The sequence below is a fragment of the Pseudorca crassidens genome, chromosome 2, assembly GCF_039906515.1.
Source record: "Pseudorca crassidens isolate mPseCra1 chromosome 2, mPseCra1.hap1, whole genome shotgun sequence".
In the NCBI taxonomy this organism is placed as follows: Eukaryota; Metazoa; Chordata; class Mammalia; order Artiodactyla; family Delphinidae; genus Pseudorca; species Pseudorca crassidens.
The window spans coordinates 87,643,335-87,715,423 of NC_090297.1; the positions used below are offsets into that span (position 1 = coordinate 87,643,335).

At 37.5% G+C, this 72,089-nt stretch overlaps 1 protein-coding gene and 1 long non-coding RNA gene across 5 annotated transcripts in view; one reads left to right on the top strand and one right to left on the bottom strand.

The window, feature by feature from the left end:
* Window positions 1-24,254: 24,254 nt before the first annotated feature.
* Window positions 24,255-37,560, bottom strand: LOC137219028 (uncharacterized). Its single transcript, XR_010940957.1, has 4 exons — window positions 37,433-37,560; window positions 27,877-27,984; window positions 27,650-27,797; window positions 24,255-26,259 (listed from the first exon to the last, which is right to left on the bottom strand). It is a non-coding gene; the product is annotated as an uncharacterized lncRNA (long non-coding RNA).
* Window positions 37,561-40,860: 3,300 nt separating this feature from the next.
* Window positions 40,861-72,089, top strand: part of AGL (amylo-alpha-1, 6-glucosidase, 4-alpha-glucanotransferase) — a 79,404-nt gene continuing 48,175 nt past the window's right edge. The window contains exons 1-17 of one of the 4 annotated variants that reach the window (XM_067727008.1): window positions 40,861-41,272; window positions 41,747-41,896; window positions 53,087-53,297; window positions 53,612-53,778; window positions 55,182-55,385; window positions 62,232-62,413; window positions 62,578-62,689; window positions 65,744-65,867; window positions 66,211-66,313; window positions 66,409-66,506; window positions 67,151-67,290; window positions 68,337-68,524; window positions 70,278-70,401; window positions 70,991-71,154; window positions 71,434-71,535; window positions 71,648-71,803; window positions 71,897-72,047. In XM_067727008.1, coding sequence (XP_067583109.1) covers window positions 41,815-41,896; window positions 53,087-53,297; window positions 53,612-53,778; window positions 55,182-55,385; window positions 62,232-62,413; window positions 62,578-62,689; window positions 65,744-65,867; window positions 66,211-66,313; window positions 66,409-66,506; window positions 67,151-67,290; window positions 68,337-68,524; window positions 70,278-70,401; window positions 70,991-71,154; window positions 71,434-71,535; window positions 71,648-71,803; window positions 71,897-72,047 — 2,308 coding nt within the window. In that variant the 5' untranslated portion in view covers window positions 40,861-41,272; window positions 41,747-41,814. Of the gene's footprint in view, window positions 41,273-41,421; window positions 41,671-41,746; window positions 41,897-53,086; window positions 53,298-53,611; window positions 53,779-55,181; window positions 55,386-62,231; window positions 62,414-62,577; window positions 62,690-65,743; window positions 65,868-66,210; window positions 66,314-66,408; window positions 66,507-67,150; window positions 67,291-68,336; window positions 68,525-70,277; window positions 70,402-70,990; window positions 71,155-71,433; window positions 71,536-71,647; window positions 71,804-71,896; window positions 72,048-72,089 lie in introns of those variants that run through there. The other 3 variants (XM_067727009.1, XM_067727006.1, XM_067727007.1) reach the window with 3 other exon arrangements.

The following is a 72,089-nucleotide window of genomic DNA, read 5'->3' on the forward strand; positions in this document are numbered from 1 at the left end:
AGATGGATTTCCTAATTTATGTCTCCAAGTCTTGATCCAAGTGCCACTCAATATGACAATGTACAAAACAGATTCTCTTTTCTTACTTCCCACACATTGTTAGAAATCTAACTACACTTTGTGTTGCTTCATGTTTAGAATATTGACTTTCCCATACTGTTTAATGTTTCTTTGTTTTGCTTTGGGGTTTCTTAGAATCTTTTTGTTTTTCTTGTAGGATAAAGAAGTAAATGCATTCCACCCAATATCTTTAATATCATCCAGTTTCTTATTCATTCCATCTGTTGCTTAGAATCCATATCCATTCCATTTTCCTTTAAGTCTATAGATTTCCTATTTTCCACTAGATTTTAGATTATGAGTTTCTTGTATAGTTTTTTTTTTTGAAGATTTTAATTGTTTTTCCTTTCTAAAAAAAATGCATTGTATGCTCTTTGCCATGTCCTAAAGTTCTTACCTTTTTTTTTTTTTAACGGATTCAGTAGTTTCTTAAATTTTTCTGAGTATTGAAGGGCTTTATCTTGTTTCCAAATAGCTTCTGTTCTCTGAATTATCTATTTCCCTGAGAATCAGGTTTTTTCTTTCATTATTTTAGTTCCTCTTTTTTATATTGTAGGCTTCCTGCAAATGACAGGAGGTTCAGCTGCTTATTTCAATTTAAGAATGTGGCAGTGGAAAGTCTGATGAGGCCTCAACAGGAACAACCTCATTCTTCCTCCGGTGCATGTCTCTCACTCCCACACTACTGCCACACTCACTTCTCACACCAGATGTGTATGCATTTTTCCTCACACCAAGCAATTCTCTGAGACACCATCTAGGTGTCCTACAATTTAACTGAATTCTGACACTATCTACCTGGAGATAGCATCAGATCCCACAGGTTAAGGGCTCAGTTCTACAAGACTTCCCCCCACCCTCCCACTTCAGATGCCAATCACAAGTCCAGGTTGTTACCTAGGCTTCTGACTGACTGAACTGAAGGTTCCCATAACCCCCTCCTTGGGTTCAATCAATTTACCGGAATGGTTCCCAGAACTCAGGAAAACAGTTTACTTCTAAGATTACCAGTTTATTATAAAAGGACATAACTCAGGAAGAGCCAGATGGAAGAAATGCACAGGGCAAGGTGTGTAGGAAGCGGCACAGAGCTTCCAGGCCCTCTCCAGGCCAGCCACTCTCCCAGGACCACCACGTGTCCACCAGACCAGAAGTTCCCTGAACGCTGCACTTTTGGGGATGTTTGTGGAGGCTCCATCATGTAGGCATAATCAACCATGAACCAAATTTTCAGCCCCTGTCCTCTCTCTAGAGAATGGGGGTAGAGGGCTGAAAGTTCCAAGCTTCTAATCACAGCTTGGTCTTTCTGGTGACCGGGCCCCCTCCAGGAGCCCATCACATGTCAGCTCATTAGAACAAAACACATTCACAAAAATCCAAGAGATCTCAGTGTCCGCAACCCAGGTCAAACACCAGATATTGGAACAAACGACTGCTTAGGAAATTACAAGGATATTAGAAGCTCTGTGCCAGGACCTGGAGGCAGAGGCCAATGTTCATTGTCTCTATTGTCTCACGCCTTTTGTAAGAGGACAGGGCTTACGGTCAGATTGCTTTTGTTTTGGGGTGGGTAACCTATTGGAGAATCAGCCCAGACATCCTACTGGCTCCCAAATACCAAAAAGTTAATCAATCAATAGATCTAAATATGTAGCTGTAGGTAAACTTTGAACATTACTGAAGGCACAAAGCAGATGTAAAGAAACTTCCAGTGGGACCACTAGACCAGGCTGAAGAATGTAAGCAGAAGCTCTGTACAAGCCCCACGTGGCAGCAGAGTCCTGGAGACAGCCAGGCTTAAAAGAGCTGCTGCCATTGCCACCACAGACCCAGAGTGGCTACCCATTCAATGCTAGGAGCGGAGAGTCATGAGCAGGACCTTCAGAGAGATGAGTTGAGGGGGCAGGAGGCTACCAGGACTCAGAGCTGCCCTTGTGGTGCAGGAGCTACATCTTCTTCTTTAGGCTATATTTTTGTGTTCACCCCCTTAACCTCGGCTCCAATAACAGTGCCTGGCACATAAATAGAAGTTGAAAGTCTCCCAAATGCTGAACTCTGAAAACATAATCAAATGTATCTCAGCGAAGAGGAAGAAGCAGCATTTGTGGCACACAACACTAATTTTTCCTCAGTGCTTATTCTTCCCTTCTCCTTTTAGTAATAGATACTCTTCCTCTTTTCAGCGGGGCATATGGCCACTCATCAAGGAAATACACTTCCCAGCCTCCCCTGCATTTTAGGTTACATGATTAAATTCTCTCCAGTGGAATGTGAGTGGAGGTGACAGAAGAAACCAAGCCACTGGATGATCTTGAGAAATAAAACCAACAATAGGCCTTGGCTTGCCTGTCTACTATTGTGTAAAAGAAAAATAAAATTATCTCATATTTTGTGCTTTCTGGTACAGCAACTGTGCTTATCCCTCAGCCAATACTGTATTCAAACAACATAATTTGACTACTGAAGGAGCTCTCCAACAATATCAAGTTTGAAACCAATGACTATATAGAAATGGCACCAAAGCCAAAGACTTATGACAGAGAGACTAAAGCCCAGAGTCAACTGAAGTATTTTAATATGCCAAGAAGATTAATAAGGGCCTACCTGCTAAGGAACGCTTAAAGTACAAGATTGAGGAAGATAGAATCTCACTAAGAGAGCCAGATAGGAAATTTAAAAATGGCAGTGGAAAATAGAACTATCAATGCCTATTTCACTTTTTTCTCAATCAAAGAGAATAATCTTGAAAGTGGAAAGATTAAAACAAACATGATCAGAGAGAATAAAATGAACAAGAGAGAGAGATGATGAAGTGCAGCTTCTGCATCTTGGGCCCAAATTACTCCAGCCACTGATGTCTTTTACCTGAAGCTTTGGTTCTCCCAAGTTTATAAATCAGAGAGCAGGTGTCAAATGCCAGACTCAGAGGTGCCTTAAAAAGACTAGTGAAAATATGCCCTTGGGGGTGGAGGGCAAGGCCTCGGAAGGTGTGGAACAAATGGCCTGATTTGTGAGAATTACTCGGATATGAATTCATTTGGTATTTTTTGTTTGTTTGTTTATTTGTTCGTTGTCTTATTTCCACACACACACACACATCATGTGTCAATTAAAATGTAAACAGAGACATTGTCAGTCTTGTTTTCCACTGTGCCTAGAATAGTGATTAGTACACCCACTGAGAGGGTTGCTTGATTGACTCTCTTCAAGCTTGTTTCTGGCACACAGACATGTTGCTGTTTCTCCCCGCTTAACAAAAAATTTCCGTGACTCCATTCCCCCTGACCAAAACCATCCCAATTTTTTTTTTTTTTTGTCTCCCTGTTACAACATAATGCAAGAGTTGCCTGTACTCTCTGTATTGGTCTGCTCTGGCTGCCATAGCGAAATACCACAAACTGGGTGGCTTAAACAACAGCACTGTATTTCTCACAGTTTTGGAAGCTGAGAAGTCTAAGATCAAGGTGTCAGCTGATTTGGTTCCCAGTGAGAGCTTTCTTCCTGGTTTGCAGACTGCTGCCTTCTTTCTATGTCCTCACCTGGCCTTACCTCCATGTGTGCACATGGAGAGAGCAATCTCTCTTTCTTTCCCTTCTTATAAAGCCACTAAGCCTATTCTAAGGGCCCCAATCTCATCATCTAATTTAATCCCAATTACCTCCCAAAGCCCCCATCTCCAAATACCATCACACTGAGAGTTAGGGCTTCAACATATGAATTTGGGGAGATACAAACACTAAATCCATAACATTCTACCCCTGGTCCCCTCGAATCCATGTCTTTCTCATATGCAAAATACATTCATTCCATCCCAACAGCCCCAAAGTCTTAATTCATTCCCACCCCAAAGTCTTAATTCATTCCCACATAAGCTCTAAAGTCTAAGTCCAAAGCCTCATATAAATAACGTCTAAATCAGGTAAGTGTGAGTCTCCAGGTATGATACATCCTGAGGCATACTTCCTCTCCAGCTGTGAAGCAAGGTATGTGCTTCCTAAATACAACGCTGGGCCAGGCATAAGAAAGACATTCCCATTTCAAAAGGGGGAAGTAATAAAAAGGGAAAGGTGATGGGTCCCAAGCAAGTTCAAAACCTAGCAAGGTAAATTCCATCAGATCTTAAGGCTCTGGAATAATCCTCTTTGGTTCAACACTGTCTTACTTTGTTCTGTGGCTTTGCTGGCAGTCATGGGGGTGGGGGTTGTCATGCCCACAAGGCTCTGCAGGTGGTCCCAGCCCCATGGCTCCAGAGGGGACTCCTAGTCCCAGGGTTTTATTTGGAGGTCGGAGGCTGTCTGGCCTATTGAGACTGAGGTGGACGCCCTGCTGATCTCTGAATCACCTTCGGGGTCACTTTTCCCTCTTCCTGAAGAGCAGCACACATTCACAGCCAAACAGCTCTATTGTCCTGTTCCATCAAATCCAGGAAGTCCAAAAGCCTTCCTTCATTTCATCCCATTTCCATCCCATTCAGCTCATACTGGTAGTATTTCTATTTATATAATCCCATAAACTCTTTATCAAGTGAGAGTCCAGCCACATCCTTGGTATTCTCTTCAGAACACACTTTCTCATTTTTTGCAATATGGATAGGCCAAGAATTTTAAAATCTTTAAGTTCTGATTCCTTTTTGCTTAACAATCCCTTCTTCAATTCATATCTCTCCTCCCACGTTTTACTATAAGCTGTCAGGAGAAACCAAGGCATTCCTTCAACACTTTGCCTAGAAATCTCCTTAATTTGTGAAATAAAATTCATATTTATGGCAAGACAAGAAAAATTTAAACATAAAAATTCTTCTCTGCCCTTTGGCCTCCCCTCTCCTCACACTGTGCATTGTGTATCCTCATTATGCATTGACCAAACCTCCCCCATCAGCAGGAATACCTTCTCAACCATAAATAGCAACATTCTCCTAGCATCAAGACAACTCCTTGGGACTTCCCTGGTGGCACAGTGGATAGGACTCCACGCTTCCAATGCAGAGGTCCTGGGTTCAGTCCCTGGTCAGGGAACTAGATCCCACATGCATGCTGCAACAAGAGTTCACATGCCACAACTGAGGAGCCCACGGGCAGCAACTAAGGAGCCCACGGGCAGCAACTAAGGAGCCCTGGAGCTGCAACTAAGGAGCCCGCCTGCCACAACTAAGACCTGGTGCAACCAAATAAATAAATAGATATTAAAAAAAAAAAAGACAACTCCTTAAAAGATAACATTCCTTCTTGATCTTGTAAAGGGTCACATGATCCACCACGATGGCACTTAAAACTGGTTTATGTAAGCTGTCAATAATAAGTCATTTAATAAGTCATTTAATAATAATAAGTCATTTAACGTACAGCCCTCTGTCTCAAAAAACTTATATAAACTGTGTCTTGACTTCTAAAGGGTGGAAACGTTCTCAGAGCATCCTGAAATGGTCTTCCTGGTAATGGTAATCCTCAAATTTGGCTTGAATAAAATTTTCCAGTTCCTTCTTAGATGAACTGATTAATTTTTTGTCAGCAGTTAAACGTCCAATTTCATTGCTCAAAAGGTCTACATTTCACAAATCTAAAATACAACACAAATGAACATATCTACGAAACAGAAACAGATTCACAGACATAGAGAATAGACTTGTGGTTGCCAAGGGGCAGGGGGAGTGGGGGAGGGAAGGATTGGGAGTTTAGGATTAGCAGGTGCAAACTAGTATATATAGAATGGATAAAAAACACGGTCCTACTGTATAGACAGAGAACTATATTCACTATCCTGTGATAAACCATAATGGAAAAGAATATGAAAAAGAATAAATATATGTATAACTGAATCACTTTGCTGTACAGCAGAAATTAACACAACGTTGTAAATCAACTATACATCAATAAAAAAATTTTTTTTTAAGTTCTACCTTCCACAGAGCACTAAAATGGGAACACAATTCATCAAGTTCTTTACCAGTTTATGCTAAGGATCACCTTTCCTCCAGTTTCCAATAATATGTTCTTCAGTTCTATCTGAGACCTCACCAGAATCACCTTTAATATTTGTATTTCTAGCATGAACCTCAAAATTCTTCCAGCTTTTACTCATTACCCAATTCCAAAGTCACCTCCCCGTTTAAGTGTTTGTTACAGCAGCTCCTCGCTTCTCAGTACAAAACTCTGTATCAGTCTCTGCAGAGAAACAGAACCAATAGGCTGTATATATTTATATATATATAGTGACTCAATTCCTTATAATAAAACTCTTTATATTTCCTTTATTTTTATATTTAATTTTAAAATTTTGTATATTTTTAAAATTTTATGTATATGAAGAGATTTATTATAAAGAATTGAGTCACACAATTATGGAGGCTGAGAAGTCCCAAGTTGGGCAGTCAGCTGGAGAACTAAGAGAGTCAATGACACCATTCCAGTCTGAGTTCAAGTCTGAAGGCGGAGAACGCTGACATTCTAGCCCAAAGACAGTCAGACAAAGAGACTCTTCTCTTACTCAGCCTTTTATTCTATTCAGACCTTCAATGCATTGGATGAGGCCCACTTTGAAGAAAGCGATCTGCTTTTCTCAGTCTACCAATTCAAATGTTAATCTCATCCAGAAACACCCTCACAGACACACACAAAATATCTAGGCACCCTGTGGTTCAGTCAAGTTAACACATAACACTAACCAACACAGTCCCTGACTCCAGCTCTTCTCTTCCCATTCTCAGCTAAGCCCACCCCAACAGGTTTCTGTCCTCAGCACTTCATGGAAACTACTTTTGTCAAGGTCACAGTGTCCTCTGCTCTGCTAAGTCCATCTTCCTCATCTAGTTTGACATATTAGAAGGATTTGACATGGTGACCACCCCTCTTCCTTGATATATTCCATTTGACTCCCAGGACAGCACACTCTCTGTGATTTTCTTTACCACACTGGTTCATCTTTCTAAGCCTCCTTTGCTGGTTTCTCCATTTTTCCATGATGCCTTTTTTTTTTTTAACATCTTTATTGGAGTATAATTGCTTTACAATGGTATGTTAGTTTCTGCTTTATAACAAAGTGATTCAGTTATACATATACATATACCCTCATATCTCTTCCTTCTTGCATCTCCCTCCCTCCCACCGTCCCTATCCCACTACTCTAGGTGGTCACAAAGCACCGAGCTGATCTCCCTATGCTATGCAGCTGCTTCCCACTAGCTATCTATTTTACGTTTGGTAGTGTATATATGTCCATGCCACTCTCTCACTTTGTCACAGCTTACCCTTCCCCATCCCCGTATCCTCAAGCAAATTCCCTAGTAGGTCTGCATCTTTATTCCCGTCTTGCTCCTAGGTTCTTCATGACCTTTTTTTTTTTTAATTCCATATATATGTGTTAGCATATGGTATTTGTTTTTCTCTTCCTGACTTACGTCACTCTGTATGACAGACTCTAGGTCCATCCACCTCACTACAAAATAACTCGATTTCATCTTTATTGTGGCTGAGTAATATTCCATTGTATATATGTGCCACATCTTCTTTATCGATTCGTCTGTTGATGGACACTTAGGTTGCTTCCATGTCCTGGCTATTGTAAATAGAGCTGCAATGAACACTGTGGTACATGACTCTTTTTGAATTATGGTTTTCTCAGGGTATATGCCCAGTAGTGGGATTGCTGGGCCGTATGGCAATTCTAGTTTTAGTTTTTTAAAGAACCTCCATACTGTTCTCCATAGTGGCTGTATCAATTTACATTCCCACCAACAGTGCAAGAGGGTTCCCTTTTCTCCACACCCTCTCCAGCATTTACTGTTTGTAGAATTTTTGATGATGGCCATTCTATTGGTGTGAGATGATAACTCATTGCAGTTTTGATTTGCATTTCTCTAATGATTAATGATGTTGAGCATTCTTTCATGTGTTTGTTAGCAATCTGTATATCTTCTTTGGAGAAATGTCTATTCAGGTCTTCTGCCTATTTTTGGATTGGGTCTTGCAGCTCAATATCTGATATTGAGCTGCAAGAGCTGCTGATAAATTTTGGAGATTAATCCTTTGTCAGTTGCTTCATTTGCAAATATTTTCTCCCATTCTGAGGGTTCTCTTTTCATCTTGTTTATGGTTTCCTTTGCTATGCAAAAGCTTTTAAGTTTCATTAGGTCCCATTTGTTTATTTTTGTTTTTATTTCCATTTCTCTAGGAGGTGGGTCAAAAAGTATCTTGCTGTGATTTATGTCGTAGAGTGTTCTGCCTATGTTTTCTGCTAAGAGTTTGATAGTGTCTGGCCTTACATTTAGGTCTTTAATCCATTTTGAGTTTATTTTTGTGTATGGTGTTAGGGAGTGTTCTAATTTCATAATTTTACATGTACCTGTCCAGTTTTCCCAGCACCACTTATTGAAGTGGCTGTCTATTCTCCGCTGTATATTCTTGCCTCCTTTATCAAAGATAAGGTGACCATATGTGCATGGGTTTATCTCTGGGCTTTCTATCCTGTTCCATTGATCTATATTTCTGTTTTTGTGCCAGTACCATATTGTCTTGATTACTGTAGCTTTGTAGTGTAGTCTGAAGTCAGGGAGCCTGATTCCTCCAGCTCCATTTCTTTCTCAAGATTGCTTTGGCTATTTGGAGTATTTGTGTTTCCATACAAGTTGTGAAATTTTTTGTTCTACTTCTGTGAAAAATGTCAGTGGTAGTTTGATAGGGATTGCATTGAATCTGCAGATTGCTTTGGGTAGTAGAGTCATTTTCACAATGTTGATTCTTCCACTCCAAGAACATGGTATATATCTCCATTTGTTTGTATCATCTTTAATTTCTTTCATCAGTGTCTTATAATTTACTGCATAGAGGTCTTTTGTCTCCTTAGGTAGGCTTATTCCTAGATATTTTATTCTTTTTGTTGCAGTGGTAAATGGGAGTGTTTTCTTAATTTCACTTTCAGATTTTTCATCATTAGTGTATAGGAATGCAAGAGATTTCTGTGCATTAATTTTGTATCCCGCTACTTTACCACATTCGTTGATTAGCTCTAGCAGTTTTCTGGTAGCATATTTAGGATCCTCTATGTATAGTATCATGTCATCTGCAAACAGTGACAGCTTTACTTCTTCTTTTCTGATTTGGATTCCTTTTATTTCTTTTTCTTCTCTGATTGCTGTGGCTAAAACTTCCAAAACTATGTTGAATAACAGTGGTGAGAGTGGGCAACCTTGTCTTATTCCTGATCTTAGTGGAAATGGTTTCAGTTTTTCACCATTGAGGATGATGTTGGCTGTGGGTTTGTCATATATGGCCTTTATTATGTTGAGGAAAGTTCCCTCTATGCCTACTTTCTGCAGGGTTTTTATCATAAATGGGTGTTGAATTTTGTCGAAAGCTTTCTCTGCATCTATTGAGATGATCATATGGTTTTTCTCCTTCAATTTGTTAATATGGTGTATCACATTAATTGATTTGCGTATATTGAAGAATCCTTGCATTCCTGGGATAAAGCCCACTTGATCATGGTGTATGATTCTTTTAATGTGCTGTTGGATTCTGTTTGCCAGTATTTTGTTGAGGATTTTTGCATCTATATTCATCAGTGATATAGGCCTGTAGTTTTCTTTCTTTGTGACATCTTTGTCTGGTTTTGGTATCAGGGTGATGGTGGCCTCGTAGAATGAGTTTGGGAGTGATCCCCCCTGCTATATTTTGGAAGACTTTGAGAAGGATAGGTGTTAGCTCTTGTCTAAATGTTTGATAGAATTCACCTGTGAAGCCATCTGGTCCTGGGCTTTTGTTTGTTGGAATATTTTTAATCACAGCTTCAATTTCAGTGCTTGTGATTGGTCTGTTCTTATTTTCTATTTCTTCCTGGTTCAGTCTCAGAAGGTTGTGCATTTCTAAGAATTTGTCCATTTCTTCCAGGTTGTCCATTTTATTGGCATAGAGTTGCTTGTAGTAATCTCTCATGATCCTTTGTATTTCTGCAATGTCAGTTCTTACTTCTCCTTTTTCATTTCTAATTCTCTTGATTTGAGTCTTCTCCTTTTTTTTTGGGTTCGCGGGCCTCTCACTGTTGTGGCCTCTCCCGTTGCCGAGCACAGGCTCTGGACGCGCAGGCTCAGCAGCCATGGCTCACGGGCCTAGCCGCTCTGCGGCATGGGGGATCTTCCCAGAACAGGGCACAAACCCGCATTCCCTCCATCGGCAGGCCGACTCTCAACCACTGTGCCACCAGGGAAGCCCAGTCTTTTCCCTTTTTTTCTTGATGAATCTGGCTAATGGTTTATCAATTTTGTTTATCTTCTCAAAGAACCAGCTTTTAGTTTTATTGATCTTTGCTATCATTTTCTACATTTCTTTTTCATTTATTTCTGATCTGATCTTTATGATTTCTTTCCTTCTGCTAACTTTGGGGGTTTTTTGTTCTTCTTTCTCTAATTGCTTTAGGTGTAAGGTTAGGTTGTTTATTTGAGTTGTTTCTTGTTTCTTAAGGTAGGATTGTATTGCTATAAACTTCCCTCTTAGAACTGCTTTTGCTGCATCCCATAGGTTTTGGGTCATTGTGTTTTCATTGTCATTTATTTCTAGGTATTCTTTGATTTCCTCTTTGATTTCTTCAGTGATCACTTCATTATTAAGTAGTGTATTGTTTAGCCTCCATGTGTTTGTATTTTTTACAGATTTTTTCCTGTAATTGATATCTAGTCTCATAGTGTTGTGGTTGGAAAAGATATTTGATACGATTTCAACTTTCTTAAATTTACCAAGGCTTGATTTGTGATACAAGATATGATCTAACCTGGAGAATGTTCCATGAGCACTTGAGAAGAATGTGTATTCTGTTGCTTTTGGATGGAGTGTCCTATAAATATCAATTAAGTCCATCTTGTTTAATGTATCATTTAAAGCTTGTGTTTCCTTATTTATTTTCTTTTGGATGATCTGTCCATTGGTGAAAATGGGGTGTTAAAGTCCTCTACTATGATTGTGTTAATGTCGATTTCCCCTTTAATGGCTGTTAGTATTTGTCTTATGTATTGAGGTGCTCCTATGTTGGGTGCATAAATATTTACAATCTTCTTCTTGGATTGATCCCTTGATCATTATGTAGTGTCCTTCTTTGTCTCTTGTAATAGTCTTTGTTTTAAAGTCTGTTTTGTCTAATATGAGAATTGCTACTCCAGCTTTCTTTTCATTTTCATTTGCATGGAATATCTTTTTCCATCCTCTCACTTTCAGTCTGTATGTGTCCCTAAGTCTGAAGTGGGTCTCTTGTAGACAGCATATATATGGGTCTTAGTTTTTGTATCCATTCAGCCAGTCTATGTCTTTTGGTTTGAGCATTTAATCCCTTTACATTTAAGGTAATTATCGATATGTATGTTTCTATTACCATTTTAATTGTTTTGGGTTTGTTATTGTAGGTCTTTTCCTTCTCTTGTGTTTCCTGCCTAGAGAAGTTCCTTTAGCATTCTTTGTAAAGCTGGTTTGGTGGTGTTGAATTCTCTTAGCTTTTGCTTGTCTGTAAAGGTTTTAATTTCTCCATCAAATCTGAATGAGATCCTTGCTGGGTAGATTAATCTTGGCTGTAGGTTTTTCCCCTTCATCACTTAAACATGTCCTGCCACTCCCTTCTGGCTTACAGAGTTTCTGCTGAAAGATCAACTGTTAACTTTTTGAGGATTCCCTTTTTTTTTTTTTAATTTATTTATTATTTATTTTTTTTAACATCTTTATTGGGGTATAATTACTTTACAATGGTGTGTTGGTTTCTGCTTTATAACAAAGTGAATCAGTCATACATAAACATATGTTCCCATATGTCTTCCCTCTTGCGTCTCCCTCCCTCCCGCCCTCCCCATCCCACCTCTCCAGGCTGTCACAAAGCACCGAGCCAATATCCCTGTGCCATGCGGCTGCTTCCCTTTTATGTTATTTGTTGTTTTTCCCTTGCTGCTTTTAATATTTTTTCTTTGTATTTAATTTTTGATAATTTGATTAATATGTGTCTTGGCGTTTTTCTCCTTGGATTTATGCTGTATTGGACTCTCTGTGCTTCCTGGACTTGATTAACTATTTCCTTTCTCATATTAGGGAAGTTTTCAACTATAATCTCTTCAAATATTTTCTCAGTCCCTTTCTTATTCTCTTCTTCTTCTGGGACCCCTATAATTCGAATGTTGGTGCATTTAATGTTGTCCCAGAGGTCTCTGAGACTCTTCTCAATTCTTTTCATTCCTTTTTCTTTATTCTGCTCTGCAGTAGTTATTTCCACTATTTTATCTTCCAGCTCACTTATCCATTCTTCTGCCTCAGTTATTCTGCTATTGATCCCTTCTAGAGAATTTTAAATTTCATTTGTTGTGTTGTTCATCACTGTTTGTTTGCTCTTTAGTTCTTCTAGGTCCTTGTTAAATGTTTCTTGTATTTTCTCCATTCTATTTCCAAGATTTTGGATCATCTTTACTATCATTATTCTGAATTCTTTTTCAGGTAGACTGCCTATTTTCTCTTCATTTGTTAGGTCTGGTGAGTTTTTACCTTGCTCCTCATCTGCTGTGTGCCCATGACCTCTTAATGTTGGGATACCTTAGGTTTCAGTTCTTGGACATCTCCTCACCTTACAGTCTTTCCATTGGAGATTCTATTCCATGTCATGTGTATAAACACATCTCTATGTCCACAATTCTTAAAGTTACATCTTTAGCTCTAACCTCTCTGCCGAACTCTCAGTTCATATGTTCTACGATCTCTAATAGACATATCAACCTCAGCATGTCCAAAATTGAACTCTTACTATCTCCCACCTTCAGACATGCTCTATTCACAGCCTTTTCCACCTCAAAAGATAACTTTCAGCTTACGTGATTTCCATGTGTCATTGAATACTATGGGTCACTCCAGTTCTCTAGATATTTTCTTAGCTACTGTGACTCCACCTTCTCCTAGTTTTCCTCTGATGGCCCTGGCATCCTGAACTCAGCCTCCCACATGGACTTCTATCTATATTCTTAAAGTTTTGGACTTAAACATTAAGCTTCCTCAGACTTTCGCACACAAATCTGTTGCAGGAAACAGATCTGTTGCCGGAAACCAAATGTTTAAGTTTAGGACTTAAACATTAGGCTTCCTCAGACTTTCACACACTAATCTGTTGCAGGAAACCAATCTGTTCCAGGGCCCAAGAATGGGCTCTTGTCTAACCCCAGGAATGTATTGTCTGAGGAGATGCACATGCTGGCAAGAGAATTTATTGGGAAGGGGGCGCCCGCGCAGAGAGCAGGAGTGCAAGGGAGCCCAGGAGAAATGCTCTGCCACGTGGCTGACAGTTGGGTTTTATGGTGATGGGGTTAGTTTCCAGGTTGTCTCTGGCCAATCATTCTGACTCAGGGTCCTTCCCGGTGGTGTGTACATCTCTCAGCCAAGATGGATGCCAGTGAGAAGGATTCTGGGAGGTTGGTAGGTCATACAGACTGGTGTCTCCTCTCTCCTTTTGACCCTTCCCAAATTCTTCTGGTTGGTGATAGCCTGTTAGTTTCACATTCCTTACCAGGACCTCCTGTTGTAAGATACCTCATGCAAGTGGTTACTATCGTGTCTGGCCAGGGTGGGCAGTTTCAGTCAGTGGTTCCCCTAACAAATCTATTTTTCCAAATACCCATTCTCCAAGCTAGAAACCTGGTGCTCATCATAGTCTCCTTTCACCTATCCTCTACATTTTATTGATCATCAAATCAATACTATCCTACCTTCAAAATATTGTTCATATGCTTCCATGTTTTTCTACCCCCTCTATCTTAATCCAGGCCCTCATTGCTTCTTGCCTCCTAGCTGGTCCCCGTGCCTCCAGTCTTGTACCCCCTCTAAATCCATCTACTACACTGGTTTGTATTTTTCTAAAGTATAAATCATTATATCATTTCCTTGATTAAAATCTTTTCCTGTTTAAAATATTTTCCATATTGAAAATCTTCTGTTTTCACTATCAAGTCCAAGCTCTGTAGCATAACACTCAAAGCCCTCTAGAATATGATTTCTGCTTACCTCTCTGGCATAATCTGCTACTTAGACACACTCTGCACTCACCATTGAAAACTCTTTGCAGTGCCCCACAGCCAAGCTTGTTTCAATTATGCTGAAAAGATAATATAGTACTTTCTGAGTTTAAGTTTATGTAAGCCTCTATACCAGAGCTAAATAAATACTGGTTTTCAAAAAGAGATATAAATTAAATTCTAGAAACTGCAGAGCTAGATGACAAGCCTCTAGAAAGCATTGGCTCTACAATAACATATATGAAATTTAGTGTACTTATAAAAAAACTCGTGGTTGTATTTTGGGATCAAGTTAATGGTCTATAATGACAGGGAGTCATTCCCTGTCCCTACCCTTGCCTTTTAGCACCACTTTCCTACCCATAGTCAAGTGTTTCATGGGGTAGGAAACATTTTTTAAATTAAGAATAAAGTTTAATATCAATCTAATAACTATAGCCACAATAGTGTAATACATCTTGAAGCTGACAAATTATCTGACAAGCTGTGAGCTCTCAGCTTTAGGCCAAGTTGTGCCACTGCTGGATTTAAGCCTGTCCAAGCTTGTTTGGGGAATGACATAGGCAGAACCCACAGAGCTCTCTTTGTGTGAGGAGCTGAGTTATCACCTGAGAAAGAAATTTTCCCAAAGGAATCAGGCAAAACAAGCTGATTCAGTAACAGAGCTTTGGTGGGAGGAGAAGGACAATTCTGAGCACAGCGTGGTGATTGTCAATTATATTTACTGCCAAGAACAATCTCCAAGGACTTATATTGCAGTCCTGTGAAGGGGAGAGTAATGTAAGCCAAACCAAAGAACTGTGTACTCATTATCTACTGTCATATAACAAATTAGCACATATTTAGTGGCTAAAAACAACACACATGTATCATCTCACAGAACCTGGGCATAGTTTAACCAGGTCCTCTGTTTCAGGGTCTCTCATGACGCTGCAATCAAGGTTTCTGGCATCTCATCTGAAAGCTCAACTGAAGAGGGATCTGCTCCCAATTTCACGTGCTTGTTAGCAGGATTCAATGATCTATGTCCTGTTGGGCTGGGGACCTCAGTTTCTTGCCTGCTGACAGCCAGTAGCTGCCCTCAGTTCCTTTTCACTGGGCCTCCCATACGTGGATGCTTGCTTCATGCATGCAAGCCCAGAAGGCAGTCAGGGGAGTCTCCTAGCAACATGGAAGTTTTAGTGCTATGTAATGTAAGTATGGAAGTGACACCCCATCACCTCTGCCATAGTCTGTTGGTTAGAAGCTAGACACAGATCCCACCCACAGTAAAGGTAAAATGGTTACACAGGGCATCAATACCAGGAAACAGATAATTGGGGACCATTTTAGAGTTTCTCTGTCTCAAACTGACTTATCAAAAACTCTAAGTCATTGACGTATCAGCAGCATGACTTTAGTACTGCTTTAACACAGTGCTACAAAAGAGAAGAGTATTTAATGATGGAACCTCATTGTGAGTTTGAAAGCACAGGGAACCTAGAGGGGACTAGGAGACAATCTGAGGTGAAGAGCACTAAAACACACTTAAAATTCTTTGTATTTTGGCTTAGGACAAGCCTTTACGGGAAAATACTCATTTGAATTCAATAAATGTAAATACCCACACGGTGGCAGTAGATGCCAGGAAATTCTAGGTAATTATAAGCCAGCGAGGTACAGAAGAGCAAATTTATCTTCCTATATGGCAACCCATGTTTTCCTTTTTGTCTAATGCTTCTTTCTGAGAAGACTCAAGAATTTCCGGGTCCTCTTCAAATGGATGTGATAAGGGATTGTCTCCTTCTTTATGTACATTCTGCCACAGTCTCCTCAAGCCCCATAAGTCTGGGATATTCCAGAGAGACTCCCTCAGAAATCTCTAGACTAGAAATAGGCACCAGTCTCTATATTCATGTTTGCCCCAAATTCCAGAGGGTATAATTCAAGTTCTCCTAATAATTTCATCACCATACTTCCATGACAGCTCCAGGGGAGACCTACGTGTTCTGTGACTCAGCAAGCATCCAACTGAGAAATAAATGCCCCTCTCCTGCTTCTTGCAGGCTTAACGATCTTTTCAATTAACTGTCTTAATGCTCTCCTGGATAGATCTGATAGATTCAACCCTTGGGAAAATGGTTGGGGGAAGAAATGAAAAGAACAATGATTCTGGAGTCATGGTCAGTTTGAATAGACTCCTTTTCTATAAGAATAGCATGAGGGAAGTGAGATTGCCTATCCTCATAAATCAGCTACTGCTGGTGCTCCAGGTCCTAGGCAGCCCTAAAGCAAGGGATTTAGCCCCAGTTATGCAGGGAAAACTTCTGAATTGAAGACAGGTACCTCCAGGGCAGACGTCAACAAGACAGCATCAAGGTGGTCTGGATCAATCCCAACCTCACTCTCACTTGCTCCTAAGTACTGATAATAAGTACACAAGGATTTCTGGACAAATAAAAGGAGGGCCTTGAGGGAAACGGACCAGAACTGCTGCCAGGATAGGCCTGTAGAGCCTCATGTTCTGTTCTATATCACTAATGGGAGCTATTTCCACCCCAAATTATAAAAACATTAGCCTCAATTACTTTTTTTAAATATTAGGGTTTGTAAAGAAGATTTCACAACTGAAAATAAGTGAGCCAATGCAATGTTCTTCACACCCTCAGGCAGCCTCCATCCATCTGATGCAGCTGTCCGCTGAAATATGCCAACTGGGCAGTTAAAAATAGATGGCAGCTCCCTTAAAGGAGTTGCATGATTGATTTCTATAGCCTTCCATATTTATTTGTCTAGATCAGTTGTCTCCAAATGTTTTTTCCTGTGTACACGTAAAAGGAATTTGAAAAACAATGTATACTTCACGAATTTTTTAAGTTGACCATCTAATGTTTTTTAATATGTTTAAAAGTTTATTTGTCCTTGGGTTAATATTACCTTATTACTAGAATGAGTCAGGATTTAGCTATTCCTGTTTTTCGTATATTTATAGCACTAAAAAATCTTATTTTTATACATAAGTAGATGAGAATGAAAGTTTTGTTAGTAAAATTTTAAATATATTAAGCATATATTTTGCATCTGATAATCAGAATGATATATTAACCTCAGAGAGGGAGAACTTGATTTAATAAAGCTGGTTTTCTGAAGTTTAGGGTACTATATCATAGGTGACTTTTTTTTTTTAATTTTGTTCTACATTCCTTATATATTAGTATAGGTCCTACTTTTTTAAAAGCATGGAAAGGAATCATGAGAAAAACAGAAAGACAAAGAGGAAGAGAAATAGAAAAAGTATCAGGTCCAGGGATGGATTCAGGTTTTGTTAGCCTGAAGCCTATATAACATGAGGTGCAGACCTCTTTAAAAAAAGAGGACAACATTATAAATTTTAAAAATTAGGTGGAAAAGTAAATATTTATGTAACATGAGAATAAAATCATGACAAATTATGCATTTTAAAGGATGATAAATTCCACAACCATCATATAACCTAGAAAAGTATAACAATATCAATAACAATATTAATTAATATCTCTATAACAATTTTTCTACACTTTCTGGCTCAATACTTTTAATCATCTCTTCAAATGGCAATGCCTTTTTATACCATTTTCTATGGGAAAAAGATAATCGAGATTTTTCCTCAACATAGTTGGTACATTTTATTATTGATAGTTTAGAAAAGCTATTTTCTGCTTCATTGTTAGTGGAAGTTACTGGTTAAGCCACATCCACCATTTCCTCCCAGTTTCTTTCTCAGGAGGTGCTTCTTGCCAGGGCAAGCCCTTAGAGACTCTAGCCCTTTGACTGCCCAGGCTAAAGCTCTGGCATGGGGGCCACAGGCCTGGGGACAGCTCTGCCAGGTCTCCTTGACCCCCTTTCTCACCTACCGCGTGAGAGTGCTGCTCTGATATGACTCCCTCAAGAGTAACTCATTATTTGATAATAGTGAGAATATGAAAGAGGTAAGTTAGTCAAACAACAAAAACAAGAATTGTCATTGCACCAGCTGTCCCACGCTATTGAATCTGGAACATCCCCCAAAGGGTCAAACTACCCCTTCACTAATGCCGTGCCTCACACTTACTAGACATTCATATTAGGCAGGAAAAGACAATGGTCTATGAAAGGTTTATGAGTATAAGAGGTTTCTCCAATAACAATATGTTGATTGTTCCTCTGAAGATTTTGCACCCCAGGGTGATGCATCATAGATGATTTGGGTGGATAAGAGGTATTTCTTTTGAAAAGTTGGGAAATGGTAACTGTAAAAGAGAATTTGGGCAAGGGAAAAGGAGAAACAGCATTAATATATATTCTCTGGTTGCTGGATATATTATTCTGCAAGGCTATACTGTTCTCTGATTCGAGCCAACATCGATACTGTTACTCCCATTATTCAAACCTTCTGTATCTTCTCTAATATTTTATCTGCTTAATCTATCATTAATTTTGTGATATATTTTGAAATAGTCTATTGTAATTGTAGAGTTATCAGTTTCTCCCTGTAGTTCTATCCACTTTTGCTTTGTAAATATTGAGTATGTTTTATTAGGTATACACAAGTTTAATATTGTTATATGTTTCTGGTGAACTGAATCTTATTCTAGCATTTATCCCATTATATTAATTACTAGTTCAGGAGCTTCCCTGGTGGCGCAGTGGTTGAGAGTCCGCCTGCTGATGCAGGGGACATGGGTTTGTGCCCTGGTCCGGGAAGATCCCACATGCCGCGGAGCGGCTGGGCCCGTGAGCCATGGCAGCTGAAAAAAAAAAAAAAAGTACAAACTTCGTAACTCATCATTCAAATTTCCCAATGACCTGAAATTCACTCATTTTCTCCTCACATACTAGAAAAACAATCAAACTGAAATCCTCACTAGCCTTACACAAATCCTACATCCCTTCTGCTTTCCACATATAATATTGAGATCATGGTATAATTTCCCTTCGCACTCTGCAAGTTCAAACCCTTTAAAGTCAATCTTAAAAGCCTCTTCTGAAAGTTTTTGGCATATTCACCCAAATAAAAATATCCTCTCCTCCTTTTGAATGATGTTATGGACTGAATGTTTGTGTTTTCTCAAAAATTCAAATGTTGAAGCCCCAAACGCCAATGTGACTATTTAGAGACAGAGCCTGTGATGAAGTGATAAAGGTTAAATGAGATCATAAAGGTAGGGCCCTAATCTGACAGGGCTGGTGCCCTTATGAGGAAGAAACCCCAGAGCTCTCTCTCTCCACCATGTGAAGGCACAGTGAGAAGACAGCTGTCTGCAAACAAAGGAAAGAGCTCTCACCAGGAATAAAATCAGTCGGCACCCTGATCTTATACTTCCCAGCCTCCAGAACTGTGAGAAATACATTTCTGTTGTTTAAGCCACCCAGTCTGTGATATTTTGTCATGACAGCCTGAGCTGACTAACACAAATGACAACATACTACTTTATCAATATCTCTTCTTGGGTTTAGATTTTTTCCATTGAATTATCATTGCTCATGTGGCATGGTTTTTCTCAGTTATTAATGTCTAATAATTAATAATGATTCAAAGAACCCAGCAACCTCCATACCAAATAAATAATCTCACATGCATGCTTGCAGAACCAGGTTTACTTGTCAGATTTATATTTATTTGGTATCTTGTCATCAAAAACTTGAGTCCTTAAAAGTTTGTTTACAAGATCTTATGCGATATTTTTAAAACTAAAATGATTCTTTGTTACATAATCCTTAACCTCTGAGACTAAGATGTTTGTTTTCAAGGTTTGTTATGAAAAATTATGTCTACTTATGTATTTAATATAGGAATTTGAATATGTTCTTCAAATATAAAATATTTGAGTAATATTTTTAACTCAAAGGCTCTGATTTCACTGATTGTGTTAGAATGAATTCACCCAGCATAAAAATTGTTTGAATTCTCCTAGAATTAAAAAAGCACCTATTTCCCTTCTAGCATAGGTTATGCAAGTAAAGTGAATGACTATAGTAGAATTATTTTTAAAAACACAATGCAGAATCTCTACTTTTTCATCTATACAAATGTGCTTTGTATTTATATGGCATTTCTTTTTCCCAAACTCTTTAATTTATACATTACTCTGACAGTTACTGCATGCCTGAAATGTGTCATGAACTGTGTTGGCACTGAGGAAAAAAAATGAGCAAAAAAGTGGAAGATTTGCGACCACCTAGAGGGGTGGGATAGGGAGGGTGGGAGGGAGACACAAGAGGGAGGAGATATGGTGATATATGTATATGTATAGCTGATTCACTTTGTTATAAAGCAGAAACTAACACACCATTGTAAAGCAATTATACTCCAATAAAGATGTTTAAAAAAAAGAAGGTTACACTAATCTTTCTTAAATTCCTTAAAAATAAATAAAATTATAAGAGAAATTGATATTTCTACATAACCATTAATGGGATTAGAAACTGGAATAACTTTTTGGTAGGTGTGACAACTGTGATAATATGTGTGCCTAATTCTATGAGTAATTTGACTTTTAGGAATTTATCCTGCAAATAAACTTTCACAAAATGGGGGGGAAAAAAGTGGAAGAGACAGATTATAATTAAATTTTTTTAATTACAACTGATATTTACATAGTGCTTACTATGTTCCAGGCCCTGTTTTAAGCATTGTATATACACTAAATCATTTAAGACTCACAACAACCGTTAAAATAGGTTCTATTAGTATCCCCATGTTAAAGATAAGGAAACTGAGGCACCAAGAATTTAAGACCCAAGATTCCAAGCCAAGCAGTCTTGGTTTGAAAACCCTTGCTCAACTGTACTCACCTCACTAATCACACAAGTAAATGCAAAACTGCTACTGTACTATGCAGTAAGAAAGAGATATACAAAGGCCATTAAAGGCCTCCATAATGGGAAGTGGGAGCTGGTCAGGAAGAACAAGGAAGGTTCCCTGAGGAAGTCTGCTTGAGTTGAGATTGGAAGAATAGGTTAAGTTGCAGAGATGGGTGAGAGGAGTCTTCCTGGCAGACAGGGCAACAAATAAAATAGCCCTGTGGTAGAGCATGAACAAAGGACTGAACCACAGCTAGTTGCCTCAAGCAGGAACACAGGAGGGATGATGATGGAGGATGAGATTGGGGAGGGTAGAGAGCTATGAGAGGTAAGGGTGGAGGCAGATCATTTAGGCCTATCTAGGCCAATTTAAAGAATTTCACTCATCTTTTTTTTTTTTTCCACTCATCTTTGTCTATGTTATTCTGATTAAGAGCTAGTTTTCTACTTCAAAAGGTAGAGCTAGAAGCAGATTTTTTGTTTCCTCTAAAAGAGAAGGCTGTCACGGAAAGACTCACAAGCTATGGATAAACTACTGTATCCAGCTTTTTGTTGTTGCTGGTGGTGGGAGGGTTGACCTGTTCACCATACTGAAGCTAGTTCATCAAAGCTTGACGCACAAGTATAAAGGTGAATATTAAAGCTCTGCATGGGGATGAGAGTCCCCAGAAAAAGAGCAGAGTAGAAGAGAGTGCCAACATTTAATTGTCAATTGGCAGAGGATGAGCTCAAAAGATTTAAAGAAAGAGAAAAAGAAGGGGTTTGGGGGAGAGGAGAGAGGGAGAGAGAAGGAAAGAAAGGGTGAAAGAGAGAAAGGAAGGAAAGAAGGAAGGAAAACAGGAAGGAAGGAAGAAAAAAGAACAATCTGAGGGGTAAAAGGAAAATCAAAAGAGTGTTGTCAATAGAGGCAAGAGAAAAATGTTACAGGGCAGGAGATGTTAACAATTTCAGATACTACTGAGCTACCAAGTCAGATAAGCAATGAGATTTAGCATCGTGAAAGTCATTGGTAACCTAACAGGAGCCATGGGAATAGGGCAACAATTCTAAACCGGAGGCAATTTTGCTTTGCAGGGGTCATTTGGTAATGCCTGAAAACATTTTTGGTTGTCACAGCTGCAGGGAGAGAGCTGCTACAGGTATCTAGTGAATAAAGACCAGGGATGCTGCTAAACATCCTAAAATGTGCAGGACAGTGTCGCAAGTATAAAACATTGGCCTAAAATGCCAACAGTGCCAAGGTTAAGAAATCCTGAGATGGAGCAATGTAGGCAGAAGTTAGATTGGAAAAGGCTTAGAAATGGCTAGGTGGAAAGAAATAGAAACCGTTTTTCAAAAATTTGAACAGAGGAAATAGGGTAGTAACTAGAAGGGAATGAAGAAATCTAGAGAAAATTTCTCTCTCTCTTTCCTTTCCTCTCTTTCTTTCTCTTAATTGGGAGATACTTGATCCTGTTTTTAAAAGCTCCAATTGAAGAGAGTTTGAATATTCAGACAAAAGATAATCCATAATTTCAGGTACCTTAGAAGGTGGGAGGGAGTAAAATAAAAGTACCAGAGGAGGGGTTAGCCTCAGCAAAAATAATTACACCCATACTGTAATCGAAGGAAACTAGAATAGTATGGACAGATAATGGGACAGGTGATGCAGTTCTCATTTAAGGGCTGCTATTTTCTCTATAAAATAAAAATCAATATCATATTCTGAGAATCATGGGTGATGAGAGGAAGAAGGTTTGAAGAAGCTTGAAATAATCATTATGGAAAGTGGGAGAGAGCTTGACTGAGAATCCTTACAGGATTGCTGTACAGTTTGAAGTTGCTTTAATTACTTTTTTGTAATACCAATAGGCCCTATTGTGTAACTCTCTCCAGCAGTGCTTGGCTGCTCAGGCACAGATGCAGAGAAAGCAGACAGTTGGTTTATCTATGGTTGCAGTCTTTGGCAGATGCCACAAAGAAGACAGAAGGGGAAGTTTAAGCTATTAGCAACAGTATTATTGAACAGTACATCATGGAATCTTGCTGGACAAAGACAGATATGAATAAGGGAGATATATGGATGAGAAGAAAATGCATAAGTTAACAGTCATCAATAGGAGGACATTTTATCCAAGGCAAAATGGGAATATGGCAGTGACTTCAATCTATGCTACAAATATACAAACTGAGATATGAACTCCCCCAAAGCAGGGTATGCAGAACAAAGCCTTGATTATCATCAATAAATGTGCTGTACAAGATGGGTCCCCTGAGGTTCACCAGAGCTCTGGGTGAATTTTACAATATCATATTAAAGAATATGCTTTATCGAGGAAACTCAAGGAGTCAGCAACAAGAAAAGTCACAGGTCCTTTGATTTTCCCATTTTTCCCATGAGGAAGTACGCAGGGCCCCTGGCCATCTGAAGGACACTTGGTCCAGTATTCTAGGGCAGATCCCCCACCTCACTGTTGCTCTCCTTTCTTACAGGGCAAGCATGATAGCAACCTTAATCAGAGGAGATAAGCACACAACATAAATGTTAGGCAGTCTGGATTGCATGCAATATATTTAAAGGGAGTAACTGTGAAAGCTAGCTGCCCAGCACCTGAGGACAGCGGAGATCATAGAAAGCTGTAGTTCCTGCAAGAGGGTAAAATAATGCCATCAGTCTAATAGGAAGCTGAGTTCAAGTGTGGCTTCTCGCACTGGTTGAAGGGTGATTCCTGGTTCCAGATAGCCCAGTGCTTCGGTAACCAAGAGTGAGCTCTCAGGGTTACTTTCAGACAATCCTGCCCCTTGTGCCATGAACTTTTATACATTATTCAACAAATGACATTTACAATAGCTTGTTGTAAATATATTTCAGCAGACTTCTCTCACTTTATTTCTTCAACATCCTGTGTGGTTTTTAAAGAAAAGGAAGAAACAGAGGATATGGTTTCAAAGTGAAGAGAGGTCTTATGAAACAAACCATAATGTTGTTGGCACTTATCAACTAAAAATGTTTAAGTGTAACTTACAGAGAATATCTCTAAATGTGATTTATGATACAGACACAAAAATAATATACATATAAATACCTAAATTTCATAATGGCAACATATTCCATGAGGGGTTTTTCCTTTTATAACAAAGATAGGGGAAAAAAAAAAAAAGCTAAGAAAACAGAGAACAGAAAATGTCCAATAAAAATTTTCTTTAATTGGTTTAGAGTTCTAGAATAAAATAACAGAATGTTTATCACTAAGACACAGAAAGTATAGCTATTGCCAAGAGACATGAAATTTCTGAGGTCCAAGATTTCTGTAATATGAAAAGTTAAACAAAACAAAAAGTTGAACACAGCAGAGAAAGCTACCAAGTAGTCCTTTTTGTGGTTTTATTTTATTTTATTTTACTCTAAAGCTACTTAAAGATATGCAATATTGATATTAGTGGCAACTCACATTTATGATTGAATTTGGCAGTAAACAGAACCTCATTACCTCAATGTTATTGAGAGAGATGCCGTGGGAAAAAGTCTTCAAGTTGATCAGAGAGAGAATATGTCCCCTGGAAGCTAGAGGTGATTGTTTGTCTCCAAAAACAAAAATCATCAAGTGAAAAGAGGTGAAAAATATGGGGAACGCAAAAGAAAAAGTCCCTTCTCTGACAAAACAAGGAAGAGACAGCATAGGGCACACAATGTCACAGGTTTAGAATTTAAGAAACAACCAAATGAATTGGCTAGCTGATAGCCTACAGATTCCAGAAGAGTAGGAAGTAGAGTGTGCCTAAAAATAGAGGTTTAGGAAGGCATGACCTTGAGCCACAAAGGTATAACTAGTGCTTCTTAAACTTGAATGTGCTTACAAATCACCTGGAGATCTTGATAAAATGCACTCTGATTTAGTAGGCCTAGCATTAGGCTTGATATTCTGCTTTTCTAAAAAGCTCCCAAGAGATACCAATGCTGCCTTGTCCTTGGATCACACTTTGAATAGCAAAGCATCACACTGATGACACCAACTTAATGTAGCATGCTGGGAACCCAAATAGAAACTTTCCACATATTTGTTCAGCCATAGAAATGTACAGACCTTCACAAGACTAGGAAATTAGTGACATGGAGAAAGAAGAGTTTATTAACTTTACATGTGAGTCATTGAATTAATTTTTGCTTTATGCTAACCAAACTTTTTTTTAAATTTATTTATTTTTTGGTTGTGATGTGTCTTCATTGCTGTGCATGGGCTTTCCCTAGTTGCGGTGAGCAGGAGCTACTCTTCGTTGGGGTGTGCGGGCTTCTCATTGCGGTGGCTTCTCTTATTGCAGAGCATGGGGTCTATGTGTGCAGGCTTCAGTAGTTGTGGGCTCTCGGGCTCTAGAGCACAGGCTCAGTAGTTGTGGCACACAGGCTTAGTTGCTCTGCGGCATGTGGGATCTTCTCGGACCAGGGATTGAACCTGTGTCCCCTGCACTGGCAGGCGGATTCTCAACCACTGTGCCACCAGGGAAGTCTTATGCTAACCAAACTTATTAACATAAACCTGTCATGAGAATACCTGTGCTATTTTTCAGATAATCCCAGAAGCACTGATAAAGCAATATATGCTCACCTGTCAACATTCTATGAAAATACACATGGGACTTATTATAAAAGACAATAGCACCCATTTTACATGGAAACTTCACAGGTGTAAATCTGTGGACTTATGTGAGCAGAGCATCTCACTTAACTGTCAGGTAAAGCACATGCTTTATAAGTTGAACCATGTGTTCAGGTGCCAAAGAGCACTGTTTCTTGCCCCTGCCCACTTGAGCTCTGTCCAGCAGAGAGGACTAAAGACATCTGACCAGCAGATTGCGCCCTGCTAATGAGAATACCTGGAATATGTCAAAGCATCTACAATTAGCCTATTTTCCTTCTGTTTCACTTCTGGGGTGACATCCCCCAGCCTATTAAATAGCAGCAGTCTCCTCCCCAAACATCATGCCCAATTCTCACTATGTTTCCCCAATCTTTTAGATCTGAGCAGCTATGCCAGTCCTGACTTGTGTTCTAATTCTGCAGCTAAGACTGGAACCTGGCAAAAAATCCTAGACAATATGGCTTCTGGGGGCCCTGATATTATGCTTAAGTCCTTGTGACCCTTCCCCACTTCTTCACTGTAGATCTGTCTGTGGTCCAACTCTACCCCCAAGAACAAAGATCCTGACATTTGACTAAAAGTATTATAATTAAGGCTATTTTTACCATAGCTTACCCAGTCAGATTGAATCCTTGCCTATTTATGCCATCCTGGACAGGATTCATGGCATCTCTGAAATTGTACTGTTTTATTCTACAAAAAAAATAGCAGTGTGCTCTAATATGTTCCCTCTGTCTGTATGTAGTCCATAATACCTTGTGACTGCACCTAGAAATCAAAAAACTTAGAAATTAGTTCCCTTCTACCACTGACTAGCCAGACTATATTACACAAGTCACTTTACATTTCAAGACACCATTTTTCTTATCTATAACATGGAGTTAGTTACTATCTTGTCTTCTTTGCAAAATTGTTGTGAAGATTAAATGAAATCATGAATGTTGCAATACTTTGAAAATCTGTAAAGTACTGTATAAGTATCAAATATTATCACTGATATTGCAAGTTTAATTTAGCAGATGAATAAATGACTTTTAAAAGCAATTTTTCCAAGTCTGGATTAATAAGTGACAGTTAACATCACATTCTGCTGGGATTTCCCTGGTGGTCCAGTGGCTAAGACCCCACACTCCCAATGCAGGGGGCCCAGGTTCAATCCCTGGTCAGGGAACTAGATCCCACATGCCTCAACTAAGACCCGGTGCAGCCAAATAAATAAGTTAATTAAATATTTTTTAATCTGCCTCTTGAACCCAAAGGACTAAAGGGACAACTTGATCTGTGGTTATGCTGCCAAATAAAATGCAACCAACTTACATGGCTTTAAGTACTCCTCTAGGTACTGACTAATAAAACATAACTACTGAACTAGTAGATGTCACAGTATCCTGTGGTTCACTTATTCTTTGTAGGAAAGCAAATTCTGTACTTCCATAATTTCTATTTTTTCTATTTTTGATATTATAAACCAATTAGATAATTATAAGATATCAAAAGGCAATTAGATTGTCTTGCACTGAGTAGGTTCCCAACAAATATAATACTAAATAAAGTATCAAAGAACTTTGTCAACCCAGAGATGATGCAACTCATGGTAAATCTGACCATATGAATATCTGACTATATGAATTATTCCTATAGTTTAATATTCATTTTCCAATATAGAAAATTTGGAAAAAATATATATAAAGTATAAATTGATTCCAAAGTATTCATACAAAAAAATCATATTATTTCACTAAATATTTCTCAGTGTTGCTGAGAAATTCCATTTTGGTCCAAGCTCATAGTATCTCAAATGAAGAGATGGATACAAGATACCTAGGAGGCTAGACACTAAGTGTTAAAGCTTACAGTGGTAGTGAGAGTCCCTGGGACTGAGCGTCCAATTAGGGAAGAGGACAGCTGTAAAGACCATTCTTTTTTGTTTTTTTTTTTTTGGCGGTACGAGCAGGCCTCTCACTCTTGTGGCCTCTCCCGTTGCAGAGCACAGGCTCCGGACGCGCAGGCTCAGCGGCCATGGCTCACGGGCCCAGCCACTCCGCGGCATGCGGGATCTTCCCGGACCGGGGCACGAACCCATGTCCCCTGCATCGGCAGCGGACTCTCAACCACTGCACCACCAGGGAAGACCTGTAAAGACCACTCTTAAGCTTACCTGTAACCCTGCCTGATCCACAGTGGATGACGAGCTCCTAACAGGAGTATTATGTAGCAGAAAGTGCAACGCCAAAAATGGTCCAAGGATCAGAACTCTCTCCTATATTTATGGGTCCCACCTAGATCCCTCAGGATGCCTGTAAATTCTATGTGGGAGAGAGACATGTTGGAAGTCTCAACATCCCCAGAGACTCTCCTCCCCATCACCATCCCACACCTCCTTACCTTGTTGAGTGAGGGCATGTCAGTGAGGCATGCTTGGGCTTCCTCAATTTACTGCTCAGAAAACAGCTATCTCATGAGTTAGGTTGTCCAAGATCCCTCCCAGTCTTCCTGAAATGCAATATCATCCAACTATGTTTAGAGAAATTGCTCTGATTTCTGAAGTATGGATAGTTCCTCACTGTGCCTAATGCACATGTCCCCTATTTATACATTCTAGCTTAGAGATCATTGTATTGACACAAAAATTAAGGCTCTAAGAGTGACTTGTCCAAACAACTAGTTAGTGACTCAGCAAAGTTTTTAATCATCCTATCTGATGTGCACTCTAGTGTCCTTCCTTTTGTGCCACCTTGACTCCTAACAGTCCAGAATTAACACAAGAATGTTGTATGACATCTTTTTTTTTTTTTTTTTTTTTTTTTTTTTTGCGGTACGCGGGCCTCTCACTGTTGTGGCCTCGCCCGTTGTGGAGCACAGGCTCCGGACGCACAGGCTCAGCGGCCATGGCTCACGGGCCCAGCCGCTCCGCGGCATGTGGGATCTTCCCGGACCGGGGCACGAACCCATGTCCCCTGCATCGGCAGGCGGACTCTCAACCATTGCGCCACCAGGGAAGCCCGACATCTTGATTTTAATGATACTATTAAGATATAACATGAAGGAATCAGAAAGCACCTTAAAATTTCATTACTTTTAAAATTGTTATTTTAAAATATAAAAAAAAAGTCAGTAAGCCTTGGGAAGGAGAGAAAGAAAAGTCAAGATGGGACCTAGAGAATATGTTAAATGAATATGATATGATTTATCAGTTCAAAGGCTAAATATTGAATCTGTTCTGAACTCAGTATATATTTCATATATTTGTACTTCAAAAATACCATTATTATCAAATTTAAGCCTCACTTTTTTCTTTTTAAAAGAAGAGTTATATTTCATTTATTTATTTTTAAATATCAATTACTCTATGTATTTATTTATTTTCAGACCTAAAGCAGGTATACTTTGCTCCATTTTTCCTTCCAGTTTCAACGAGATATAATTAACATAAAGCACTGTATAAGTTTAAAAGTTGTACATCATAATGATTTGACTTGCATGCATCATGAAATGATTACCACAGTAAGCTTAGTGAACATACATCATTCTATATAGACGCAAAAGAAAAAAAAAAATTTTTCCCTGTGATGAGATCTCTTAGGATTTACTCTCTTAACAACTTTCATCCTTCCCCCAACACCCTCCCCTGCCCCCCACTGCCTCTGGTAACCACAAATCCAGTCTCTTTTCCTGAGCTTGCTTGCTTGTTTTTTTGTTTGTTTTCAAAGTATAATTGACTTACAACGCTATATTAGTTCCTGATGCACAACATAGTGATTCTCAATTTTTTTAAAAAGTAAATTTTACTATGTTTGAATCTCTAACTAAATTCTTTCCAGTAAAACATTAAAAAGAAAAAGTGAAAACTTATTAGTATTTTTCTATAATCAAAGAAGCAATCATTTGCCTTGACAGGACATGTTACCTATGTTCGTGGAATAAACTTTCCAAAGTGCTGATTAATTTAGTCTTAAAGTTTTGCTGATTATCCACTATGCTACATTCATGATATACAAGCCCTTTATCACTGTGTAAGCAGTAAAATGACTCCCACAGTCACTGTAAATTGAGAAGAGGGCTTTTTTTAAACCTTAGGCAATTAAAATAGATTGGCCTTTGTAGTTATACCATTGACCTTTCATCAGAATTTACCTGATCATCAGTGAAATACTTGGGTCAAGTGTTCTGCTAAATTAGGTTATGTTGGTCATCAAATTGAGAGTCTATAAAGCAGGTGTCACTCATAGATTATACTTCATTTAATTTTATTTTTACACAGTGTACTGTGATGCTTTTCATAACATAAAGCCTACTTTGAAAAGTTAGTCAAAGTACCTCTATTTTCCAATTCTGGCTTTATATTACAGTTTGTACATCTACCCTCAGACAGCCTATCAACTTAACTTTTGAGAATTAAATAATGCATGAGCCTATACAGCTTTGGAATAAGAAAATAATCAATAGTGACATGGTTAAAAAAAAAAGTACAATCCTCTCTTCATACCAAAATCTAAATATTTCAATTCAACAATACTAAGTCAAATTAAAATGCACAATTGCTCACTTTTGCACTATTTGCAGAACTTGGATACTTTCATATTTATACTTCACAATAAATTAACACTATGAAAGTTACTGAGTCTGATGCAATCTCTCTTCGGGAAAGGAGAGGGAATAAAGGGCAAGGGGAACACCGTTGTTCTTTGATACCCTCCAAGATGTTTTATTAAGTGTTTACTATACAACAATCTCCAGTTCCAGGTAACTGGGGATAAGGGGAAAAGATATTTTCTCCCCTCAAGAACTCACTCTCTGGGTGAGACAGACCTAAGACTGTTATTGTCAGGATATTTTATGCATTCTTCCATTTTGAAAGCTTTGTTCTGAGAAGTTTGTTTGTTTTCCACCATTTGAGCTGGGCTGTGGCTTTCCACCATGAAATCAGCTGTCCAATTGACTCTAATTCATAACTGAGAAAAAATTTAAACTTAACCAAAATTAATAATAATAATTAATTAATAATAAGAATACTACTTTTGAAAAGACAGTAAATGCAGCATTGTTAGCACCATGCTAGCCATGGACTCATTATAGTGTCATGAGAAACAGCAAATTCAAGCCCCGTGGCCTTTCCTATGACATTTCAAAAGGGAAAAGGAAATGCATATTCTTAAAAAGAAATAAAGGATCACCTCAATTGGTGCAGGAAAAAAGCATTTGACAAAAGTCAACATCCTTTTATTTAAAAATTCAACAAACTAGGAATAGAAGAAAACTGCCTCAACAAATAAAAGCCATGTATGAAAAAACCACAGCAAAATCATACTCAGTGGTGAAAGACTGAAAGCTTTTCCTTTAAAATCAAAAGCAAGGCAAAGATGCCCACTTTCATCACTTTTATTCAACATAGTACTAGTCCTAGCCAAAGCAATTAGGTAGGTTAAACAAATAAATAAGTAAACGGTATCCAAATAGAAAAGGAAGAAGTAAAATTATCTCTGTTCACAGATGTTATGATCTTATAGTCGAAAACCCTAAAGATTCCATGTACACACACAAAAAAGCAATTACAACTAATAAATAAATTCAGCAAAGTAGCAGGATAAAAGTCAACACAAAAAAATAAGTTGCATTTCTATACACTAACAATGAACATCTGAAAAGAAAATTACAAAAACAACTCCATTTGCAATAATATCAAAAAGAATAAATAATTAGGAATTAACCAAGGAGATAACAGAATTGTGCAATGAAAACTACAAAATATTGCTAAAAGAAATTAAAGACATAAATAAACAGAAAAATAACCTATGTTCATGGATTGGAAAGCTTACTATTGTTAAGTGTCAGTACCACCCAAAGTGATACACAGATATAATGCAATCTTTATCAAAACCCAATGACTTTTTTTTTGCATAAATACAAAAATCTATCATAAAATTCATATGGAATGTCAAGGAACCCCAAATAGCCAAAATAACTTGAAAAAGAACAAAATTGGAGGACTCACACTTCCTGACTTCAAAACCTACTACAAAGCTACAGTAATCAAAATAGTATGGTAATGGAATAAAGATCCATGGAATAGAATAGGGAGCCCAGAAATAGATCTTCATATACATGGTCAAATGTTTTTTGAGAAGGGTGGTAAGACGATTCAGTGGGGAAAGGACAGTCTTTCCAACAAATGATGTTGGGAAAACTATATACCCATATCCAAAAGAATGAAGTTAGACTCTTAACTAATACTACATACAAACATTAATTCAAATTGGATCAAAGACTTAAATGTAAAATTATATAACTATAAATGTACATATAAATATATATATATAAACTACAGCCATAGTTTATATAACTATAAGCTACAGAACTACAAAACTCTTAGAAGAAAACACGGGCATAAAGTTCAGGATATTGGATTTGGCAGGGATTTCTTGGATATGACACAAAAGGAACAGACAATAAAAGCAAAAAATAGACAAATTGGACCTCATGAAAATTAAAACTCCTGTGCATCAAAGGACACAATCAAGGCTTCCCAGGTGGCGCAGTGGTTGAGAGTCTGCCTGCCGATGCAGGGGACATGGGTTCGTGCCCCAGTCCGGGAAGATCCCACATGCCGCAGAGCGGCTAGTCCCGTGAGCCATGGCCGCTGAGCCTGCGCGTCCGGAGCCTGTGCTCCGCAACGGGAGAGGCCACAATAGTGAGAGGCCCATGTACCGCAAAAAAAAAAAAAAAAAAAGACACAATCAACAGAGTAAAAAGGCAACCCATGCAATGGGAGAAAATATTTGCATATCTATATCTGATAAGGGATTACAATCCAGAATGTATAGAGACCCCAACAACAAAAAACCAAACAATTCCATTCAAAAATTGGCAAAGGACTTGAATAGACAGTTCTTCAGAGAAGATATACAAATGGTCAATAAGCACATGCAAATATGCTCAACATCACTATTCATTAGGGAAGTGCAAATCAAAATCACAATGATGTATTACCTCACACCCAACAGGATCACTGCTATCAAAAAAAAAAACAACCCCAAGACAAACCAAAAAAAAAAAAAGACAGAAAATAACAAGTGTTGGTATGGATGCAAACAAACTGGGAACACTTATGCATTGTTCACGGAATGCAAAATGGTAAAGCTGCTGGGGAAAACAGTATGATGGTTCCTCAAAAAATAAAAAATAGACTTACCATATGATCCAGCAATTCCACCTCTTAGTACATACCCAAAAGAATTGAAAGCAGGACCTTGAAGAGATATTGGTACGCCCATGTTCCCAGCAGAGGTGTAATCACTCCAACAAAGACTTAATGGATGGATGCTTTGGGCCTTGGACCAGGCTGAGAATATCTCATATATTCAAAGGAGTCTGTAGTGAAAGTAAGATTTCAAGGAAGGCTGAGATAGCAGGAAGGGCCTCTAGGCTCTGACCAAGCCAAGAAAGAATGACCAAGAAATTATCAGCTACATACATCAGTAGTTTTTGCCAACAGGATAACCAAGAATAAGATGAGACAGACATACTTCAGGTGATGCCAGTCCCTGCACAATGACCAGTTCAGGGTCATAGAGTTCAACTCCCACAATGCAACAAGTTCATGTGGGACCCTGCTCTGCGTGCCAGACACCATCTTAGAAGTAAGCAGAGGAAGAGGGGTTGAAACCATAAAACAATGATTTCAAAGAGACAGAGTTAAAGAGTTACTTAAATAACTGGATCAGAATTAGTTTTAAAACAGACTAAATTTTTTTTTTGTTTTCCATGCCTACCTAGCAGTTGGGGAATGGTAAAGAGATCAGAGCAGTTTGTAAGAATAAAGTATACATGGAAACAACCTAAGTGTCCATCAATGGATGAAGGGATAAAGAAGATATGGTATATATACACAATGGAATATTCTTCAGCCATGAGAAAGAAGGAAATCCTGCCATTTGCAACAATGTTGATGGACTTTGAGGGCATTATGCTGAGAGAAAGACAACTACTGTATGATATCACTTATATGTAGAATCTAAAAAAGCTGAACTTGTAAAAACAGAGAGTAGAATGGTGGTTACCAGGGCCTGGGGGAAGGGGGAATTGGAGAAATACTGTTTAAGGGTACAAACTTGCAACCAGTAGATAAATCCTGGAGATCTAATGCACAGCACAGGGGTTATAGACAACAATACTGTGTTATAAACTTCAAAGTTGCTGAGAGACTAGATCTTAAATTGTTCCCATCACAAAAAAGAAATGAATAAAATATGGACTGTAGTTAAGAATAATGTATCAATATTGGTTCACTAATTGTAACAAATGCATCTTACTATGTTAACAATAGGGGAACATATTGAAACTGGGTGTGAAGTAGTCAGGAACTCTGTACTTTCTTTGCAACTATTTTCTTAACTCTAAACTATTCTAAAATATAAAATGTATTAAAAAAATTTTTAAAGAATAAAGTATGGTTTTCTTATTGTATCTAAAAAGTGTAAATAACTTTACAACTTGCCATCCAGAGACAGAAAACACAGCCCCTGTCTAAGGGACCCCAGTGGGAAAGGGAGCTGTTATCATACAACATAACACAACATATACAACAAAGGATCATAGATAGGGAGCATCTACTCCAGACCCATGGGAGGGAGGGGAAGGCAGGGTAACTGAAGGAACTGTCCTGAGATGACTCTGTCTTAAATTAGCTAGAAAATCCATAGAAGCAAGAAAACAAACTCACTGTTGACACGGCCATAGATAAAGTAAGCAACATCCAACTTTAATTTCTAAAAACTTTATTGATTACCAGGCCATGGGGATAATGTTAGTGCCCTCAGATTTAGAGTTTACTGAACAGAATCACTGAGAATGCAATTGAAATCTCACATTCTTCCACTATCTGACCTTAAGCAAGTTACTTAAACTTGGGGACTCAGTTTCCTTGTCTTTAAGTTGGGGGTAATGACAGTGTTGTTTTGGGAATTAAATCAGTACATGTAATGGGCTTAAAACAGTGCCTGGTACCTCCTAGATGCTCACTAAATATTACTTGTTATTAGCTATTTATAGGGCATATATTCATTTTCAAAACATCTTATATATTTTATTTTTGCATATCCTTGGAAGAAAGATTACAGTTTAGGAATTGGGCACAAAAGAGGTTAAATGACTTGCATAATGCCTGAAGAAGAATGGTTTTCCCTAATTCTGTTTTCTTTAAAGAAAGGGCTTCCCTAAACAAACTCCTGGCTTCTCTTTGCTCTTTAACTTACTCCATTCCTGGGGAGGCAGAGTGACTTACCCGGTTGATAAATTTGGGAAGAATAACTGGGTGAGCTTGGCTCACCTCTGCCCTTCTTCCCTTTGGGAATAAACATGCAGTGAGCATGATTACCCCAGTCCTTTGTGACATGAAGGGAAAGTTGGCCAGTTCTGAAGTTTAGTTTTAGCAAGCTCATTTGGCTGACAGATATAAAGCCGTAGTCTCCCCGTTTGTTTTGTTTGTTTAGCAAGTGAATCATTGATTGATTCACCCCTAGGCTTTCTGACAGAAAACTGTGAGATGTTTGTGAAACACCTCTCAGTGCAGTCAGGCATGTTACATAATAAGTTTTTTTTTCCCCCCTTGGAGACATTCCTCCTGAGCCTTCCATCCCCGTGCTCCAAACTGTGTTGCTTTCTAATAAAGTGAAAAATAAAGTACCATGCAAACTGTGTCAAAAACTACTGGTTATCTGCCAAAATCCATTCTTTCTTTCCGTAATAACAGAACCCGGGTTTTGGGTAGTCTCACTGCTGACTAGATAAAGGTTGCATTTGCATGTACCTTGTGACTAAGTATTGGCTAGTGAGATGCAAGTGGAAATGTGTAGTATTTCCAGGAATTCTTAAAGGTAGGAAAATCACCCTTCTTCTCCTCTTCCTCCATTCTGTTCCCTGAATGTGGATATGATAGCTGGAGCTCTGGCAGCCTTATTGTACTATGATGAGTTCCACATAACAAGAGGAAGGAAGCTGTGAACTAGAGAGAGCCTGGCTTCCTGATGATGTTATAGAGCTGCCATGCCAGCTCTGAATTGCTCACCTCACCTATGGACTTTTATGTGAGAGAAAAATAAACTCATCTCTAGTTTAAGCCACTGTTGTTTTGTTTTTTTCTGTCATATGCAGCTGTAGTCACCCTGACAAACATAGAAAATTAACTTCAAGGTCCTCTTCCTTGTCCTTTCTCCTCAACCAGACTGCCTACTCTAAACCCTCCTATATGGAAACTCTGCAGCCACTATTTTAACATAAAGTTAAATTTACTTGCAAGGGAAAATGATTTAGCATTAAATTGGAGACCAAAGAACTTTTTAAAGATCTAAGAATAAAGAAAAGATCACCACTAAAAATGCCCTCTTGAAGTTCCTCCTATCATGCTTTCCAAGCATTCCATGCACTGCTTTGGGCTAATTTGTTATATCAATGCTTAGGAATTCTTTAATGACTTTTCCTATGTTAGCTCTAAGAGCCCAAGATATTTTGTTTCAATAGAAATACAACTATATTTCCCTCTATATATGTACATCTCAATAAATTTTCAAACAAATATTTACTATATACCAACTAACACTTACTTCATTCTTAGTCTCCACCCTTCCTCAGTTTTGTACAACTTAGGCTGAAAACTTGGGCTCTGACTTTGCTCTTTGAATTCACCTTTATACTTCATGGAGTAAGAGACCTTTCAGTGATGTCTTTTGTCTCTGCCATGCCCTGGAATCCTCTTCATCTACTTTGTCTGACGGCCATCTTTGACCCAGCAAAGGCAACTAGTCATCACCCCTTCTTTCTTTTTTTTTTTAAATATTTATTTATTTATTTATTTATTTTATTTAAGCTGTGCCAGGTCTTTGTTGCGGCATGAGGGACCTTTAGTTGCGGCATGCGGACTCTTAGTTGTGGCATGCATATGGGATCTAGTTCCCCCACCAGGGATCAAACTCAGTCCCCCTGCATTGAGAGCACAGAGTCTCATCCACTGGACCACGAGGGAAGTCCCCATCACCCCTTCTTTTTTAAGGCTATCCTTATTAAAAGCCTAATTTTTGCTAAATGCTAAATGACACTATTTTATTTTATTTGTTTATTTCTGGCTGCGTTGGGTCTTCGTTGCTGCGTGTGGGCTTTCTCTAGTTGCGCCGAGCTGGGACTGCTCTTCCTTGCGGTGAGCGGGCTTCTCACTGTGGTGGCTTCACTTGTTGTGGAGTATGGGCTCTAGGCACGCGGGCTCAGTAGTTGTGGCTCGCAGGCTCTAGAGCACAGGCTCAGTAATTTTGGCGTACAGGCTTAGCTGCTCCATGGCATGTGGGCTCTTCCTGAACCAAAGCTCGAGCTCGAACTCGTGTCCCCTGCATTAGCAGGCGGCTTCTTAAACACCGCGCCACCAGGAAAGTCCCCAAATGACACTTTAAATGCTTTCATTATTTCATCTCCTCTTCACAGTGACCCCACAAGTGAGGTGTTGTTCTCTCCATTTTATGGATGAATCAACTGTAATTCAGAGAGACTGAAACTAATCTGAGGTTTGTTTATCTCCAAAGGAGATGTTGTACTCTTTCCTTTTTGAAAAATCACTGTTTTTCCACACCTCTCTGACTTCAATTCTATTTCCTTTCCTATCTTCCCTTCTTCTCCTCACTGGCTATATCTGGATATTTCAAAACATGCAGAATAAATTATTCACCTTAGAAGGGATTTTGGAAACACAGTTCCAAATTTTATAAGATAAAACTATTAATAATATCAGTATACTATTGCTACAAAACAAAATACACAGAAAATACTGTTGAATATAAAAACCAAATAAGGCAGCCCCTCTACTTCAGACCCAGAAGATCACAGAATTGGGACCTAACCATAAATAATACCCCCAAATAACTCCTTTCCTTTCAGAAAACATACACATACATACACAAACCTGAAGAAAGCCCCTTCTGACCACAGCCCTTCTCCCACTCGCCAGCTGCATTAATATCAATGTTTTAGAAAACACTAGAGTCTCTGCCAAATAGCTGAGATCATCCATCAGTTGTTCCTCAAGGAGAGTCTTCTCCTAACAACTCCAGCATGAGATTATTGTGTATATATAGCTCGCTGTCACGCACAGGACAGGCACATGACAAATGTTCACCAAAATGAAAGCGGCACATGGCACCACTATTGCCCTAGACTGCAAATTCACTGGCATTCCAAGAACTTCGCAAATAGCATGCCAGGGTCTTTTCTTTTTAAGAAGGATAATATGTTGCTTATAAATTTAATCTTAGAGACACATCACATTAAATCATAATGTTTTCATTACTTAACATTCTTCACTTTCTTTCACAACATGAAATCTCCCAAATTAAGGCCATTTGGATTAACAAATCTTCTTTTTAAATTTAAGCGTTTGTTTAAGAAGAATTCACTACTAAAGCAATTCACTTCATCAATCTGTTTTACTTCTTATACCTGGCTGAAATGCTGGGCACTGAAGTGAGTGTTTTGCTGGAGGAAGGACAGGAGGCAAGGCTAATTTTGGAGCCCTGGTGAAGAGTGATCACCAGGTGGGCTGTGCGATGAGACAGTAATAGGAAAACCTGAAATCCAAAGGGGGTATGGAAAGGAGAGACTGAAGACAAATATAAATGTGGACTATGTTTCACAACAGGGTCAGCGCTGATATTTGTACTTACACAGTACTTAGTGTGTATTAGGCACAGTTCTTAGGTCCTTGTTTAATTAATAGTAGGTACTATTTTTATCCCTACTTCTCAGTTGGAAAAACCAAAGCACAAAGAAGTTGAGTATCTTCCAAAGCTTCACAGCTAGTTAGAGGCAGAGCTGGGATTCAAACCCAGGCACCATTTCATAATCATGAATTATTACGACTTTACACAGCATACATTCTACAGCAGTGGCTCTTAAACTTGTTTTTAACCCTGACCCCCCAGGAGGAATACATGACCCAGCATATCAAAACATAAGTAATAGAAACAGAAGTTTTGTGAAACAATACTTTTATTAGATGCAGTGCATTCAGAGCTTTCTTATTTCTTTTTTAAAATTGCTGGTTGCAACAAATAAATCAATTTTACAACCCTTAATGGGTTACGACTCACAATTTGAAAAACACTCCTTTGGAGACCAGGGCTACAAATGGTAACTCAGTATCTCCACTTGGATGTTTGATGGTCATCTCAAGCAAGTGGACAGTCATCTTCACTTGCTTATTGACAGTCTACAACAACGCTCCTGAATTTCACCCTCCAATCCTGCCCCTCCCCTTTGCTTCCTCTCTCACTAAATGACAGTTTCTTCTGCACTGTCCACATGCCACATGAAGCTATCAAGCACTTGAAATGTCGCTATCAGAATTGAGACATGCTGGAAGCGTAAAACATACACTAGATTTAGAAGACGGTACAAAAAAGGAATCTAAAATACCTCATTAATAACCTTTTATACTGACTGCATGCTGAAATCATGTTTAAGATACAGTTAAATACAATATATTATTAAAATTAATTTCACCTGTTTTACTTTTTTTTTGATGTGGCTACTAGAAGAATTTTAATTACCTATGTGGCATGTTATATTTCTGTTGGACAGAAATAATGTCCTGGTTGCTCAGGCTAAAAAACTTTAAATCATCCTTGACTCCTTTCTCTCCACCAGCAGGTGGTGTAGGCTTCACCATTAAAATAGATTCGTAGTTCAACAACTTCTCTCCACCTTCACTGCTACACACACACACACACACACACACACACACACACACACACATATACCACTACGTCTTGCCTAGATAATTGAAATAGCTTCCTAACAGGTCTCCTTGCTTCCTTCCTAACCACACCCTAAGGGTTATTTAGCTATTCCCTATAAAGTTGCCGAGTGACCCTTTTAAAAGTCAGTCAGATTACGTCACTGTTCTGTTCAAAATCCTCCAATGGCTCTTTTCCCCAGAGCAAAAGCGCAGGTCCTTGCAATGGCCTACAAAGCCTTTTAGGCCACTCACCCCTCCCCATCTATCTGTCCTAACTTTTTACCTCTACTCCACTCAGCTACAGTGACCTCTTTGAATTCACCAAGTATGCTCCTACATCCCAGCCCTTGCACTTCCTGTACCTATGTGTATAACCCTCTGCCCTGGATATCCTCTACCTTCTTTCTCTGTTTTGGATCAAATGTCAATTTACCAGCAAGTCCTTTACTCATTATTGTACTTAAAACTGCAAACCACCCTCTCCTGATTCTTCCATAATTTCCCCTTCTTAGCTTTATGTCTTATGACCTTTAATTATTGTATGTAATTTACTTAATTTATCTGTCTGCTACCAATCACATGTAGGAGTTCCATGAGGGCAGTGACTTTGTTTCATTGCCGCATTCCCAGCACCTATGTGCCTGGCAAATTGTAGGTGTTCAATAAATGTCAGTTGAATGAACAAACGAGCTGTGGGTTTCCAAACTCAGTTTTGCACCACTTGCAACTAGCCATTCTCAGAAAACTACTGAAACAAGCAAACATTTCAGTATCTTTAGTTTTTAACCCATTATTCTTCTTGGACCTACAGTAATTCCACAGTAAAGAAAGCGAGATTCTTCTCCACACTCCAGATCTTTTGTCCATTTTCTCATGATCCCTAGGTGCCCTCCAAAGGCCCTGAAAAATGGGCTTTCCTTTTCCCTCAGGCATAAAATCTCCTTAGGCATCTGCACCATGTCTTGAATGTCTGGCCTAAAATATGTGCAGCTATAGCCAATATAGATTCTTAGTCTCAGATTCAAGTCTACGTGGTGTACATTAGGTGCAACCAGACGTTGTAAACACACGTGTATTTGCCCCTTAGTCGTTCACAGACTGGCCACACTTCACCCACCTAGTCCTTACATGTCTGTATTCAGGAAGACGGGCCCGCTCTGTGATAGGACTAGAAATGTGGACATGCAAAGGATGTAATGTCTGAGACCGTAGCCAGGCCCCTCATTTTAGACACGGGGAAATCAAGGCTCAGGGAATTTAGGCCACGAAAACTTAGGCCACGTAACAAAGTCAAAACGAAGACACAAAACATAATGTGGTAGAAATGGCACAGGAAGCCAGGTGGCTTGCCTCCCGCCATTCAGAGGGTCCACAAAACGACGCTGTGGTGCAGCTCAACCTAGTTCGCGGCCCCCTACCGCGGCATTTTAATGTTCAACCATGCGCTCGCAGACTGTGAAAGGTGAGGTACGCACGCCCCAGCCGTCTCACCTTCCTCCGGGCGAGAAAAAAGGCAGCCCGCCGCCTGGTCCTCAGCCACCTCCTACACCCGGGCAGCCCGCGATCGGACTCTCGCGAGACTAGCGGTTGGGGCGAGCAGGTGCGGAAATTCCCGGAAGTGGGCGAAGGGACTTGTCAGCTCCCACCCAGGCTGTGTGCTCTCGAGGCCCAGTGGGGATCGAGGGGCTCCTCGGGGACCGGCGCGAGGCGGAGTCACGGAGAAGCTTTCTGTCACTCACACAGCGGCCTCGGCCCTGCCTCGGCTGCCGCCGCCCCTCCCTTTGCCCTTCACGGCGCCCGGCCCTCCTCGTCGGCGGCTTCTTTCTGCGCCTGGGCAGCCTGCCTTTTCCCTTTAACTTTCCTTTGCGTCTCCTCCCCCGACTGTTTTAACAACAGAGTCGCGGGCCCTGCAGTGTCCCAGAAGCGGCACGTATAACTTGCTCGGTGTAAGTGCTAGGAATGCCGCCGGCGTCCCGGGGAAATGCGTTCCTTCTATCTATAGCTCTGTATGTACGTTCTATGTCCACGGGAGCTATTCTAGGGACAACAACTGCTTCCTTCTGTTCTCATCTCCCCATTGGTGGCTTCCGACCCGAATTTGGGAATGGGGAGATCTCCCACCTGTTATCTTTGAGCAGGCTAATCTCTTGTAAGCAGAAGTGCCATATGAAAGTCTTTGAAGCCGGTTGGCCTGGGACTGGGAATTTTACCCCATCCCCCCCCACCCAGCTCCAGGCTTTCCAAAATGTATTGATTATGTAAAAATACTTCATTTTTTTAAACTGTAATTTTTGCTTCGGTCTTGTGCTCGAAGGGAGGAAACAACTATCAATTTGCTTTTTCTGATCTTATGTATAAGATTCATTCTTTCTCGTTGCTCTGCTAGGGTTAAAACACATTTTGAACATGTAAGTGTGGCTGTCAGCCTTAGAGAATCTAAGGTACAGTTATTTTCTTTATCTTGATTCCTTTTTTGTTTCGTAGGGGTACCTCATTCGATTTCGGAGTTCTTTTCATTCTTCTGAAAGATTTCAAATCCTCTAGAAGCCAAAATGGGACACAGTAAACAGATTAGGATTTTACTTCTGAACGAAATGGAAAAGCTGGAAAAGACCCTCTTCAGACTTGAACAAGGTCAGTAGTAAGTCATTTGATTAGCTCTGTGTCTTTTACATTTTTAATTCATAGTCATGTTAAAATTTCTTTTAACTTTTAGACGTCATTTCCAAGGACCTTTCTAAACCAGATTTGTGCGAAGACGTTGCTGTGTTCTAAACAATATCACTAATGAAAGTGGATTTTAGTTGAAAATGTTTTATTTATATCTGTCATGTTAGAATGAGAATAAAATTGTTCACTTTACTTTGCATTCTAACTTCTACTTAAGACAGAAGTTGCATTTATAATCGGAAGATTGACCGTATTATTTCCATTAGCATTTACTATTAAAACTTGGGAAATTGCTTCATAAGTAATTTTACTTTGGGTATATCTGTAGTTTTGCTTTTTTATAGCTCTCGCTCTTTTCCTTTACCAGACATTTGAATTAGTAAACTAGATCACAGCAAAAAGTAAACTATTATTTATGTTTGTCAAAAGCCTCTCAACTATGGAGAAGGTAAAAAAGCTGAAAATATTTTTTTGCTGAAAAAGTGAAATAACTGATCAGGTTGTGTTGAAATATATTTGAGCTGTGATTTAAAAGATCAAATTATATTTCTATAAGACTTATCAAATAGATGCTTTATTTTCTTAGACTTTATATTTTTCAGGATTAAAAAAAGCATTTCACACTCATTTATGTTAATATAACTTGTGAAGTAGTCAATAGAAGTTTAATGTATGAAAAATAAAATACAATCCCCTTTATTATTGTACCAAATGAATGTTGATAGTAGTAAACATTTGAAGAATTCTTTTTTCCCTGAATTTCTCAAGAGCTAAATTTTAAAAAAAAATTTCATCCATCAAATGTGTTTCCTCCATGCCAAATCTTTATCTTCTTCCAACTTCAGCATTTAAGATCACTGAGTGCTTAGGCTTTCCTGACTCTGCAGTTTTCTGGTTTTAATTTTTTTTCCTACACTCTTAAGTATTCCTGTCAACTTGGTGGTGTCTTTTGCTGAGCTCTCTTCTTCCACATTTTAATTGTGTATATCTGCAAGGAATCCTTTCTTTTTCTGTTCTCCTGCCCTCAAAGAAGTATACATTCTCATGGCCTCAGCTGTTGCCTCCATACTGATGACTCCTTTTGGAAGAAAGGCCTTGAGCTTTGCTTGCTTCTTGGAAGCAAGCGAGTGTAATGGCAAGAGTAGGGAACTAGAATTTTCCTGGCTCTGCTGCTAACAAATTGTTTGACTTTGGGCAAGTCACATTAATTCTAAACATTAATTTATTTGTGATATGAAGGTATTAATTTCTGGTTTTCTACTTTCCTGAGTTTTGAGGCTCAAAATGAATAATAAATGGCTTTAAAGCCCTAAATAGATATAAGGCATTGCTAGATCGCTATAGCTGTCTATTCTCACCATCGATTCTTGGCTTCATCCTAGTATCATGCTATGGAAGAGCCTTAGGATAGCTCCAGTCAGATTTGCTTAAATTTAACATGTCCAAAACCATCTCAAAATTCTCAAATGTTCTTTATTTCTCAGCTTCCCTGTTTACTTTTCCATTTTCATAGTTTCCAAGGCTAGAAACTTTGTACTATTCTTTGATGATTTTTTCTCTTTAACTGAAGTCTCTTTTTAAGCCCTATAATTTCTTTCCAGATGTCTCCTCTTGCCTGCCTGTCTCTTCCATATGCCTGAATATGGATGCTGAAATAATCTTCTTATGCCATCTCTTCTCTTTTTATTAATTGGTGTTTATAAGGTCAAATTTAAACACCTCTGCCTGGCTTCCAGGACATTCTATAATGTCTATAATCTGCCTTCCTTAGCCAAGATTTTATCTCATTGTTCCTCATTATTGGTGTCCTATATCTTTCTAGTTCCCTTGTTAATTCCCTCCCCAGTGGCTTTTCTCATGCCTGTTGTTACACCTCCACTCCTGTCAGATTCCTGTATATCTATTAAATCCCTTTACTATCATTTTATGTGTTGCCTCCCTCTCAGCCTTCAGCTAAAATTCCACCTACTCCATGAAGCTTTTCCTTAATTTGTTATTATCTCCTTTCCTTGATTTCTGATTACTCAATGGGCATAGAACAGTTAAGTGCTTAAGAATGTAGCAGTGTCTAAAAGCTTATAGTGTCCAACTGGAGTTTAAGATCTGTGAAGATAGAAATTATTACAAACCTAATGCAGTGTACAACAGCTAATAAATCCTTGCTGGTTGATTACTAAAGTGCCATTTAAAGCTAGCCAGGCTATTTGAAGAGGGAACTCTGAAGGGTTTATAAAATAAGAATATGGTGACTCTGTAACTCTGGTTAAAGCCAGTAAATTCATCCAAATGATATAAATGAGAACATGTCGAATTTTTTTCGTGCAGTAATGATGTCATTGTATTATTTTAGAAGACAATTATACTGTGAAAGATGAAGAGAAGGGACATTGGAGACAAGAAATCATGGAGAAGGCTATTTTAAAAACATGTCTGGTTTAACTACATCAGGGTTGAAAAAAAAAGGGACAGAGTATGAGACATTTTAAAATTCATAAGACTTGGTGACCAATTAGGTGTAAAGAAAAGCTCTGGCAATTTTTGGTTCTTTCACCAAGCCCTTCTTCATTTTGCCTTCCTTTTCACTTTTCCCTAAGAAATGATTCCTGTGCATTTTCAAGGCTAATATCTCTATAGACTCTTCTAATTTAACAAGTACAAGACTGCATAATTATCTTTTCTAGCCAAATGATAGCCTGGCCCTGTATTTCCTATCTCTTTTAGTGGCAAATAATGAATAAAATCATTATTCCCTAAACCTGGAATTCTTCCATTTTTTATATAGGTTGGTCAAATTACAATTTCTATTTTTTTAAAAGAAAATATTTATAAAGATTCCTTGATTAGGAGTCAAGTTTATATAGATTGAGTGGAGGGAATGGGGTAGAAAAACTTAGTTTACAGCAATAGTTTAATCACTCGTCTTGCCAGTTTAATTGCCTGCAAGAGGGAAATGGCTAATCTGAGTAAAGTATTCCTTGTGTATGAGGAATAAGATAAACACACCATCTGCTGCTGTGCTAAGCTAATTTTAGCAAACCGAGCAATTAATTATGGAAGCTGATACACTCTAGGTATTCTGATGTTTCATTTACTGTATATAAAAATTTTAGTTTCAGGGATATGGATTAGAGGTCTACAGAGTGGCTATATATATATATACCCTTGGGGGTATGCACTGACCTGTCTATTGGGATATAGAAAGAATAGGATTTATTTCTCTTTCTTTTCTCTCTTTCTTTCTTTCTGTCTACGTATCTACCTATCTATTTTTGATTTTTAAAGTCAACTAAGGGGAATTTCCTGGTGGTCCAGGGGTTAGGACTCTGTGTTCTCACTGCCAAGGGTCTGGGTTCGATCCCTGGTCGGGGAACTAACAGCCCACAAGCTGCACAACACTACCAAAAAACAAAATTCTATTTTAATTAAAGTAATTAAATTTTGCTAATATATGAATTGGTATTGATGCTCACAGTTTGTACGTCAGATGCATTAATAATAAAAAAGATATATTCTGAGGAAAGAGTGGTGGTTATAGGTCTAGAAGAGGTTGGCAGTCATACTGCACTGGTTTGCTTGCATTATGTTGCCATGAATTACACTTTTACCTAAACCAGGTTAAGTAGATATACAAGCTATATTATCTTAAATAGTAGCATCTTTACAATACTTTGTAATGAGAGGTGATGTAACCGTACATGCCTCTTTTACCTCAAGAGGTTGTCAAACTTAAAGATGAGTTAGAAAGTGTTTGAAATTTGCTGTTTGAGTTTTGTCCTTTTCAGAAATGACACACAGCTTTTTCTATAGTATACTTAGAAAATATTATCAGAAAAAATAAACACAATCTAACTCTGAGGTAAACATGAGTGTGAAAGTAAACTGCTTTTGTTGGGAATTGATGCTGTAGAGCAGAGTTCAACACATTTTTTTCCTGTAAAGGTTCAGATAGCAAGTATTTTCAGCTTTGCAGGCCATATGCTTTCTGTTGCAGCTACTCAGCTCTGCCATTGTACTATGAAAGCAGCCATAGACAATACATAAATAAATGGTGTGACTGTTCCAATAAAACTTTATTTACAGAAAGAGGGTATAGTTTGCCAACCCTTGCTTCAGGGAGAGCATTTTGAATATGTATTTTTAGTAACACTTTCATCATATGATTTTACCCATATAAATGAATATCTGCTCACTTTTAAAAGTTGATAACAAAGTTTTCTAATCTGTTTGAAATCTACCAAATAAAGAATTTCAGTTGGTTTTCAGATCATCTCTTCAATATATAAAATGGGACATCTTCTCTTTAGCTTGTAAAAGCAATTGATGTATGTCAAGGAAAATATTTATATTTACTAGCACATTTCAACCAAAATATTTACATAACTGATGAATGGAATTGAAAAGTTAAGGTCATGGACTAGTAAACATACCTACCAAGAACTTTATCCATTGGGATTTGGGTATCTTTATGTCGTATTTTTTTCAAATCTGAGGTCATTAAATCAAGTATCAAAATAAATAGGACTTGGAATCTTTAAATTACTTTATCAGACAATATTAAACCAAGACTTTTAAAATTAATGAAATTTATTTAATCACATTACTTTCATGACAGATATTACCAATATTAACTTTCAGTGAGAGCCAAAAGATTTGTTCCATTAATTAGTAAATAAAATTAATTATTTAAAATATTGTTTATTTTATTTACATCTTATTCTTATTTTTGTGTTTTATAAATTACATGATCTATTAAATTATCATACACGTATATTATATAAATAAATATTCAAATTTGGAGACTACTTGTCATTTTTTTTCTGAAGGTAGACCACTGATACAAATACTGTTTTAGAGGTTTTGGATGAGTTTCAACCTTTGTTCTACAAGTTCTCTGAATCCTTTTGTAATTATAAAAACAATATTTGTATAAGCTGAACAAGGGACAGGTTATTTAGTTGTGCTCAGATGGCTAATCTCTGATATTTGTACTGTTCAAAATGACACCATTACTTCTGTAATAAATTTAATCATTCTTGCAAATATAAATATGGTTCTCACAGTCACTTAAGTATTAAAACGTCACATTTTAATTCTTTGGGCAATTACTTCTCAATCTATCTCTTCATAATTATAGCTCTAATATAAAAATGTTTCCCGATTTTATACCTTTTTATAAATTATAAAAAGGTATAAAAAGTCTTTTATTTATGCTTTTTGTTTCAAAACGAAATTGGGTTTATACTATCTAAACAATTTTGATACCTGCTTGCAGTGTCATGGTATGTGAATTCCACCTCCCTGCTTACTGCCACATTTCAGTCATACTTTTTTCCAGAAAGGATTTGAAAGGATCTATATAGATGCATAAAATATAAGAAAACAGTAAAAGTAATCATGTTATTAAATATCCCTTGATAATATGAGTTATAGTGGCTTTATACTATTCCTGCTTACAGAATACCATAAGTTGTACCATAATTTAATCATTTCCAATCATTAGATATTTAGTTTGTTGTGAGTTTATTTAATTATAATAAACTGTGATGAACATCCTTATATATAATCTATATTTATATCACCGGTTAATTCCTCAGAAAATAAATGTCTTTATGAAATTATTGAGCCAAAAATCTAAACTTTATTAATATTCTTAGTATGTTTATGCCAAATTGCTTTATAGAAAAATTTGTGCATGTAGCTACTTGGAAAAGAAATTATTAGTTTCACTGTATAGTAAAAGTAAGAAGTAAAAATAAGTCCCTCAATTTTTGCAAAGTTACTTAATAACTACATTTGAATAATTTGTTTCTTGCTTGCTAAATCCATTTACTGTGAATAAATTTATATCCATATTTTGGTCCAATCCAGGAATATGGTTAGCAGAACTTATCACTAAATTATAATTTTTTCCAGGAATGCCTAGAACTTCCATTCCCTCATGTTATATGTATTGCAGTATATAAAACAGCATTCATATTTCTCTAGGCAAATACAGAAGTATTTAATTGGATTAGCATAAATTGGAAGAGTCCAGCATTCTCTTAATGTCTTATACTGATATCTTTTCTTCACAAAGAATATCTTACCCAATGTTTAATATTGTGGTGTAGAATTTACCACCTGTCAAACATCACTGTGAGAGATTTACTTCTATCAAAGAGCAAGTTTAGACATGACTGAAATATATCTATGTGTTCTCTATTTCAGGATTTGCCTTGAACCAAACTGACATTCTTTATATATAAATAAATAGCAGTTCACACTCATATTTCTGATTCATATCACCACAGCAGGGTTCATTGTAGCTGTCTCCCTTGCTTATTGGTAACATCCTTCTCTGACAGTGAAAAACCTGGCTCTTATCACCTTTGTTTTTGAAAGATATTTTCAACAGGTATAGAATTCTAGGCTGACAGTTTTAATCTTTCAGTACTTTTAAAGATGTTGCTCCACAACCTAAGTGTCCATCAACAGATGAATGGATAAAGAAGATGTGGCACATATATACAATGGAATATTACTCAGCCATAAAAAGAAACAAAATTGAGTTATTTGTAGTGAGGTGGATGGACCTAGAATCTGTCATACAGAGTGAAGTAAGTCAGAAAGAGAAAAACAAATACCGTATGCTAACACATATATATGGAATCTAAAAAAAAAAAAAGGTCATGAAGAACCTAGGGGCAAGATGGGAATAAAGACACAGACCTACTAGAGAATAGAATTGAGGATATGGGGAGGGGGAAGGGTAAGCTGGGACAAAGTGAGAGAGTGGCATGGACATATATACGCTACCAAATGTAAGATAGATAGATAGTGGGAAGCAGCCGCATAGCACTGTGCTTTGTGACCACTTAGAGGGGTGGGATAGGGAGGGTGAGAGGGAGGGAGATGCAAGAGGGAAGAGATATGGGAACATATGTATATGTATAACTGATCACTTTGTTATAAAGCAGAAACTAACACACCATTGTAAAGCAATTATACTCCAATAAAGATGTTAAAAAAAAAGATGTTGCTCCACTGTCTTCTTGCTTGCATTGTTTCCCATGAGAAATCTGCTGTCATCCTTATCCTTGTTCCTCTGTACATACTTGTGTCTTTTTTCCTCTGTGGCTGCTTATAAGATATTCTCATTTTCACTGGTTTTGACCAATTTGATTTTGATGTTCTTTGGTGTAATTTTCTTCATATTTCTTGTGTGGGGGATTTGTTGAACTTCTTGGATCTGTAAGTTTGTTGTTTTCACCAAATTTGAGAATTTTTTACCCATTATTTCTTCAAATAATTTACGTCTCCCTTCTTCTCTCCTTTGAGGACTCTTTATGTTAAGCCACTTGAATTGTCTGATGCTCTTTCAAATTTTTAGATTCTTTTTTCTCTCTTCGTTTCTTTTTGCATAGTTTCTATTCCTGTGTCTTGAAATTAGCTTATCTTTTTTTCTGCCACGTCTCACCATCCATTAAATCCATTGTCTGTATTTGTCATCTCAGACATTGTAGTTTTAATCTCTAAAAGTTTGATTTGTATCTTTTTCTTTTGTTTCGATATTTTCCATGTCTTGACCTAAATTTTTGAACATATGGAATGCAGTTATGATAACTGAAATCCTACCTTGTTTACTAGTTGAACATCTGTGTCACTCCTGGGTCCGTTTTCATGGATTGATTATTCTCCTTGTTATGGGTTTTGTTTTCCTCCCTCTTCATATGTCTCATAATCTTTGTTTGGATGCCAGACATTATTAATTTTACCTTGTTGGGTGCTGAGTATTTTTGGATTCTTATAAATGTTCTTGGTCTTTGCTCTGGAATGAAGTTACTTGGAAATATTATAGTCTTTTGAGTTTTACTTTTATGATTTGTTAAGCCAGTCTAGAACTATGCCCTTTCTAAGGCTCATTATTCCCCACTACTGAAGCAAGATCCTTCTGAACTTTCTACCCAGTGCCTCTTGAATTATGAGTTCTCCCGGTCTAGCTGGTGAGAACAAGCACTGTTCCTGGTCTCAGGTGTTTTTCTCAGAGACGTGCACTGATCCGTACTCTTCTGAATACTCAAGGGAGACCTTTGGCAGATCTCTGGAGTTCTCTGTGCAGCTTTCTCCTCCTTATCCACAACTCTCATCTGAAAACTCTAGCTGCCTTCATCTCCACAGATTCTTAGTTCCGTCTCCTCAACACAGGAAGTCAGTTGAGGTCTGCCTGGGTTCCTTCTCCCTGTGCCCCAACCTGGAAACTCTTTCAAGTTAGTAAGTAGGCAGGGGCAATTGTAGGGCTCATCTTGTTTACTTTCCATCTCTCAGGGATCACTGACTTTTGTTGCCTGATGTCAGGGTCTTGAAAAATCATTGTTTCATATACTTTGTCTGGTTTTTCTGTTTTTGGTGGTGGTTTCTTTCTTTTAAGTTTCAGGGAGCGGGGTAAATCCAATCCCTGTTATTCCATCTTTGCCAGAAGCAGAAGTCTCAGTCCTTTAGGTCTCTGTTTCCTCTGTGCGGAATGCCCTATTCCAGATATCCGTGTGGTCAACTCCCTCACCTCCTCTTTCTGTTTAGCAGTTTTTTCTTGGATGCTGGACATTGTGAATGTTCTGTTTTTATCTCTGGATTTTGTTGTCTTGCTTTAAAGGAGTGATAAGTTTTTATTTTAGAAGTCATTTACATTATCTGTGGATCAGCTTAATCCTTTTGAGGCTTGTGTTTAAGCTTTGATAGGATAGGTTTATAGTAATTTTTACTCTAGGGCTACTTTAACCCTATTACTTAAGACATGACTCTCTTGAATACAACAGGTGTTCAGCAAGGTCTCTTAACTCTGGCTGCTTAAAAATTGTAATGTATCCCAGGCCTGAATGAGCTCTGAGAATTGTTCAATTTACAGCTCCCACTAGTTGTTCTTTTCCCAGCCTTATGTAGTCAAACCCTACTCATGTACAGTTTAGTATTCAGGCAGACTCAAGATGACTCTAGGTAAATTCCTGGAGCTCCGTCTCTGCATAGCTCCCTTCTTGTCATACTCTGGCCTGAAAATTGCAGTCTCTTCACTCTCCGAAACTCTAATCTCTGTCTCCTCAACTCAGTGAGATTACTATTCCTGCTCCCAGTGTCACAGTCCAAAAAGGTCCCCTAGTCTGATAACTAGAAGGTTCATAGAAATCATTCTTCTCTCAGGCATCACAGTCCTCTCTACCTGTTTTTGAGAACAGTTGTTAATGTAGTTCTTTTAGTTTTTCATCAGAGGGCAAGTCCAGTACCAGTTACTCCATTATGATCAGAAGCAGACATCTTCAGAAGGATATTTTTAACACACAAGATATGTCATGTCACTCCTGCTTAAAAATGTTCACTGGCTCATTTCAGTCAGTGAAGAAGCCAAAATACTTACAATGACCTTTAAGACTGCATGATCTGGCTCCCCTGTTACCTTTCTTTCCTTATATCCTACTATTACTCCCACAGCTTATTCCAGTGTAGCCATGCTGACCTTTTGTTATTTCTGGAACCACCAGGCATGCTTCCATCCTAGGTCCTTTGTGCTCTCTGTCTCCTGTGCTTGGTCAGCACTTTCTCTCCATGGCCATGGTGAGCCATAAGGCTAACTCTCTCACTCCTCTCACGCCCTTCAACTTCTCAATAACCATCCTATTTAAAGCTGCTACTGTCTCCTCACCATCACTCCTTTCCCTCCTTTTTCTTAAACTGCTCTGATTTTTGTCCCTTAGCATTTATCCCTTTCTGACATACTACTTTTTCTTATTTATTTGTCATGTCCATTGTTTAATGGCTGCCTTCCCCCATTAGAACTCAAGCTTCACAAGGGCAGAGATCATTGTCTTTTTTGTCCCTTATTACATCATATGCACTCAGTACGTCATTTTTATTACTTTGTTGGATGTTTAATAAGTATCAAAAGTATAAATATTACTATACTTCTTTCTTCTCAAAAAGTTCCTTAAGCTTAAAGATTATAACCAGCAGAACTAAATTTCCCTGCCTTCATCAGTTATTATTACCCATCATTAATTAAAATGTTACACCCATGTTTAAAATATATATGCCTGAATTTCTAATAGACTTTACTATAGTCAGAATTTTCACATCCTAACAATTATAATCAAGGTTTAAAGTCGGCCTTGAACCAATAAAAATTTTTCTTTCATAAGAAAGTTATAACTGTAGTGTGTTAACTTTTTTTCCTCTTAGGGCAAAATACTTGTAATACAGTACAGAAATCTCAGATATATTTTAAAAGAAATAGCCTAACTAAGGCAAAAGTGAGAATGTTTTGGCTTTCAGAATTCCAAGAAGGGCTTAAGTAACTAAACCATGAACAGTAGGTTTAGAGGCAGTAGCATGCTGGAGTTGCTGGCGTTGTCTCACAAGAGCTGATCATGCATATCTCTTCCCAGTTCCATGTTCAGTGATGCCATGTTGGTAGCTTGAGATGGACCATGGTGAGACTTGTTTCCTCCAGAAGTCAGCAAACACTGCAAATCAGGGTTCCTCACCACTCCTACCCCTGTCCCACTCAGCTCCACACAGCCACTTGTTAACCCTCTATTACCACATCTCTGGAGTTGAGCAGACATCAGGGACAACTGGAATCAGGGGCTCAAATGCCTCTAGAACTGTTAGAAATCTGAATTCTGCCTCTCTAGAGGTTGACTTCTCTCAGGGAAGACTGGCTTGCTCTATCTGGTAAGATAGTGTTCCACGATACCTCCCAACTTTTACGTACTATCACAGACTCTGATACCACAGAGAAACTCACTTTCTCTGCTGCAGTTTGAAAAATACCAGCGAAAGTCTCTAGGTAGATGCCCACCTCGGAGCAGTTCAGGAAGTGGGACGGAGGTAATCGTGGGAAATGGAATCATGTCATATCCCAAAGTAGCCATGCGACTAGGAATCAGTTTCCAGGAGAAGAAGAGAGGGACAGTACAGAGCAGACAGTTCTATGGTGTATACTGTATGTTAAAATACAAAATTAAGCTAAATTGAAATGCAAAGTGGTTCCAGAACAGCATTAAATATTTGAAGTTCTTTTAAACATAGTTGAGAAATCATCGTTGTATAATACTTTAAATAAAACATCTTTTTAATGTGGTAACTTAAGTCCTGCAATGAGTTTATTAAAATGTGCTTTTTGTTTAGGGTTTGAACTACAGTTCCGATTAGGCCCAACTTTACAGGGAAAAGCAGTTACTGTGTACACAAATTACCCATTTCCTGGAGAAGCATTTAATCGAGAAAAATTCCATTCCCTGGAATGGGAAAATCCAACAGAAAGAGAAGATGATTCTGATAAGTACTGTAAACTTAATCTTCAACAAGCTGGATCATTTCAGTATTATTTCCTTCATGGGTAAGTCAGGCGTCCTGTATGTGAAAAAAAGAAGTTAATTTATTCTGTAACTTGAAGTTATCTAACTTGTAAAAAGTTACCATATGAACCATGGCAGTGCAATTTTTACAGGGCTTTCCTGAGATGCAAATAGAATATGATCCTTCAGTTTCTAGGAAGTAATTGTAAGCTTTTATTGCAACTTTTTAAATGGTTTTATGTGCCTAGAAATATATTTTTAAATGGGACAATTTACTTTCCAATTAGAGAGTCAGACTATTAGATGAGAATTATTTTTCCTATCATTAATTGAGAAGTTTTTGTTTTTTCCTTAGAAATGAGAAAAGTGGTGGAGGTTACATAGTTGTGGACCCTATTTTACGTGTTGGTGCTGATAATCATGTGTTACCCTTGGACTGTGTTACTCTCCAGACATTTTTATCCAAGTGTATGGGACCCTTTGATGAATGGGAAAGCAGACTTAGGGTTGCAAAAGAATCAGGTAATGTCAGCTTTCTTTCTTTTCTTCTTCTTTAAAATAAATGTAATTATCTTCTGTGATACAGATTTCAAAGGCTTTAATTCTTTTAATTTCATTCCTTAGTACATTTAGTAACATAAATAGAACTGTATGAAATTGTTGTTACTTGACCATTTTTAGCCTACAAAAATGGCAAATTTTATGGTTCAACTGAGTAAGTTAAGGAACTCTATGACAAAATAAGATTATTATTGTTTCTAAGACTTTACTTTGACATATAAAAATTAGTAAGCTACCAGAATGTGTTGGAATATATATTATCATGGACTTCCCTGGTGGCGCGGTGGTTAAGAATCCGCCTGCTAATGCAGGGGACATGGGTTTGAGCCCTGGTCCAGGAAGATGCCACATGCTGTGCAGCAACTAAGCCCGTGCGCCACAACTACTGAAGCCTGCACTCCTAGAGCCTGTGCTCCTCAACAAGAGAAGCCACCGCAACGAGAATCCCTCGCACTGCAATGAAGAGTAGCCCCCGCTCGCCACAACTAGGGAAAGCCCTCGCACAGCAATGAAGACCCAACGCAACCAAAAATAAATAAATAAAATATATTATCATTATATATAATTTTAATTCAATAAGCCTTGATTAATGGTATTCCATGTGGAAGTCATGTGCTGCCATACATACCAAGAGTAAAATGAAACTTAAGGTGTATTTTACTCTTAAGTAAAGGGTAATGTTAATTTTCTACTTTCGACTTGAACATAGACTGAAGAAAGAAGTGAGAAGTTCACTGACATAACTAAAACAGAATACAAGTACTATGGAACATTAAAACTAGGAGAAAGGGCTTTCCTGGTGGCGCAGTGGTTGAGAGTCCGCCTGCCAATGCAGGGAACACGGGTTCTTGCCCTGGTCCGGGAGGATCCCACGTGCCACAGAGCGGCTGGGCCCGTGAGCCATGGCCGCTGAGCCTGCACGTCCAGAGCCTGTGCTCCGCAACGGGATGAGGCCACAACAGTGAGGCCAGCATACCGCAAAAAAACCCAAAAAAACTAGGAGAAATACTTGCATAGGATATACTTGCATAGGATATATTTTCTACATATAAATATATCAATTCAAGAAATATAAATTGAACCCCTAATAGTGATTAGGCATTGTGTGTGATTTTTTTCAAATACATCATCTCATTATCCCTATCTTGCATATGAGGACACTGATAATCCTGAAAGCTTTAAGTAGACTTGCTTGAAGTCACTTGTGGTACAGCTAGTATTTAAACCCAAGTCTTTAACCCCTTCTCTGGTAGCATGGTTGCCTTGCCATTTAGAATTACTTATGGAAGTTTAACTTTACATTTTGCTTAGTTTTAGGTATGTTTTTTCTTATAGTGGTCTTTGTTTCTTTTCTTGTGTTGCAGGCTACAACATGATTCATTTTACCCCACTGCAGACTCTTGGACTCTCTAGGTCATGCTATTCCCTTGCTGATCAGTTAGAATTAAATCCTGATTTTTCAAGACCTAATAAAAAGTACACCTGGACTGATGTTGGACAGCTAGTGGAAAAATTGAAAAAGGAGTGGAATATTCTTTGTATTACTGATGTTGTCTACAATCATACTGGTATGAGCTTCATTAACTACTTCTATTAATTTTAATGAGAATATTATATTCTAATTATTTCATTCCTTGCTGTTTTATATAACATAAAGTTTGAAAACACAAGGGATGATTAGGTGTCCTTCAATTTAAAAATCGCTTTATACAATACCACTTTTTTTCTTTCGAAGAAAACAGTGTTAGTTGAAGATATAATCAATATGTAAGTATTTTACATGTGATGATTATAAAAACAGGAGTGTGATCATAGAAAAGATCACATATTTCAATTTACAGTATTAATACTTTACAGACCAACTAATGAATCTATATAGCCATAGCTCTGGTACTATAGCATATATTTGAAAAAACTGAATGGTGTTATTTGAAGAGAAAATTATTGGTAAATTCTTAGAATTTAAATTTGAAAATTATATCTTTTACATGTTAAAAGATATTATTAAAGTTAACCTGTTTGGACTCCCAGGATTTCTTACCAGTATACAATTCTATAAAAATATATCAGAGGTTTCCAGATGCTGATCCTCAGGAAATGACTACTTCCATCAGCTATCAGAGTAACTGGGTCTGGAGAAGCCTCTGGCCCTGATCAGCTTTCAGTTTAACCCAGTGTACCTTGCAGATGCTCTTTTCTGTTTGCCATGATGTAGAAAAGTCAGGAAACCACTGACTTACATATGTAAACAACAGGAATTCCAGGTGGTACAAAACATTTAACAACAACAACAAAAATCTCTGGTGTGTGTGTCATAAAATTGTTTTCCAAGTAACCATAGGAACTATGAAGATGTTCAAAAGCTCAAAGATTTGGTTCATCAATATAGATAATAATCTCTAATGATAATAATAAACAATCAAAATTAGGCAAAGAAATAGGAACATTCTAAAATTTGTTGTTTCTGCATGCACCTGGAAACTAAGCATCAGGGTCCACAGTGAAAACTGCCTAATGTCTAAGAATTCAGTATTCTTCACTTGAAAATTTGACGTTATTGATAACTACTTTGACATCTTTAATACTATTCACATCAAATTTATCAAACCACATAATGGCAGCGTATGAATTATGATATGGCTTAGGCAGCTGTAACAAAAAGACAAAAATATAGTGACTTAAGATTTAAATTATACTTATTTCTTATAAAAGATTAAGTAGGCATTCCAAGACTGGTGTGGTAACCAACCCATGATAGGGAACGAAGTTCTTTCTCTAATGCTGCTCTGCTGCCTCCAGCACTTTGCTTCCATCTCTTAATCAAATATGGCCCCTCCAATTCCTTATATCACCTCCAACCGGTGGCAATGAGGAAAGGGAAGTAATGTCTTTTAAGGGCATGATCTGGTGTATATATCCCTTCTGCTCACATTGCGCCAGATAGGATTTTGTCTCTAGCTATAACGGAGCTTGCAGTGTAGTATTTTGTTTGTCAGCCATGTCTGTCGCTGAACCTTGAGAGTTCTGTTACTAAAGGAAAAAAGGGAGTATAAGGTTTGGAGTACAGTCACAGACTCTGTCAGAGACTGTATTTTCTAAAGCATTTGAGAGATTCTGTGTAATATAAAAGAAGTGAATGTTGCTTCCACCTTGCATGAAACGTGTTGAGTATCATAATGTCCTTTCTGTGATATAGGTTTTCATTAAAAAGTTACTATCCCGGGAAAGTCAGCTTCCAGAATGGTACTGTTAAGGGTTTCACAGACCCTCTACCCTGAAAAACAGCTGTAACTGATGAAAATTATTTTTAAAAAACTAAAGTCTCCGAAAATTGTCCTAAGGGCATTCAGCATATGGAGAGACATTTATGCAAGAATATGTACTAAACCTCAGAAAGGATAGTGAGAGTCTGTGACATTTGAACCACAACCTGCTCCTCCCTCCCTACCCTTCCCCAGTCAGAGTGATGATAGGTCTGTTCCTAACAGGTGCTGCCAAGGACACCAGGCTCCCTTTCTCCCTGGCTCCCAGTCTAGGGCTGTGGTTGCAAGAGGCAGGCTTCCAGCGTTTCTCATTCCCCGCTTTCAGCACTATGTTATGGAAACTATTCTAGGCAAGAGCAGATGAGAGGCCTGGGGCTCCCTTCCTCTGCCCAGCCCCCACTCAGAGAGAGAAAGTTCTACTTCATGCATGGCAGGTCAAGAATACTGGACCCTTGCTCCAGCTTGCTTGTGGGGTCAGGGTTCCACACCTGGAGGGGAAAGCCAAGAAAAGCAGAGGCTCCTACCCCTGCCACCACTGGTGGAGCAGTGACACAGATGTTCTGCCCCCGGGAAGAGATGTGCAGTAAGAACAGAGTAAGAATGGAACTGACTTTATTTGGTACATAGCGTGGGAAAGTTCAAGCCTGTGAGCACTGTTGAAAACAATGGAGACTTCGGTGGTAAACAATCCAAAGGAGGCTGGTATCTTCATGAGAGCAACATGCTAAACCATAGGCCAGCTACTGGTCTAACAGAGAGAACCAGGGAAAGAGGCAGCTAACAAGAGCCTTCTTGGGGTCAGAACAAGCCTCAAAGACAGGCCTCAAAGACTACCCATGCCAAGGGACCCAAATTTAATTGGATCATATTGCAGTGCAATTTATGCTCCAGAATATTATCAAAAATAATAGCACAGTCAGCCTGAGTAACAGCTCAGGAGAGAAATAGCTGAGTGTGATACCAACAGAAGCAGACAGCTTAACAGATTTCAGGGAAAAAGACACTTAAGAGAGCCCTGCTAAAAACCACCATCACCCCAGGCTGACTACCCATGGCCAAGGCTGCACCCTCTGAGTCGCAACATCAGAGTCTGCACACTGTGGGAGAAATAGACTTCCCTAAAATAATCCAGACAAGTCACAAACCAGCAACCAAAAAGACCTGGAGGGGATGGGATCAGTATCCAGAATTGCTGCAACATACTATCTAAATCACCAATACTCAACAAAAAATTGAGACATGTAAAGAAACAGCAAGGTGTGGCCCTTACGCAAGAAAAAAACAGGCAACAGAAATCACCTTTGAGAAGTCCTAGATGTCATACTTGAAATAGACTTTAAAGCAAGTATTATAAATGTATTTAAAGAATCGAAGGAAACCAAATTAAAGCAGTAAAAGAAGATGTTACGATGATAGCCCATCAAAGAGGGAATATCATAAATAGATAGAAATTTTTAAAAAGAGCCAAATGAGAATTCTGGAGTTGAAAAGTAAATAACCAAAATGAGAAATTTCACTAGAGCTGTTCAGCAGCATGTTTGAGTGAACAGTGACTATGCAATCTAAAGAACAGAGAAAAAGGATAAAAATGAACAGAGTTTCAGTGAAATGTGGGACATGGAAACACCAGAAGGAGAGGAAAGAATGGAAAAAAATACTTGAAGAAATAATGGCTGAAAACCTCCCAACCTCCAACATTAATTTACACATCCTAAAACTCAGGGACCTCCAGATAACATAAACAAAAGAGAGCTACACTCAGACACATCATAGTAAAAATTTTGAAAGCCAAAGATTTAGGGAATCTTGAAAGTAATGTCTTGAAAGGCAGAGATTATCAGAGTCAATTAAAAAATAAATAAATAAAACAAGATCCAAATATATGCTGTCTACATGCCACACACTTTAAATTCAAAGATACAGGTAGGTTGACAGTAAAAGGATGGAAAAAGATAAACCTGAACTAGTTAGTTTAGGAGTTCCCTCTCTGACTGCTGCAGAGATGTCTCAGCCTTGGGCATACACAAGGTCTTCCAGACTGCCAGAGGTGAATGGGATTTCTTTTTAAGGCTGGCTTCCTAGAAGTCACCCTAGGTCAGAGTGTACTTCGTTGTTCACTCGGTGTGCCTGCCTCTCCCAGAATGAAACTAACCCCAGACTGGGAGGTAAGGGGAGAGGGCATCTCCCATCTTGGCCACACCTGCCTGGAGTAGAGCACTGGGGTAGAGCTTCCATAACACATGGTTGGTCGGGTGGGATAAGGGAGCAGGTTGTGGTTCAAGTGCCACAGACTCTTGCTATTCTTACTAAGAATTAGTAGGTTTTCTTGAATAAATGTTTCTCCATGTGCCAGATGCCCTTAGGACAATTTCCAGAGTCTTTCTTTACTGTGCTACTCTGGAAGTCCATCTTTCATTTTTAATTTTGATATGTATTAAGACATAGTTTGGAGTTTAACTCCTCTTTCATATAGAATGAGAAAAAATACTTTTATTACCTAATGTTTAGAATTCTTTCATTTTACACTTGATTTTGTTTCATAAAATTGAGATAAGAAACAAAGTTTCAGGATTTTACCATGTAAAAAGTTGGGGTTGCCTTAGTATTTTAATAAACGAAAATCCAAATTGGATATAATTATCATGACATTTTTCTCTTATATAATCTTGAATTTCAATGACTATGGTGATAAATCTTGGGAAAACTATCTTGATTCAAATTTGGAGAATTATCAATTTAACTTTTATTACAACATCTGTGCTTCTTATGTATTTTGTCTATTAAATAAATACTAAGTAAATCAATGACTTACTAAATGATTTATCATATACGTGAAACTAAAAATAATAATGATTTTAAAACTCTGTAAGGATTGTAGTGGTTCTCAGCTGAGTGAACAAGGCATGACCACATTCATCTCAGCCATAGAGCAAAATGGTTAGACTGCAGATTCTGAAGAGACTTGCCCAGTTCTTTTTCTGGCTGTGTGACTTTTGCTGAGGTACCTATCTCAGGCTCTCATCTGTCAAATGAACATAATAGTATGTCCTATATCATTTGGAAGGGCATGAGGGTTAATAAATTAATGCACTTAACAGTTCCTGGCATATGGTAGGTATTGAAAAATTGTTACTACTTTCAGGTACATTAACCACTCCTGAGCATGAATTTACAGGGCATTAGTCCATTTTAAAGATGAAGCAAAATGTGTCTAGCTTTTATTTGTTTATTAATAAATTAAAACAAATTACCTCCAATGTTGTGAACACTTGAAATACCTTGCAAAACTCCTGATTCTGATTCTGAACTTACTGCTACAAATGGGTAATAAGATACAAGCTATACCCTTGTTATTTGAGTGTATTTTTTTTAGCAGTTTCTCAGCCTCACTTGTATCAGTTTTATCGAAACAATATATCTTATTAACCTTTCAAGATTAGCTATACAAAGAGGTTGCCTATGAGAGAACTGAGTTTTCTTCCATCAGGATTGTCTAAGCAAAATTAAAAACAAAAACAAACAAACAAAAAAACCCTTTCTAGAATGAAGGCTCCATGAGCACCTGAACCTTGCTCCCTTATTTGCTACAGAATATCTAGCTCCCAGAACAGTGCCTGGGATATATGACACTTTCAGTGTAGATATATGTGGACCTATGAATGGATTTTGAGTTAACAAGCTGTCCCCAGGCAGTGCTATCATCACATGCTTGGGTAGATGTGCCTGGGCCTCAGCTGGAGTCTGGGCCAGTTTGAGAGATGTACTGAGAAGAGTGGGTGTGAGGAAAGAGAAGGACTAAAATGTAGCAAACCTCCCTCCAGGGTTTAGGGGAGATGAGAAGGAAAAGAGAGGGCACAAAAGAGAGAAGCAAAAATTTAAGGCAACCAAGATAACGACATCTTTTGAAAATCAAGGAAGAGGTCTTTTGTAAATCACGGAAGGACTAATCAGTAATGACAAATGTAGAGCTTGAAAGTGATGAAAATGAGAAAGTAACACTAAATTTCATGATTAGGAGGCTGGAGTAATCTCGGTGGAGCGCTGGCTGTAGAAGCAGACTGTAGTGGGAGAAGGAATGAGAGTGTGGGGAGAAAGTGGAAGCAGTAGATACAGGTTGGATTTTCAAGATGTTTGGTCTCGATACTAATAGACCCTACAGAACTTAGAGAAATAACTGCATTTAGATAAGTTGTGTGTTTGTATTCTTAGCTTTGGGGAGATACAAGCATATTTAAAGATCTAGAGGAAGGAATCTCACCTCCCTCTCCCACTCAAAAAAAAAAAAAAAAACCCACAGGAATACATGATATGTAGGAGAAAAAGATATAAATGACATTTTGCATTCTAAGGATAGGTAAGAGAGAGAACCTAGAGCTTAGGTGGGGCCGAAGGAGGGCCCTGTCACTCAGGAGACCAGAAGTAAAAAGGAGAAGCTCCTGGGAAAAGTAAATGTCAGGGAACTCTTCTGCCCTAGAACCTAACAGCCAGACACTGAAAAGCCCAAACCAGAATTGAAGATACAGGTAACTTTCTGCTTTAATGAGGCCAGAGAACTTGAAGTCAGGGCAAAAGCCCAGTCTGCCTTAAAGGAAAAGATGTCCTTTAGGTTTAGAAGGAGGATTCCAAAATAAGTTCACCCAAGGAGCATCAAAAGAGGCCAAGGGGGCTTCCTTGGTGGCACAGTGTTTGAGAGTCCACCTGCCGATGCAGGGAACATGGGTTCATGCCCAGGTCTGGGAAGATCCCACATGCCGCAGAGCGGTTGGGCCCGTGAGCCATGGCCGCTGGGTCTGCGTGTCTGGAGCCTGTGCTCTGCAATGGGAGAGGCCACAACAGTGAGAGGCCCGCGTACCGCAAAAAAAAAAAAAAAAAAAAAAAAAAGAGGCCAAGGACAAGACACTTCTTAACTCCCACTGCAATAGTAAACAATTTATACAATGGAAAACTCTTACAACAGGAAAGAAAAATATATGGTGAAATAGATGATAGGATACCACAACCAAAAAATTGTTTTATACTACAATATCGTTATAAAATATTGATATCTAATATATAAGAAAATGAGTGATAGATGTTGATATTTTATTTTACCTTTAAACTTAACTTCAGTTTAATTACATGATATTCCTTTATGTTTCCTTTTTCTTTAAGCTACTAAAAGTAAATGGCTCCAGGAACATCCAGAAAGTGCATATAACCTTGTGAATTCCCCACACTTAAAACCTGCCTGGGTCTTAGACAGAGCACTTTGGCATTTATCCTGTGACGTTGCAGAAGGGAAATACAAAGAAAGAGGAGTAGCTGCTTTGATTGAAAATGATCATCAAATGAATGTCAGTATGTATAGAGGAATACCACACTAAAACAATAGCAGAATTTCTAAAGTGTAAAGTAAATGTGTGGTTGAAAATCATTTAGAACCTGTCTTTTAATATGCTAAATAATGTTTAGTAAAAAGATTTTAAATGTGTATATTTTAACTATTGATATTTTCCAGTGCATTCGAAAAATAATTTGGGAGGATATTTTCCCAAAGATCCATCTCTGGGAATTTTTCCAAGTGGATGTTGACAAAGCAGTTGAGCAATTTAGAGGACTTCTTACACAAGGTACAGGATATACACTAGAATGTTTCTATCGATTTTAAGAAATCTAGTATTGCTCTTGAAGCGATAACTCTTCTCTTGGTTAACACATTATTAAATCTGTTATTATTATATGATATTTGTATTGTTTTTGATGCTCTAAAACTATGATTCTGGAAGCTATCTTAGAGTTAGCAGAGATATCTAAAGGGCATGTCATAATACATACTTATTTCCCTCGGGGACTGTTTCTTACACTGTTTCCTTAGCACAATGCTCAGAATACCGTAGAGCTCAATATGTATTTGTTAAATGCATGAATGGCAGGTAAGTAGAGCAGAGTATTTCAGCTGCCAAAGACTCAAAACAGTCTTTGAAACTGAGAGATGTATGTCCTCTGTTGGCCAACATAGGAATCTTAACTGAGGTAGAGGGGCTTCTAGCTGATGGCGCCTACCATTAAGGCTACCTAACCACTAGTGAGACTGACTCAGGTACTAGCCAGTAGCAAAGATAAAGAAACAGATCTCCCTGACAAAGTAGGATAGAAAAAAACATGCTGAAAGAGAAATTAGGGTTTTTCGGAGGCAAATTAGAAAAATTATAAAGAATGTATCTTCAATTAGTATAGGACAGCCTAACAGCAAGGATCTTTGATGGCTAGAAATCCTCTTCCTCATCCAGAAACTAGAGCTTGCGTAGGGCCCAGAAATACTGCCTTCAAAGTAGAAATCAGTATGACCTGAGGCCCAGGAAGCTTAGGGTCAGATTTACTCTCTCAACTTTCACAATTGTGTAACATCTTAATACATGAATTTTTTATATTAACTTTCCTTCATGTTTTATTTTACTGAAGATCTCCCCTTCCCTCTGATGTTTATAAGCTGTATTATTTATTTGCAATAATGTGCAAAAATATAATAAATGGAATGTGTGAGTTCCTCTCCCCCAAAACCTACTTACTAGAAGGAACTATCAATTAATAGTTTCTTGTGTTTCTTTTCAGACTCTTTTTGAAAGAAATTCCAATTTTATCTAATTATATATCTATACATTATATTTGTAAGTTTTATATTTATATCTATTTTATACACACACAAATAAAACTATAGCATATGGATTGTTTAACAACTTGTTATTTTAGTTGACAGCATGATCTTATTACAGCTAATTATTTCTTTTAACCTCTAGACAGAATACACTGTTTTAAAGTACTTGAATTTCTTTAGCCTTTTAGATAGACTATTTGCAGTTCATTTCTCATTCATTCAATACGTATTTATTGAATCAACTGTTATGTGAAAGGCGCTCTTCCAGGCGTGGGGATTCAATGGTGAACATAGTAGCAAGCCCTTGCCCTAGGAGAATTTATATTCTTATAAGCAGTACTATAGAAAATATATCCTTGTACATGTTATCTTTACTTGCTATGTGAGTAAATCTGTAGGACAAATTGTTAGACATAGAATTCATGGGTCAAAGGGTATACAGATTTCATGATAAATTTATGATAGATATTGTCAAATTGCTTTTCAACACAAGTTGTACCAGTTTACATTATCACTAACTATACCATCGCCAATGTTAGATACCATTAATCTTTATAATCTTTGTCAATAAGGGAAAATATTCATTATTTTAATTTACATTTGCCTATTAGTGAAATATCTTTTCACATGTTAATTAGCCATTTATAGTTCTTCCATTAATTCCCTATTAATGTTCTTTCCCTATTTTTCTACTGGGTTGTTTGTCTTTTTCATATTGACTTATTATTCTTTGTGATTCCTTATTATAGTGGCCTCAAATATATCCTCCTAGTATGCTGTTGATCTTTTAACTCTTGTTTATGGTAGTTTTTCCCCCAGTGTAACCAAATTTGTTAATCTTTTCTTTTATGGCTTCTGATTTCACATTGTGCCTAGACCTTCAAACAGCAATCTATGTTTTCTTCTGATAATCTTATTTATATTTTACTTTTAAATATTTAGTATACCTGGAATTTATATAAAGAAGATATTTAACTTTATTCTTATTTTTAAAAATGATATTGAGTTGATAATCCATCCTTTTATACTGATTTGGGGTACCACCATGATACTTCATAATGTATAATCATACACTAAATACACATGGACCTGTTAGCTGTGCTATTCCAGTGATCTGTCTTTTCGTCTACCAGTACTAAAGACTTTTATAATGTACACTGATTGTGTAGCTTTTTCTCTTTTTTAAACACTTCTGGAATTTTTCATGTATGTTACTCATCTGGATTAACCTCAGAAAATACATATTAAAATCTATTTAATTTTTATCTTTGTTTGGGCCTTTATAAGCCATTTATAAGCCATTGCAAAATCTTTTTAGAATAAGCCAGGTATTAATTAATATAAAATCAAACCCAGTGGAGGCAATCCTGTACCAATACCTGATTTATTAGGAACAAGTTCCAGAAGAAGAGTGAAAATTCCCCCCACAAAAGGTTTATTTACTTTTTTCATTTTTTATTATTATGTAAGAATATGCTTGTTGATGAAAAGGAAAACAGTATGAAAACAAACCTGTGTGCTTCTTTCAGAGAAAGTTAGGTTGTTAATATGACTTACTTTTTAGAATAGAAAGCAATCTTTGAGGAAAAAAAAGTCCTAATGTTAATGTATTTGGTAGCACCTGTGAAGAAAATTTGTACCATCAACATCCTTAATGCCCTAAAGAATATATAGAATAACTGAATGCCAACTGAGGTAGAAAGATGGGACTGAGGTTGAACTGGTAGGAATTGCTGTGTTTTTCTTTTATAGTGTTTTTGGGTTTTTTTTTCCTCAGTCAGTCTCTCTCTCTCTCTCTCTCTCTCTCTCTGTCTGTCTTTCCTTCCGTGTGTGTGTGTGTGTGTGTGTGTGTGTGTGTGTGTTAGATGGTGTGCAGGAGGATGGACAGGGAGGTAGGAAGGATGCTTATGAAATAAACATATGTTTTATTTTCCAAGAAAAAACTATAAACTAAAAATTTGAAATCAGTAACAGTTATAATCTCCTTATGCATAGCTGCATTTAAGATATAATATTTTCTTTCTTTCAGGAAATAGGAAAACAACAAAGCCTGATCCAAAACAACACCTTAAGATTATTCAGGATCCTGAATACAGACGACTTGGCTGTACTGTAGATATGAACGTTGCACTAGCAACTTTCATACCACATGAGTATGTTTTATATTTTACTACATATTAAAGAGTACTATTACTTGTAAACCTTTATGGATAGTATTATTTTCATGCTATTGTTAAAAGCCTGAATATAAAATGAAAAAAAGTAATTCACCATAATTCTACTACTTCAAACGCATGACATTTCCCCTCTTGTCTGTGTGCTGGTCCATGTTCCTATACATAAATGTAAAAATGTATACAGTTGGAAAACTTCTTCAGCCATAATTAAGATCCTGATGAATATATTTAAAGTTTCTATGACCATTATTAGAAAATTTTTAAATGTAGAATTTGTAAAACCATTAAATAATGTTTGTATTGCTTTATCTGTTTCAAGTAATGGGCCAGCCGCAATTAACGAATGCTGCAGTTCGTTCCAGAAGAGAATTGAGGAATTAAATTCAGAGAAGCATCAACTCGTGAACTATCATCAGGAACAGGTTTTACCTACTTCTTTTGAACTGCTGTTTTTCTTTGAGTGTTAATACTGTTTCTTGTTGTTGTCATTGATGTAATATAATTTCATGTTTTCTAGGCAGTTAATTGCCTTTTGGGAAATGTGTTTTATGAACGACTGGCTGGCCATGGTCCTAAACTAGGACCTGTCACTAGAAAACATCCTTTGGTTACCAGGTATTCCATTTTTGTTTTCTTCTCATTAAAGGTTAAAAATTGAAAATTGTATTAAACTCTTCAAATTAACCTAAATGTTTCCTTTAATGTGTGACTCAGTACATTTCTTAAATTGAAATAGAAGTTTTGATCTGGTAACTAAGCTTAATATTAATTAATTTTGTTAGGCACATCTTTAGTTAGAGAAACTATCATTATTATGAACCAATTTATAATCATTTACATTCATGTTTCTGGAGGACTGCATACTTACTAATAAATTCAACGTTAATCAAATTAAGCAAGCATTTAGTTCCTTATACTTTAAGTAATACACAACATAGATTAGGCAACTGAAGTGTAGTAAAAACCTTTGCAAAATAATGTCAATTCCTCAGTGATTTTCTTAGTAATTTTATGAGATTTTTAAAGTTATTATTTAGAATGTTAATCAGATATGCTATTTCTCAAATCCTACTAGGTTTACTCAAAATGTCTACTGACGATTTTTTTACCTATATTGCAGTTTATTTCCCATAAATGGTGTCAAACTAATCTTTTCTATTCTATTCACTAGGGAAGAAGTTTAATTTTAATAGTGCTAATTCACATTCTCTCCAAGGAGTTTCTCTGTATGGATTTCATACTTGATTGTATCTCCCTAGATATTTTACTTTCCCCTTTGAAGAAATGCCCCTCTCCACAGAAGAATCTATGATTCATGTCCCAAATAAAGCTTGTTTTCTGATGGCACATAATGGATGGGTAATGGGAGATGATCCCCTTCGAAACTTTGCTGAACCAGGTATATCATTTTTGTTAACTTCTCTATGGATAGGGAAATAAAAGTTCACGGCAAGCTCAAAATATAAATTGTTTATTGATTTTTCCCCCCACTATGCTAGTGTTTTTAAAACTATTTCATTACAGATGCCAGAGGTGCATACAGTTTGAGAGAGAAGAGAAGGGATTGACAGGATGGGATTCACCTTCTTCTTTTCCCTCCTTTCCCTTTCTACCCCTTATCTCCTCAAACAGAATAGCTTTTATATATCTATTTTATATTGTGGTTCTGCCTAAGTGTTTATTTGGGCAACAATTTATTGCGTTTTTAAAAGACATTTGAAACCTCTATTATTACAACTATTTACTATAAGAGATATTTTCACTCATTAGCCAGAGGAGTATTTAAGGTATTTGAATGGCAGTTAAACTAGAAACCAGTTGTTTTTAGATTCCCTCTCACTTAATACTAGCATCTTATTTTTCTACAGCTATTTCATTGCCAGGAAGAATTTTGCAGGGGACCTATCAATATATTTATTTTTTAACATTTTAGAATTAGAAGCCTGTTTTAATGACATTAAATTTAATTCAGAAATCTCATTTTTTTTAAAAAAAAAGAGTGTAGCTTTGGATTTAAGTATCTCTGCCCTCTCCTTTCTAACCATTCTAAATGAAAAAAGACATTCTGCTCTACACCGTGGATTTAATGTAACCTATAGCCAAAAATTGGTAGCAAGGTGGAGATGGAGCTTTAAATGTTTTTGGTAGAACTGTAGCTTTAAAGGCCTACTACTATTGTTTTTCTTCAAGAAGTAACTTAAATTTTTGCCATTAAGCACACATTTTTAGAAGAGACAATAAGGTACAATTTTAGCAAAATAGATATGAGATCCAAATTACTATTAACTTTAAAAAATTTTATCCCATGCTATTTTAGATGTAATTTAAACCTATATATGGTTTGTGTTAGAAATAGTAAATGTGTTTTAAAAACAAGTTTTTCCTTGAAGTAAATGTTTTCATTTTGTTTCTCAAACCATTGAAAGCAAGCTCCTTTATTAACAGGTTCAGATGTTTATCTAAGGAGAGAACTTATTTGCTGGGGAGACAGTGTTAAATTACGCTATGGGAAAAAACCAGAGGACTGTCCTTATCTCTGGGCACACATGAAAAAATACACTGAAATAACTGCGACTTATTTCCAGGGAGTCCGTCTTGATAACTGTCACTCAACACCTCTTCATGTAGCCGAGGTACAGAAAAACAATTCATCTACATTAAGAAAAGAAATTCAGTATTCTCTCCTAGCTTTCCTTAAATAGAGTATACAAATATATGTTTCCTTTTGCTAGTTGGATACCAACATTGATTTGGTGGTAGTATTTAACACTTGCATAATTTGCATAGTTCTGACAATTTTTTGATGCAGCTGTTATGGAGTACTGGGCTATAAAATGTTTGAGTTAATATTTTTATTTTAAGTTAGGGAAGTACATTATATTGTCTCTGATAATACACAACCATATTGCTGTATATATATTATTAAAATATTCATATTTTAATATTAATATTTTAACAGAATTAATCTTATTAATATTTTAATATATAAATATTAATTTGTCTTATTCTTGTTATTTTTAGGTTGCTTTCAATACATTAGTAGCCACTGTGAAGTTGAATAGCTTATTTCATATTATAATGATTATTTAAACCCTAACATTACAGCATATTGAAACTATTTTAGCCTCATTGATTCAATTTTTATTAATTGTTTATAAAAATGTAAATGTAAACATAAAAGTTTTCTATTCCTCTTTGGGTTTTTTACAGTAACTTAAGCAATGCCAACACTTACAGCATTATCTTTTACCTTTTGCAGCTTTGTAAACACTTCAAATTTTCATTCTGTTTATAAGATCTTTGATAGTTTTCTAGTCACAAGTTAGTGTTCTTTGGAAATGTGTGCTTATCTGAAAAACATCTATTTCTATACTTTTAAAGCAGTATTATGATGTATATGTTTCAAGTCCTGTGAGGAGAAACTGATTTGATTTGGAAGAATTTAATGAACATTAGTTAAGGTGGTAGACGTTTTTTAGCTTCAAAAAATGGCAGAGGATTTTTTGTGTGTGCCTTTATAGCAACATCAAAAAAAATACACTTTTAAGATTGTTATAACATTATGGCAAAAGTTAGAATATTAAAATTTAATTTGCTTAATTTTAAGTTACATAATCCTCTAGGACCTTATTTGATAGAATTTCAAGTATTTTATTAGTCTTTGTGTAAATGTTATGTTAAAAAAAAACTTTTTGGAACTGATCTTATTTCTGATTAAGAGTTTTGGGGAAAAAAAAAAAAAAAGAGTTTTGGGGAATTCCCTGGTGGTCCAGTAGTTAGGACTCAGTGCTTTCACTGCAATGGCCCCAGTTCAGTCCCTGGTCAGGGAACTAAGATACTGCAAGCTGCAAAGCATGGCCAAAAAAAAAAAGTTTATTATCATCTGTAGGAAAAACTGGCTTCAGTCTGGTCAGACCTAATCTTTGCAATAGCTAAATGATTCACCAGTAGGGAATTTATCATGAATAGCTTAGTCAAGTGCCTGGAAATTAATGGTCTGATTAGAGGTATTAAAAACAAACATAAAACGGGGGGAAATCCTAGCAGAACTGCAGTGTTATGGTTTACATTTTTTAATGTGACACTAACATTTTTCTTCTTTCTTTTTTCCTCCCCCTTGTGTCCCTATATCTGCAAAATCTAATCTTCCTTTTTAACTGTTATATTGTCTTTATAAATTCTCTTGTTTCCTGTGTGTATTGGTCTGTTTTATGTTTTCTTACGTATGCACAATTACTTTATTTGGAAATTCATCTTGGATTTCCATTTTGTCTTGCTACATGATATTTTCCTTTGTCAAATCCATGCCTAATCTTGCCTCCTCTCCTTCCCCTGCACCATCTTGCTTTTCTCTTTCTGTTACATTTGTAACTGTGCTTTTTGCAGTACATGTTGGATGCTGCTAGGAAATTGCAACCCAATTTATATGTAGTAGCTGAACTGTTCACAGGAAGTGAAGACCTGGACAATATCTTTGTTACTAGACTGGGCATTAGTTCCTTAATAAGAGGTAGGCTTATTGAAAGTGTTTTTCCCATCTAAAGCTTTAGTTTTTGTTTAAGTAGATTAAAAGGCATTTAATAGCTTTATATACAGCATTTAATAATGTTCAACATAGTTACTGTTCTTTTAAATATTCTACTCAGAATTTCCTAGTATAACTTAGTCTGTTTTCATCAGTAAAAATTTCCACTTTGGGGTAAAATATCTCATTTTAACTTGAAAGAGCAGTGGAATGAACTGATGATTCATGAACAAAACCATTTTTTTGGTTGTTGAAAATATACAAATCTGTTTTTCATCTCCTACCTGCCTATGTGATATAATCTTTAGATTTTTCTTCATAGATTTTATATAACCAACATCCTAATAAACAACATATATTCCCTTTGACCTGCATGAACCATTTCTCTGGTTAAGTTACAGAGAAGACTTTTTTGTCATTTAAACTAATGGACATTTGTTTAAATGTTTAAAGCTGTTTTATTTTTTATAATATTTATGTGGTCTTTTTTTGAAAATCAGTCATGATACGAAATCTAATCTCTTCTTGGACATTGATAATGAAGATTGTTAAAATATTCTGTAATGCCTTGCAGAGGCAATGAGTGCGTATGACAGTCATGAAGAGGGCAGATTAGTTTACCGATATGGAGGAGAACCTGTTGGATCCTTCGTTCAGCCCTGTTTGAGGCCTTTAATGCCAGCTATTGCACATGCCCTGTTTATGGATGTTACCCATGATAATAAGTGTCCTATTGTGGTAAGTATCTAACGTGTTTCTTGTATTTACTGATTTTGCTGAATGTTTTGATATTTAGTTCCCTGCTATTTAGTGGTAGTAATATCCACAAAACTTCAAAATAGTGCCTTAGTGATTGTGATACAAAGGTTTTTGAGCGTTTTGTTATTTGTTATCTTATCAAATGTATTTATGCACTTATTCTTTTACTTCATTATGCTATAGGATGGCACTTTGCATTTGAAAGAAAATAAACTTTTGGGTTTTTGTTTGTTTGTTTGTTTTTTTATTGTTTTCTAGCATAGGTCAGCATATGATGCTCTCCCAAGTTCCACGATTGTTTCTATGGCATGTTGTGCTAGTGGAAGTACTAAGGGCTATGACGAATTAGTGCCTCATCAGGTTTGTTTGTGTTGTTTTTTAAAATCTACAAGGCAGAAAACTTTGATCATTTTTACCAAAAGTTCTCATTGTAATTAAAACGTACACATGGCTAAGTTGTAATTTTGTTCAGATTTCAGTAGTTTCTGAAGAACGGTTTTACACTAAGTGGAATCCTGCAGCATCACCATCCAATTTCGGTGAAGTTAATTTCCAAAGTGGCATCATTGCAGCCAGGTGTGCCATCAATAAACTTCACCAAGAGCTTGGAGCCAAGGGTTTTATTCAGGCAAGAAACTAAATTTTCTAGGTTTCTTTCTTAAGGTTCAATTTTAGAGTCTTCCCAATTTGAGCACTAATGTGTTTTCTCTTTGTTTCTCAGGTGTATGTGGATCAAGTTGATGAAGACATAGTGGCAGTAACAAGACACTCACCTAGTATCCATCAATCAGTTGTATCTGTGTCTAGAACTGCTTTCAGGAATCCCAAGACTTCATTTTACAGGAAGGAAGTGCCTCAAATGTGCATCCCTGGTAATGGGATCTAAAAAGTGTTATTGTGATTATATTGTTAAA